At 37.5% G+C, this 72,089-nt stretch overlaps 2 protein-coding genes across 3 annotated transcripts in view; both read left to right on the forward strand.

Moving 5' to 3' along the window:
• The window catches only part of prep (prolyl endopeptidase), a 20,500-nt gene extending 18,453 nt beyond the window's left edge, over nt 1-2,047 (forward strand). For both annotated transcript variants that reach the window (XM_053231832.1, XM_053231831.1), the window contains exon 15: nt 121-2,047. In XM_053231832.1, coding sequence (XP_053087807.1) covers nt 121-415 — 295 coding nt within the window. In that variant the 3' untranslated portion in view covers nt 416-2,047. The remainder of the gene's footprint in view (nt 1-120) is intronic.
• Nucleotides 2,048-14,910: 12,863 nt separating this feature from the next.
• On the forward strand, nt 14,911-46,022 carry lin28b (lin-28 homolog B (C. elegans)). Its single transcript, XM_026917508.3, has 4 exons — nt 14,911-15,791; nt 16,616-16,794; nt 30,493-30,680; nt 36,699-46,022. The coding sequence occupies exons 1-4, from the start codon at nt 15,782-15,784 to the stop codon at nt 36,925-36,927; spliced, it is 606 nt and encodes a 201-aa protein (XP_026773309.1). The 5' UTR covers nt 14,911-15,781; the 3' UTR covers nt 36,928-46,022.
• Nucleotides 46,023-72,089: the final 26,067 nt, after the last annotated feature.

The raw sequence follows: 72,089 nt of genomic DNA on the forward strand, positions 1-72,089 counted from the left end.
CACATCAAATGGAAAAGTTGTGTACATAGCATTTTTCCCCCAACAGGAAGCTTTGACCATATAAGGAAAGCAGCTCTCTGACTATCTCTCTCTCTCTCTCTCTCTCTCTCTCTCTCTAAGGTACTCTCCTCTGCACAACATCCGGATCCCCGGGGGCGACGGCGTGCAGTACCCAGCTGTGCTGTTGTTGACCGGTGACCATGACGACCGCGTGGTGCCTCTGCACTCTCTGAAGTACATCGCCACCCTGCAGCACGTGATTGGTCGCTGGCCCGGCCAATCAAACCCTCTCTTTATCTACGTGGACACGAAGTCGGGTCACGGGGCGGGAAAGCCCACCAGCAAGGTGATCCAGGAAGTGGCAGATACCTACGCCTTCATCGCCCGCTGCCTAGACCTTCACTGGATCAATTAACACTAACACACACACACACACACACACACACACACACACACACACACACACAGTTCATTCAGCTGCTAATTCCCTGGCTTTCTCTCTCTCTCTCTCTCTCTCTCTCTCTCTCCCTCTATCCATCCATCCCTTACTCTCTCCTTTTCTCCTGTATTCCTTCATCAATCCCGTCTTCTTCCGTCTGCTTCTCTTTGTCTTCCTCCTTCTGTCTTTCCTGTTTCTTCTCTTTCTCTCTCTCTCTCTCTCTCTTCCTTCTTCCCTTCTTCTTTCTCCATCTCTTATTCTCGCTCCCCCTCTTTCCCTTCTCCCCTCATTTTCCCTCTCTTCCCCTCTTCCTTTCTGTTTCCAGCTCTATCTCTTCCTCTATCCCCTTCTCTCTCATCCCTTTCTCTTTCAGTCCCTTCTTCTTTTTATCTTCTTATTCTCTGTTTCTCTTTCTCTCTCCCACTTTCCTCCTTATCCTGTTCCTCTTTCTCCATCTCTTATCTCACTATCCTCTCTCCCTCCATCCTTCTCCCTGTCTCCCATCTTTCCATCTTCTTGCTTGCCCGCTCTTCCTCCTGTTCTTTCTCTTCCCTGCTTTGTCTTTTCCTCTCTTTCATCCCTTCCTCCTTATCAATCCCTTCTTTTCTTTATCTTCCTCTCTCTCTCCATTTCCTCTTCCATTTACTTATTTCTTCTCCCTCCCTCCCCTTCTTTCTCTCCTCTTCTTTTTCCTCACGTATTCTCTCACCTCTCGTCTTTCCGTCTTTCTTCGCTTTCCCTTTCTTTTCCTCTCCCTTTCTTCCTGCTGTTCTTTCTCTCCCTCTCTTTATCTATCTCCCATTTCTCCTGTCCTCTCTCGCTTTCCATCAGCTCTCAGTGATTACTCTTCTTCACTCCTCTCTTCACTCTCCTTCTTTCTCCATTCCTCTCCCTGTTTCTCTCTCTCTCTTGCTCTCTCTCTCCCTCCCTCCATCCTTTTCTTTTTATTCCTTCTCTCCACACCTCTTCCTTCTCTCTCTCTCTCTCTGCTCTGCTCTGTAGATATTTAAACCATGTAACATTTCACTCCTTAGTAAGCCTTTATCGTCCCCTCTCTCTCCCTCCATCCTTTCCTTTTATTCCCTCTCTCCACACCTCTTTCCTCTCTCTCTCTCTCTCTCCCTCCTCTGTAGATATTTAAACCATGTAACATTTCACTCCTTAGAAAGCCTTTATCATCCTCTCTCTCTCTCTCCCTCCTTTCCTTTTTAATCCTTTTCTCCACACCTCTTTCCTCTCTCTCTCTCTCTCTCTCTCTCTCTCAGCGCTTTCCTGACTCACTCAGCGTGTTAATGATTTTTCTATTATTCACTAATGTTTTCCGGGACGTTCCCTCATGGCCTCATGGCCTCTGATACACTTTGTACAGACTCTTTATTTATTAGCAGGTTCAATACAATTCAGTAATTCTTTAATTAATGATTAACCGCACAGTATGTGAGTGTGTGTGAGAGTGTGTGAGTGTATTAAGGTGTCATATGTATAAAATTTCATATTGCTTCTACCTCCAGACTTATGCAGATTGTTTGTTTTTACCTTTTAAAGGGAATAAATGTCAGCGTAACATGAAATAAAGAACTGGTGTAATAAACGGGATGTTGTTTGGAACGACTGCGTTTTTATTTTTTTTAGGGAATCTTCGGTAACTTTACTGACCCTCGTTCTTCTGCTGTTCCACCCTGCTGGGTTTAATCCCACTCTTGTTTTTAGTCAAGTTCCATGTCTTTCCTCGATCATATATACACATAAATACTTATTTTCTCAAACTCCACAAACACCTTAGATTATATCATCTATAATATTTTATTACATTACTCTTCTCTTCACTTCTCAGTCATTAGCAATAATCACTTGATAATTGCTTGAATAAAACCTTGAAAGTTATATTATAGCTTTTTTGTTGCACAAGTGGAATCGGTCAATCCAAATATTTACACATTAAACAGTACAAAAGTTAATTTTTAAATAAGTTATTTACTGATAATAATACAAGGCCAAACTCACACTATTTATTTACAATATACATTTATGCAAAACCCGTTTATCTTTAATAAATAGAGGGAGTTGTTTGTTAAAAAGTAAACGAATACCTTCACACAGAGTTCATGTGTAGTTTCCATCTCTGACCACATGGTGGCAGCACATCACCTCCCTGAACTGGAGTGAGCAGCATCACGTTCAAACTGCGAGCAAACCAAAAACAAATCCCAAACCAAACCAAGCCAAAAACAAATCCAGAACCAAACCAAGCCAAACCAAACCAAAAACAAATTCCAAACCAAACCAAACCAAAAACAAATCCAGAACCAAACCAAACCAAACCAAAAACAAATTCCAAACCAAACCAAAAACAAATCCAGAACCAAGCCAAACCAAACCAAAAACAAATCCAAAACCAAACCAAAAACAAATCCAAAACCAAACCAAACCAAAACCAAAAACAAAAACAATTCCAGAACCAAGCCAAGCCAAATGAACCCCAAACAAAACAAAACCAAACCAAAAACAGACCCAAAACAAACCCAAAGCCAAACAAAAACAAGCAAAAAAAACCCCAAAAAAACAAATCCAAAACCAAACAAAATGACTGCACTCTTATAACACACAACTACAAAACATCTAATAACAGAAAACATTTTCTCTATGAAGAATATCAGGTTTTAATTTTAAGAACGTTTTAGTTTCTTCTTTGTAAAATATTTCTGACAGCACATTAGTAAACATAAACACTTAAAATGTTGAACATGAAAACTATTGTGATATTTGTGATAAAACAGGGAAAATCTGTTGCTCCATAACATTAAACTGATTCTAAATTAAGTGTTAAAGCTCATTCAGTGATGTTTAACGATCAGAAGCAAACAACTGATATACAAAAAACCTGATTATTTATTTTATTTACATTCCTTACATGGGATGATTCGTCACATTACTGAATTCATTTATTTTTCTGCTTTAGTTTAATAATCTAATAACATTTTTCCAAATGTAGCTGAAATGTTCAAAGATTGTTCAATAAAGCGACTTTGTTGTGTCGCTTAAATAGACTTACTAATAATTATTATACTTATTACTTATATAAAGATAAATACAAAACACTTATTTGTAAATACCAATATTATATGTACTGTGAAAAAAAAAATCTGTGGATAAATAATAATAATAATAATAATAATAATAATAATAATAATAATAATAATAATAATAATGATAAGAAGAAGAAGAAGAACAACAACAACAACAACAAAATAATTTCTTCTTCTTCTCCTCCTCCTTTTATCATTATAATATGCATTTTTTTTTTACTTATTTATTTTTTATAATGAATGATTTTTTAAGCTTATTTGATGAAAATACTGAAACGCACTCTTTCTGTTTTCCACTGGAGGACGCCCCTAACCCCGAGGCAAACTGTAAATGTGTGTTCTGAGATGCTTTTCTGCTCACCATGGCTGTAAAGAGTGATTATTTGAGTTACCACAGCCTTCCTGTCTGACATTTCCACTTTGATCTCATAGAGCTGCTGCTCAGTTGATGTTTTTTTGGTTTGTTTTTTTTTGCTCTAGTCCGTGTAAAAGTGGCTGTTGTGCATGAAAATCCTGGAAGATCGTCAATTTCTGAAATACTCAAACCGGCACCATCAGCCATGGCACAGTCAGTGTCAGTGAGATTACATTTTTCTCCCCAGTGTGTACCGGTGTTCTTATTAAAGTGGCCACTGAGTGTTGAGAGTGTTATGTGGTGCTGCATTACATTAAAACGTAACACCAGCAGGTGCAGCTCTTCTAAGACACTTTTTTTTTGTCTCCCCTGCCTGCTATTCTGACACACTCCTCTTCTGTTTCACTGCCGTGATTAAATATTAATAGTTGGAAAATTCCTTGATAAAAGAAAAGCGCCGTTGCCTCTGACCTGACTCGCTCGGTTGTGTGAGAAGGCCGCACGCTGCACTCTTTAGTGGGATTGGAAACAGCAGAAGGCTCCCAAAGCCCTTCATCTACACGTCTCTCTGTGGGAGCTCTTCTATTTTTATGTCCTATGAGGATACACACATCATGGCTGTTCACTCTCTTTCAGGTGAGTCTGACTTTTGACATTTGCAGACCTTCATTAAGGGTTTGGCATGAAACGAGCTCAGGAAGAGGAATCAATGCCACCAGAAATAGTCGAACGGTATGCAGGCTCCTCGGATTCATCCATCAAAGCATCTGTAGGATCTCTTTTCCTGCAGTTTTAAACATAAACCAGACAGAATCCCACGGTGTTCTGCCTCATTGACACCAAACATCTCTTTAGACTTTAGATTTCATATTAATAACATTTCTTTTGGAAATCCCAAATCCGTCTTCTCTTCCAGAAGTCCCGAAAGTCCCTTATCGTGCTCGCTAGATCCCCCTGATGGAGGTGTGTGTTCACTTTTTGGTTTATTTTTAATTGTGAAGTTGTGACTGTAAACACTGTCATTTCACATCGTATCTGTAGTAGATACAGTAGATATATTATTTTGATCGGGGCCATTGGTGAACATCTGGGGGCTCTAAAACGTTCTCGGGGGCCCCACTTACACCAATCATATAATTTTACATGCAAGAATGAAAAGAATTAACACTTCATTACCTTGGATGAGTCAACAGACTACTGTTGCCGTAGCTACAAGCTAGCAACTTGATGTGTGTTAGCCCAACACTTCTTACTCCAGATACTAGCTAGCTAAATAGTTAGCTACTGACTTTTCCAAACAAATCGTCTAAATCCAAGTTACCTTCTTTTTGTGTTTTTCTGCCTCGGGTAGATATGAACACTTTATGGTCGCTGCTTCTTCGAGATTTTCTGACCTTCGTTACATTAGTTATGTCATTCATTTACGTAAATTGCAGTTTTTTATTCTTTTCACACCACAAAGCGGCCCCCTGTGACTGCCTGATGCATAAACCTTTTCGCCAAATGATGGCGAAATCTGCTTTTTGGTGCGTAACTATTATAAAAATCACGGCACCCCCTGGTGGTCTGGAGCCCCAAAGCGACCGCTTAAAGCAGGAAACGGCCCTGATTTCGATTTCTCATGTTTGTTGAAGAAAATATAAATCCTCGTGTTGGAAAAGTTATTTTCCATACGGCTACTTAACTAGGATTCCAAGAGGGCCGACACCTGATCAGACCTCAGGTTACTGTGCGGAGTTTCACACGTTCTCGCCATGTTTCCTTGGGGTTCTCCGGTTTCCTCCTAGCTCCCAAAAACATGCCAGTAGCTGGACTGGTGATGCTAAAAGTGTATCCCTAGGTGTGAACGAGTGTGTCCTGTCCAGGGGGTATTGTCATCTGGTGTTTCGGCGTTCCCGGGATAGACTCCGGATCCACCGTGACCCTGATCGGGATAAAGAGCGTACTGAAAATATGAATAAACAAACCTCCTGTAGGCTCTGATGTGAATAATTACATACTGTAAATGGTTTCTTCTCCTCCTGAGGTAGCTCCCTTCATTTCTTTTTCCTTGTCTTTGGCTTGTTTGTTGATAGTTATGGAGTCTTTAATATCAGTAAAGTCACTCTTTATTGTATATTGAATATAGCAACAAAAAAAATAGTATTTAATTTTGTTGTTGTTGCAGATTTAATAAACATTTAAAGTTCACTAAACACACTGCAGGTTCAATCAGCAGCACAGGTGAATTCCTGCACTGTAGTAACCTTCTCCATTTCCGGTCTGGTTTCCATAGTTACCTCTAACCTCCCGCCTGCCATTAAATGTTAACCTGCTAATTAGGACCACGAGGCTTCAGTAGTACAGAGATAAAGAAAATTCCGCTTAATACCAGCGCGCAGGTAACTAACCCCCATTACACACAGTCACCAACCGTCGCCATGGTTACCACTGCGTTCCCGTCCTACTTCCGCCGACGTCACAACTGCGACGTCATGCCCCGTATTCTTATACCGGTCTAAACAATGCATCAGAGCAGGAGGCGACCACGGTAACTATGGCAACTTTTACTATTTTTATTTTTATTTTTAAACCGTATTTAATGCGATGTTTTTGCGATTTAGGACGCGACCCTTGTGATAAACCTTCCAGCGCAAAATGCTTAAAATACAATTCTTTATTAACTAAAACACTGATATCCATTACCCTTAAACTAATGAAAAAATATATATTTCATTTCAAGAAAGTATTTTCAACCATCCATGTCGCATTGTGAATTTAGTGAAGTATTTATATGCATGTAAAGTGTAAATATCAGTCAATAAAAAGCCCAATAAACTGATAAATCATTTATTTTTCAAGAATGAAGAGAGAATGAAGAGAAAAACCGCTTATATGCTAAACAAAACAAAACAAAACAAAACAACACAACTGTCGTTTTTAGAATAAAATAAAAATTATTGCGCCATTCTGAAAAGGAAAGTTTTAAATAATGATCCTGTTTAAATAGTTTATATGAGAAATCTGTGGGTCAGTATACAACAAACTAAAGCTTTTTTTGTTTGTTTGTTTTACTGAAATTCACAAGCAACAGTTTCAGTCTGTGATTCAGAAACTAACCCAAACTTAACACTTTGTCTTTTATTTATGTTTTAAACCAAAATCGGCAGGCGTGGATTTAACTACAACTTCTGTGTGTGTGTGTGTGTTTTATATATATATATATAAAATAAATCCTATAGCCTCTAAGATCCCTACATGATCACAGAAACCAGAATCAGGTGTGTGTGTGTGTGTGTGTGTGTGTGATCAGTCCATCACCTGCTGTTAAACTCTGAGAGCGCTTTTAACTGACTTCTTTATTTGATGTGAAAAACATTGGCGAGTGTTTGGAGAAATTGCGGGAAATTTGGTAGATTTAAGTAGAAACACCAAAGCAAAGCAAAGCTGTAAGGAAAGAGAGAGAGAAAGAGAGGGAGGGAGGAAGGGAAGCAGTGTTGGGTTGGTGGGTGGATGGGTGTTTGTGGGATTCTTCAGGTCCTGGGTGGGGGGTGAAATTTAGCCTCGGGGTGGTTGGAGTTGAGCAGCTCAACCCTCTTCAGTCTGCTCCATCTCTCACACAGGAAGATAAGAGATAAGAGATGAGAGATGAGAGATGAGAGATAAGATGTACCTTTATTGATCCCCCGTAGAAGAAATTCAAGTAACATCAAAGAAAAGATTTTTTTTCATAAATTCATGAGAAATAGTATAAAATTAAAATAATCTAAGATAAATAGAAATAATAATAATAATAATACTAGAAACATTAAAAATGGATATAGAGTTCACATCAAGTGTGATAAAAATAAATAAATAAATAAATAAATCCACTGCACTCTGAGTGATATCCGACTCTGAGAGTGAGATATGAAGGATTGATTTGTAGGAACAGCATCGGGTGGATTTTAATAGCCGACCTGCAGGCGTTTAAACCATGGAGCTGATTCTCTCATGTTTAGGAAACTACTTTAGTCTGGAAACCACAAAAACAACCATCTTCATTCTTCTCCATTTTACACAAACGAGCCTGATTTATTACCAGATATGAGGTGTTAATTCAACACTGGGAGATTTATTTTTAATACAACAACTGAATAAAATCAGACCAAAACAAATGATTTAGTGGAGAATTTACTGTAATTCTTCACAATTAAGAGTGTTATAGATTAATTAATATATTTTTTTAAGACAACTTCTTCTAAAAAGATGAACAAAATCAAAGCAAAATGTACAAAAGTACCTACTAAAGTTCACTGTGTTATTAATGACTGCTAACTTTAACCACAAATTCATCTGAACTATAAAGCTACAAAGTGTTAATGGAAAATACATTGTTGTAGCTTTATTACATATATATATAAAAATAGTAATAATTGTATAGGGACATTTTTTCCCTCAGTGACTCAACAAAACAAACCCTTCTTTAGTTTTGTAACAATAATCTGATAAGAATGGTAGAAATACATTTCTGTGTTCTCGAGTGCGAAACTATTTTAGCCAAGTTTAGATTTCCTTGATCTTAATACATTTTATGACATTTTAGTCATTAATACATCTTATGTTTTTATATCTTTTAATAATCATGACATATGAACACACACACAAAAATCACTTCTAAAACAGGAGTGGAAATAATTAGCTACTTTTAATTCATGGTCAGAAAAAAATGTGCCTAAGAGGAAAAGAGAGAAAGAAAGAAAGAGAGAGAGAGAGAGGGAGAGAGAGATGGGGAAAATGTGGCTTATTATTAATAATTCTACTTATTAAATACTTGTTATTATTATTATTAAACCTTACTGTTATTAAGGTGAAATGTATATTTAATATATTGTGCTTGGTTACAGAATGATGTATTTTATTACCCTATATAGCAGATTAAACAGTTTATATGTTATTATAAACTGATTATTAACATGGATGTAGAATTTCACATGTGCAAATCTTGCCTTTGTAGCCTTTATGTGTCGTTTTTATACAGATATATAAAGCTATAAAATAAACATTTGACTGCTTTACTGTATGTTTTGCTGCTTTATGGTGCTTTAGTGGATGGAAAGAGATCAGAACTCATTGGGAATGTAATTAAGACTTATTCAGGTCTCTGTTTCCAGCGTGTAACTTGTCTATTTGTTAGAATTAATGTTTTTTTCTTCTTTAATGAACAACAATAATTCCTTAACAATTTTGCCCTTTAAAAAAAACCAACATAAATCAACACAATGTGATTTCAAAAAGTGACTTATAGCCTCTTTGTAACGCAGTGTAATGCTAATTGTTTTGTAAATAAATGCTATTTAAAAAAAAAAAGAAAAAAAGGTATCTTATGAAATGTATTTCCATAAAACCAAAACACACACGAGCCTTTACTGTAAAAGTGGCTAAAAATAGAACGCCACGTATGGTAACTATGGTAACAACGTATGCCTGCGTAGGCGTCGTGACGTAACACGGAAGTATGGAGGGAGTGTAAAGGCGCTGGTGCGGGTTTTTTTTTTGTGTGTGTGGTTTTGTTTTTCATGGCTGCGTTAATTTCCCGACAAAACCCCCTCACAGCACAGCGAGGCAGGACTACTGAGGGACTGCCAGCATGACCTGTAATAAATACTACATTATTCCATGTAATCTATAAGGAAGAAAACTATAGAAAGCTAGCATAAACACACACAGGGGCGTGTCACAAGTTTCTGGGCTTTAAATACAAATACAATCTCTGTGGAAAAACTGTCTCCATCTTCCTAAAAAGCAAACAAATAACAAATCAGTAAATAACAAATACACTTAATTACCATTAATTCCTCGGTTTAAGAACTCTCAGTTTCACTACAGTTAAATTTAGTCAATAAGATCATTCCAAACAAATGTTTCAAATAAATGCAAAATAAATAAATAAAAAGCTGGTTTTCAAAAATATAAATATTCTATAGCTAGATATTTTAAAAAGTCAAGAGAATCTGTAACTGATTTTGCAATTATTATTACTACTGTTTCTGTAATTTATATATATATAATTTTTGGATAAATATTATATATTAAATTATAATTATATTATATATCATTATATAAATATCATAAATTATAATATAACTAATAAATTCTTCTTTTCTTCTTCTTCTGATTATCAGTTGTATTATTATTATTATTATTATTATTATTATTATTATTATTATTATTATTATACTTTGTGTCCAAATCCATCTTGGGTTCAAAATTATTCATAATTTACCCATCAGTCATTCAGCCATTAATAAGCTATATTCACAAATGGATTTGCAGATTATAAAATATAATAAAAATGTAGTCAATACTTTAAAAAAAAAATATAGTAGTAATATATAGTCTGTAAGTTTAGTACACATCATTAAAAAAATACAAAGCAGAAAAGTCTTAGGCACAGGCAAAGAAATGCTGTAACACAAAGATGGCTTCAGAAATACTGATAAACATTTCTATATTATAAAATGTCCTATAAAGAGCAGTAAACAGGGCTAAACTAAAGCAAGTCAGTATTTGGTGTGATGACATTTTGCTTTAAAAAACCCACCAGTAGTCTGAGGTACAGTGTGTGCAGATGTGTGAGGAAATGGTGGAGAATCTGCCACAGCGTTTCTGGAGACTCTGAATCACTCGCTTGTTTCTCTGCAGTAAAACCCAGCAGCCTTCATGATGGTTTCTTTTTATCTGAATAGTGGTCTGTTACCTAATATGTTGCTTTCTTGACTGACATACAAACGTTTTTATGTAACGTTTAAATTTTTTGTTGGAAAAGTAATGTTTTATAAAAATTCTAAATTATAATAAATTATAATGCATTAATAAATATAAAATAATTATGAATTTAATGAATTGAAAATACAACGAATCTGCAACTGTTTTTGCAATTCGTACCTCTGCAACATCTTCTTTAAACAATCCAGTACTTCTGAACGATTGCTCTGAAATCACCAGGATGTAAAAATCTAGAGATCATACTTTCAGGACACATCAGAGCAGAGACATTTGAATTCTCGGATTTTCTTTCCTCCATCTGATAATCTGAGACATGCATGTGTTAGGGTGAGAAAATCATAAATGTGCCTCATTAATGCTGGACAATTTCCTTCACAAAGAATAATACAAATCATGTAATGTGTGTGTATATATATAGATATATATTTCTCAGATGATTTTAATTTTCCACACTGTATAGGCTGCATGCATTTTCTCTTTGGATCTAGTCTTTTAAAGATTTCTAGAGATCCACTACATTCAAACACACACACACAACAGAATATAAAACATTGTAATGTATTTATGTAGGCAATAAAGCAATGCAAAACATACTTATAATCACATGATCCTGTTATAGTTGTATATAAATAACTTGTGAGGTGTAACTCTGTGGCTGGATTCAGCTTTAAGATTTCGTACACTGACATTTGTAATTATTTAAGAGAATATTGGATGTTTCATTAAATAAAACATTTTTAAAAATGTTCAATTTGACATTTTCACTACAATGTAATCATTCTTTGAAAAAATAACGCAAATAATAAAGACATGTAGGCGTGGGAGATATGATAAAACCATCACGTCATGATACTTGAAGACTTTGATAAGCGATATGTATCACGATTTTGAAGTTTGCTAGGAAACTGCCAGCAAAACAGATGCCTTTTTTTTTTTTTTTAAAAAGAGAAGAAACCAGTGTTAACTGATTATCAGTGTTAATTGTTTAACAGTGAAGATAAACAACTCTACAAATTGTTAACAATTTTATAGATTCAGCACAAAATTGTAACATCAAATCAGAGTTTGTAAATGTTATAAAATTACTGATGCTACCTGAGTTACATCTTGGAAAAGTGTATTTATTGCAACGTAATTTATCATGATATTGATATTAAATCATTACAGATGGATTTTTGTTAGTTTATTTTCACCTTGTTTTATTCGTTGCTAATTCCTTCCCACTAGCTAACTCAGCTAGCTCTCTCCTACGAGGCTGGACGTTGATTTAGTAAATTTTCACCTCGGCCAAACTTCTCCACTTGTTTCTAAAATGTTCAAGACGATCCTATTCTTTCTTGCTGGCTTCATAAAAGTTTGATATGTAACTCGGCTAAACATTCGATTCGGATCAAATATATCGTCATCGTACATATCTCAGATGTAAACATATAGCGATTGTTCCTGCAAATAACTCAATCCAAACTGACATCACGTGTCTAAACATAACAGCTGAGTGCAAAAGTTTGCAACAATTTTTAGGTGAAAAAGGAAAGTTCTACCTGTATGATACAATTTCTGTAGCGTCAAATAGGCAGATGGAATAAACTCTGTAAAAAAGTTACAAATGAAATGTGTCCTGTAACAAAGCAACAGTCTACCAAAACATATTCTGAGAAGTCAAGAGAAAAGTTTTGCCTCTTGCTCTTCAGATCTGAAGTTAATATGTGACGTGTGGAAATTTCAACAAAGGAACTTTAAGGTCAAATTTTTTATTGATCATATTTAAAAGTGAGGCGCCAAAAGTTTTTGAATAGACACCAAGGTTTTTTTTTTTTTTTTTTTCATTATTAATACATAAACAGACACGATTTGAGGATTCTATTGCTAGTGAAACATATATTTAGAAAGAGGAGTTTCTTAGAGCTTCTTTGGATGGTTAACGTTAAATAGTTTTCGAAAGAGGTTCTACTTGAAACACTGAAAAGGAAACCCTCTGTGTTCCACACAGTACCTTTAAGTACCCTTTCCCCAGACAGACATAAAAAAACACTCAACACTCTCAGAAATAAAGGTACCAGAATGTATTTTTCCTCTTCACTGATGTGGTACCATCCAGGAGACATGTTTTGCACCTTTAGTGTGTATCTTTTACCTGCGAAAGTGCGAAAGTGCATGTAGTGTAACTTTAATTAGCTTTCAGAGTAATTAAAGGCACATTTAAAGCTTGAGTAAAGTCCTTAAGGTCTAATTATTTTAAACGTGGAAAGATATACACTAAAGGTGCAAGACACGTCCCCTTAATGGTCCCACCTCATTGACAAGAAAAACACTATATATATATATATATATATATATATATATATTTCTGAGAGTGTAAGAGTGTGTGGGAATAGATTGCTGTCATCACGTGTGATCTGAATTTCCATAAATACACATTTCTAACATAAAAATTGCATGTGAACGTCCCTCCGAGGAAATAACGTTGATACACAAGTTTTTGATCTTTACTCTTTCATCATGGAGGAAAAGAACAACTAGATTTTTTTTTTTTACATTTTTGTAAATACATTTTATTCACCACAGATTACACCACACACTGTCAGAAATAAAAGGTACCAAAATGCACTTTTCCTTCTCACTGGTTACATCTGTTATATCTTTAGCATATATTTTTACACTTTTAAAAATAACGTAAGGTACATCATTGGACATGAAGGACCACTGATGTACATTTTATACTTTTAGTGTGTATATTTTCACCTGGAAATGTGAATATAGTGTACATTTAAAAATAATTGAAGGTATATATTTGGACCTTAAATTGGACCACATTTAAAGCTTTACTCTTAAAAAAAATATGAAACCTTTCCCAGGTAACATACACACACACACACACACACAACACATGAGCTCGTCATGGTACTGCACCAGTGACAAAGAAAAGTACTTTATTTCTGAGAGGGTATAATTTTTTATTTTTATTTTTTGAATTTCATTGTGATTGAAATAAATGTGTAGGGCATGTGTAAGGGTGTGCCAACTTTTGCGCTCAGTTTTATGCAAGATATACTTTCTAATCACCCCAGAAGTCTTTCCAGTGACTGATGGAGGTGAATGGGAAGCAGAGAGCAGCCGGAAACCTGAAGTGACCCGAGCACCGACACCCCCCACCCCACTGGACACGAGCGCACCCGACATCTACAGAACTTTCGCACGATGGTCGGTTTGGGAAACGCCCACTGGATCTGGGGGCGGGGGTAGTGAAATTCCTGAGTTAGAGAGAGAGAGAGAGAGGGAGAGAGAGAGGGAGAGAGGGGATGGGGAGAGTCTGATGGAAGGTGGGGGTAGCTGTTGAGTTGTTGATTCATTCTTCTAAAGTGGTTTCAAACCCCTATGAGTCAAGCAAGAAGAAGAAGAAGAGGAGGAAGACAAAGAAGACAAACAGCTCGTGACTTGCGAAATATGTGCAGATATTTCATAACGTGATGAAAAACATGTTTTCATGAGCAAGCAAAAATCATTGGAATTGTAGAACAACAACAGGAAATTATTTAAAGATCTAAAAGATCCTTTTCGGACAAAAACAAAACAAAAAAAAAAAGTGTTGTTTTGGTGCAAAAAGGGGTTAGTACCATTCCTTGTGAGTGGGAGATGTACCTTTTGTACCTTTAGTATGTGGCCTGTCTTTTACCCATAGAAAGGTGAATGTAGTACCTTTAAAGCTTTACTCTAAAGATTAAGTACATCATCCCTTTTGTTTAAAGGTACCACATTTACAGATCAAAGATACACATTAAAGGTACACAAGATAGATAGATAGATAGATAGATAGATAGATAGATAGATAGATAGGCCACTTTATTAATCCCAGAGGGATTAATTCAAAGATTACATCAGCAATCCAAAAAGTAAAGTGTGAAAAGTAAAGTAAAGTAAAAACAAAACAAAAAAAAGAAATTCAGAAAAGCAAAAATAAACACATTCAGTAAAAAATGATAAAATATAGTATTGGATGCAGAGTGAGTGTAGTCTTATATACGCAGTCTTGTGAGTAGATGTGAAAAGTGCCAGTGTAAATCCTGGAGTATTAACAGTACCTAGTCACTACCCTTCTTTAAAAGTCTCAGATGATTTTTTTTGTTTGTTTTAGATTAGTATAGATTAAGATAATGAATATGCATTCTGTGCTCTGAATGATTTCCATGTGATTTAGCATTATTCCCATGCTGAGCTCTTTTTTTTTTTTTTTTTTTTTTGCCATAAGTAACCTACTAACAGATTTTAAGGTGTTTATACTCTTTTTTTTTTTTTTTAAACAGCAGTGTTGAACAGCTGGCAGAGCTGCATGCTGTCTCACTATCTGACTTTATTCACATTACAGGCTGTTAACTGGTACAAGCCGACCATTTAGATTAGCATGTGAAGAAAGGAGGCTTAGTGAAAGGAAACGCGTCTATGAACCACAGCCACCATGAAAACGCAGGGAAGTTAGGACTAGCTCATGCTCAGAGTTTAGTGATCAGAGCAGGATACTAGGTAAAGTGATGCAAACACGTGAGAAAATTGATTTTTTTTTTTTATTATTATTATTTGTTGGGTAAAGGGTTGACTATAATGGAAAATGTATCAAGTTTTATAAAAAAAAAAAATTGCACAAAAGTCGGGAGTAGTGAAAATCACATTCTACCGTAATGCACAGCACGTTATAAACACGCACCACAGGTACTAAACTATTTAGTACGGTAGTGTGTGTTTTTTGGTGATTTGGACGGAGCCCAAGTCACGTGTGCCAGGGCTGGAGCCAATCAGAAGGCAGCCAGAGAGAAAGGGAGAGTGAGAGAGTGGGAGAGAGAGAGAGAGAAGGAGGAGGTCACAAGAAAGAGAGAGAGAGAGAGAGAGAGAGAGAGAGACATGAGCAAACATCAAAAGAGGCGAAGCACGCTGTACCATGCGAGCTCGCGCTCGAAAATCGCAATGTCGGATCCACGGTGACGCGCATCATCTTCATCATCATCATCATCTTCATCACCACCACCACCGCCGCCATCATCATCATCACCACCAACAACAACAACATTATCACCATCGATCGCCCCGTTTTGGGAAGGAAACGTGTTTTTTTTTCATCGGAGGAACTTCGCAGGAACACGGAGGGTCCGCGCGCGGGGAAACATGGCCGAAGGTTTACCCTGATTCTGTTTCTTCTGCTTCTTATTCTTCTTCTTATTAGCTATTATTATAATTAATTTAAAAAAACAAACAAAAAAAATATATATATATACAATTGTTGGAAACATTTTACTTTCATTTCGCTCGCGCATGAGGAACGAAGGCGGGTGTCGGTTATATAGTTTTAGTTTAGCGCGTAACTTGCTTGTTTTGTGCACGAGCTCCGGGCGCGGGTTTGTTTACGCCGTGTGATCGCACGCGCGATTGAGAACGGTTTTCGCTCTAGTAATAAGATGCGTGAAGGTGAGAGAGAGAGAGAGAGAGAGAGAGAGACAGAGAGAGAGAGAGAGAGAGACTATAATCGCTCGCGCACCTGCCCCCCCCCCTCCCTTCAACCCCCCCCAATCCCCCCAATCCCCCCTAATGCACGTGAATTACGGTATGCACGTGGAGGTTAAAAAAAAAAAGTTAGTTGTTTTGGTGAAGGAGTGAAATTGAGCAATCGCCATCAGCAGGCGGGGGTTAGAACAGGGAATAGGTAGATCATGCGGGGTTGCAAACGTGTAGCTGACTTCTGAGTGATGGTTCCCGGTTGTGCACGCGCACCTTAACGTGATTAGATGTGATGTATTCATCTCACCTCACACCTGGTTTGGGGTAAAATGGGAATTTCCATTTTTTCGCCCACACACGTCGCGAATCTGCTGGTCTTGTGTGTGTGTGTGTGTGTGTGTGTTGTCTTGAACCAAGCAAACAAGCAAAACTCCAGGTTGCTGAAACTCCGAGCTTGATTACCGACTACCTCACCGGGATTGTGTTTCCGTTTTTACCGTGCAGGAGGGCCGGGCGGAGACACCGCCAGGTGCCCGGGGCAGGAGGAGCGGAGCCCGGGGCAGGTCCTGGCTGGATCCGGCTACTGCAAATGGTTCAATGTGCGCATGGGATTTGGATTTATATCGATGACCCACAGCGAGGGGCGTCCAGTGGACCCTCCATTAGACGTCTTTGTCCACCAGGTGAGTCCACCAGAGCTATTATACTCATTTATACAGCTGATCTCTCTCTCTCTCTTTCTCTCCCTTAGTCTGGCTTTGGTTGGGTTACAGTGTTGACCACTGCTAGCATGCAACATGGTATTCAGTGTGTGTTGGGTTGGTGTTACATCTCGTTTGTATTGCTGATGGTACTGACTACTGAACCTTCAGGGACACCCTCAGGCCTGTATGTAGCTACAAACAAGCCATTTAGTGACACCATCATGGCTTATCCTACCCTCCACCCCATAACTCAGCCATACCCCCTATAATCCCCATAACCCCCCTCCATACCGCCCATACCCCAAACCACCAACTACAGTGGATTCTAGGTTTTCAAGTTGTGAATAATGACCTCTTCTGGGGCATTAAAGGCGTGTATGATAGTGTGATAAAGCTTGCTGGATTTTTCTTCTTTATGGAAACATGAACACAGTTGTATATATATATATGATGTCTTATGACGTCACTGGTCAGTTGGTAAAAATATTAATTAGGCTACACAAGGCCTAATTGTCTTTGCTTTGTGAGGAAATGCTGCTGTTGTGAAACCTAGCTTTCCAAAGATGTTCAGTCGACTCATGGACCAGAAATACACGAATGATGGAGCTGCTAAAATGTCGGGCTTTTACACTTTACCTCACAGAGACACTGTTTTCTCTCTCCAGCTCTTACGAGGTTTTCTTGGCTGATGTTTTTTGCTCAGGTTTATGCTAGCTTTCATGGCTTTTTGGGTTTTTTTTTGGTGTCCAGCGTTGAGCCAGATGTCGTCATGTGCTACAGTGTTTACATCCGATGCTAGTAGCTTAAAGCAGGAGCTTGTTCTCACTCGGTTTCGGTTTAAAAGGTTTGCTAACGGCGTTAGTCCGTATTTAAACCAGGTTTAGACCTCCAGTACGGATTTAAAACGGCGCGAGGCTGCTACGTCATAACGAGTCGGTTATATTTTGAAATTGAGACCGTTAAAATGCGCGTGAGCAGGCCGCTGAGGCGTTTAACTGACTGATTAAAAACCGTGTGTCTTTCTTGTACTATATCTTTGCTTTTAAAACACGAATTTCGATTTTATTAGCCGTATTTAAGGAGTTATAATCTTACAGTGATTAGTTTAGTCGTTATTTGTTTGTTATTAACGTGTTCCTAAAGCTAGTTTGCTCATATAGCTTTCACTGCAGCTATAAGTATCACTATAAAGCATTAGCTAAACATTATATAAAGACTAACTTGCTAAACTGTATGCTAATAAATATATGTTTGCTATACTGATCTTTTTTATTTTGATTAATTCATTTTACAGCTGTCTTATACCACTTTCATTAAGTGTTGGGACACATTTTAATCATATTTATGTGTTTAATCAGAAAATATACTTTTCTGTTATGCTATATTTTAATAATGGTTCATTTTTATCTGGTTATTAACCCTTTAAGATGTTAATCAGTAAGGTGTCTGGGGTTAATTTATGTGAATTTGATAAGTGTTGTTAATATGTTACAGAGTCCTGAAAACAACGTGCTAGGTCTGAACTGTTGGCTAATCAGGATTCATTTGATGTGTAGTGTTGGTTTTGCTCAGTGTTCTTGTGGAAAATAATAGTTTTGTCTTTCATGTATGTTAGAAACAATTAACTGAATTGAAAAAACATATTTAACTACTGAGAATCAGAAAATCATTTAATCTGATTCAAAATGATTTGTTTTATTGTGTTTTTTAAGCACTGAATGTGGTGTTTATCTGCTTGCAATAAAGTGCTACTTATGAGCTGTAGGCTAATAAATATTAGGTTAATATGCTTCATGTTCAGTTCTCTGTCCAGTGTTTGAGAATTTAAAGCATAATGAAGTCATTTCTGTGATGTAACAGTGTCTGTTTAGCAAAACATGCTAACTATGTGATGAGCTGATGTCTAGTTTTGCTTGGTGTTTCTGTGAGAAATGTAGGAGGAAATGAAGCTACCTTTTTACTTTTTGTAAGAAAGTTCATTTGTGTCTTCATCCTTTACAACACTTTTGTAAAAATCTTATAAAATCTTATAAACCTTATAAAGTGTATTGGTGGCCTCAGTAAAGAGGCCGTTTACAATCATACATGCTTATTATATATTACACGTCTTACATACATCTACATATTTAGCTTCTTTGGAATGTAATTAAACTTGTTATAAATATTTTTCATTATTAATTTGGGAAATTTGGAGGTTAGGTACATCTTTAAATTGTTTAATTTCTCCTGAGAAAATTCACATTTAATAACAGAACATAATAGTCTATTTTGTAGATTATAAGAGACCGGACTATTTAGGTTACATTACTGAAACCATGCACATTGTTTTTGTTACAATTACAAACTTTGACTGTGTAATAATGATGTTAGTTAATATATATAAAGCCTGCATCATGCATAAAATTAAATTGATTCAATTCAGTTAGCTGCACACTTTGATCATTCATTCCTTAACCACGTCAGTCACGCAAAAGCAAATAAGTCGCTTTGTTTACCTCAGTACCAGATTTGTACATTACAAACGTCTGCAGGTGAAACGGCTCATTTTAGTTCGATTCGCTGTGACCTTCAGGGCATCGTTACAAGATTAAACACAAATACAGTATCAGATAAAACAAAAATACAATTCATATCCAGCTAAATGTAACAGGCACAAAAAACAAACTGTCGTGTAGTTATAAGGTTAAAAAACATATACATGAACTGGACATGAAGAGTTTCCATGCAGCCGATTGGTATTTTCAGATTTGTTTAACATTAAACAACAGTAGACTCAGTAGTGTTGCAGCTGATTTTGTTTTGCATTAGCACATTAATAAGATCTGTGTGAATAAAATAGTTGTGTATGAATGGTGAGATTGGAAATACTAATTTGGAAGGCATAAATTCGTTTACATATAAGAGGTTGTGTAACTTCAGGATGTGGTTAAAAAAAAACAAGACGAAACTTTAATTGAAATTGCCTTTATACAGCGTTCTGAGCACAGATATAATGGAAATGTGATTAAAGCAAGTTTGTATCCTAAGGGCTTAATTTTACTCGATACACTCGGGTCGCTAGACTTTAAGGTTTCATTTTGCATTATTATATCAACATGATCGTTATTATTATTGTTATTATTATTTTTCCTATTACGCACTGCTTTCTGGGGCGACGCGGCTCCCGCGTTTTTCCCTTCCAGTTTAAGCCCAGGCTGTACAAATCATTTTGAACGCTCTTCCCTTTATCTGATTGATGATCATGATAAATAATACTGGTGGAACCGGAGCTCTAAAGATACCACACACACTCATGGATTGCCCTAATGGAGGTGTGTGTGTGTGCAGGTGGGAGGGAAACTAACAGAGAGGAGATGAAGAAAACACACTGACGTACACATATATATATATATATGTATAGAGAGAGAGAGAGAGTAAATAGTGGAGTTTTAGATATACTGCTGATTTCCTAGTACACAATGTACTAATATTAAAATCTAATAATTCAATAATTCTCAGCCATGTTTATTAAATCATCATTCATGGAACTCTTATGAACACTGAATGAGCCTTAAAATTTGGCTGAAATATGTAGTAGTGTTAAAACAGTTTCTACAAGTTTCTACACGTTCTCATCCTGCTTTCTTAATGGGACTACGTTTTTATATGTATCTTAATAATCCATTAATAATCCAATTTAGAGCTCAGTCAGAATAAAATCATTCCTGTATTGGGGTGGGCTGATATGCTTAAAAATATCATATCATCATTCTCTAAGACATTTCTACAATATGTGATATGTATCGTGATACATAGGTTTACTAAGAAACTTCTAGCAAGACTTCAGTGTTGTGTTTAAAAACCTTTGAAAAACTGTTTTTGATAATATTTTATTTAATGTTCAGAAAAATAAATTGACACTGAAAAGTAGGAAAAATAAATTCTAAAATTGTCTTTAACCTTTTGGAGTTTTAAAGATTTAGTACAAAATAGTATCAATCCAGCTGCTTTCAGTCATTATTTAAAAAAAAAAGAAAAACATATTTAAAAAATCTATAACATCATGCTTTCTGCAAAATCTGAGAAAAGGTTATTCTGGCATGATTTATTACAATATCATTATTATATCATCATATTGCCCTGTCCTATAATGTATACGCATCAATGGAGGCTCAACTGAGGCCAGTCCAAATGCCATTTCTGTCTGATTGAAGCAGGGGGGTTACTATCCTTTTAATAATGAATTAAATAGAAGAATGAATAGTTGTGTCTGATTACGTTCTCTATTGGTGTGTGCATTCTGCAAAAACGGTTGTGTGTGAAAACACAGTTCATGTTACAGATCTGAATCGATTTAAAATCATTTTGAGGTTGGAATGGCAGTGGGATTGACGTCAGATCTAACATTCTGAGGCAGATGCAGGACGTGAGCTGATCTACGCTACGTTCAGTGTTTAATATTTGCCGTGATATTCAGCAAGGATGCAGAACATTTGAGTAAAAGTTCTGATAAAACATTTCCTTCTTTTGTGGTTATTCCCAAATAATGACCTTTAATGTTGGTAACATTAGAAACCGAGTAAAGACATTATAGAGATTGATAATATTGGAATTCTTGCTTCAACAACCAAATATGAAATGCTGAACAACTTTACTGCGTGCACAAACTCTTCTTCTCGCTGTCCGTTTAATAACGATATATGGGCGACGATTGGCTGAGACGGAGATCCTTTAAAACTCCATGAATTACAATATACTGTAAGCAGTGTGATTATAAAGTTGAACACGCTGACAGAACTCACACACTTTTCGTTGTTATGGTAACACTGAGACATAACCTCGTTCCACACGCGCACATAGCTTGGGATCAGATTACATGTGACGTGTGTTTAAACACAGTTCAGGATCTATATAAACAGTTCGTACGAAATCTGCGATCAGGTTCAATTCTTTTGGTTTGGCGAAAATCTTTGCACATAAAAATAGGCAATGTTTCGAGCTTTTCAATTTGTTGTCACTAAAATTGGCACTGTTGTTTGTTTTGTGGGTTTTTCCTTCGCTTTGGTTGGTTCCACACTGCAGTGATGGGTGCTGGTGGATTGGTCAGGAAATGGGCGGGGCTTTACTGAAAATTGAGAATATAAAGTTAAGCTGATTATTTTCCTATCAGAGCATGTCATGAAGTGCTTTATTTCTTTTTTATTTACTAAGCGGTGACACATTGGCTTTTTTTTAACCGTTTCCAGTTACGTTAATATTGTGTAACATCCGTGCCCAGCCCTAGTGAACAGACAACAAAACATGAACTTTCACCTATTAGTACTTCCTGTTTCTTAGCCCGCCCCTTGTTTGATTGACAGCTGAGGACCTCCTACTGTTCTGAGAAACCAGGAGCGGTTCAGGCTTTCAGGAGATCTGATGAAGCGCTCACTGATCACTTCCTGTGTGTGTGTGTGTGTGTGGGCACAGACACGGCACTGAAATGCTGCTGCTGCATCAACAGAGCATCCCGTGGCACCGCTTTTCCGACTGCTGTGAAGATTATGAAGCGTGTGTGTGTGTGTGTGTGTGTGTGTACTTCTGCATGCAAAATACAGGAGAGAGAAGAAAAACAGTTCACACACACAAGCATGTGTGTTGGGGGTATAAAGTGTGTGTGTGTGAGTGTGTGTGTGTGTGTGTTGGGGGTTGGGGGTTCTCACTCTCCGCAGGCATTCTTTAAAAGAGGAATTTCTTTAAAGACAAAAAAGGGAGGGGGGTTCTCCCCTCCCCCGCAAAATCACATATATACACCCACCCACACACACACACACACTCGCTCCACAACATTGGGTGGACTCATTCTCCAATATGTGTGTGTTTGCACACGTGTCTGTGTGTGGGCATGTGCTTGCCGCATGTAGTGACTTTTTCGACTTTTGTTGTTGAAATGTTGCTCTGTGTGTGTGTATGTGTGTGTGTGTGAGAGAGAGAGAGAGAGAGAGAGAAAGAAAGTGAAAAGTTTTGTGTGTGTATGTGTGTTCTAAATATTAAACTGTGTGTGTGTGTATGTGTGTGTTCTAAATTTTAAAATGTGTGTGTGTGTGTGTGTGTGTAAAGGTTAAATCGGGCCCCTGGCCAGATTAACCTCTCGTCCGTTTCACCATTTGGCACGCAGGCACACCCCTAAATCCTGAGGATACTCTCTCTCACTCTCTCTCTCTCTCTCTCTCTCTCTCTCTCTCTCTCTCTGGAACTAAGAACCGATGACATCAGGGGCTTTCGTGCTCCGTCATGTTGTTGCCATAACAACGGATCAAGCGATTCAAATTCTTACCATGTTAAAAAAAACTTGAGAGATAAAACAGTTCAGCGTCTTGCTAACGCTCGTACCTGAGTAGGCGCGTACAACGCGAACGTCACGTGCAACAAAACTTCATTAGAGCCGTCACACTCACAGAATAAAGACCTGAAAACAAATAAAACCACGTTATCTCCCATCGAGTGTGTAACTGTCGTCTAGAGCGTCGTCTCTGCGCTGCGTGTAAATGCTGAAGGATTGGATTTTAACGTGATTCACGTGAGTAGAAGGAAACGTGTAAAATCCTGCACAGTCCAGCGTTTCATTCCTAAACTGGTGGAAATGCAGCCGATGATTAAAAGTATCAGGTGGTGAAAGAGTCGCGGCAGTTTGGGGAAATAATTCAGGAAATGCAAATCTACTCAGAACACATCCAGGAATAAAAATAATGGAAAGATCATTCAGGAAGTAAAAGATGAAAAAAGGGAACGAGGATACTTTATTAACATTTGCTTGGAGAAATCCCCGGTGTCGACTCTGATGTCAGTAAAATGAATGAAGAGAATATCCTCTTCCTGTCTTCCTTCCTTTCATTCTCTTTCCATTTGACTCGCTCTATCGCTCACTATTCACCCAGATAGCTTTATTCACACTATAAAAATATCTAGCACAATTTTCCACTATAGTTTTATTTTGATTTGTGAATTTTTTTTTTAATGTGCAACATGAATCAAGATTTTACTCTCCTCATACATTACACAATCTCAAAGCACTACGATATATTAAAGATCATATACATATAATAATCAGACTCGTACCCTTAAAACCAACATCAGACGTCTGATTAATAAACGTCAGGAACGTCTAGATATCTTTCTGTAACTTAAACCTGAAAAGCTGCTGCTGAAAATCGAATTAAAATCTACTTTCATTAAAGAAAGATGAAAAACAGGAAACGTTTCGTTTTCTATTCTTTTTTTTCCTCTGCCCTCATTTCACGTTCATATTTTAATGATTAATTAATTTTAAGATCCACATACATTTTCATAATACTTGTATATAATCTTCTCCTCTGTCATTCTCTAGTGCTGTTTAGCACGTTCTATTTTATTCCTTCTTTTATTACTTCGTTCCTCTTTTCTCTTGTGTTTTCCTTCATCTTCACTTTCTAAACACTTTGCATTCTTTACCTATACGTTCATTATGATCTTTTCTTCTTCCTAAACATGTTTTACAGTTGTTTCTCTCTATCTTTTCCTCCACGTCATTCCTCCGTCTCTGTGTCTCCGTCTTGTCCAGGTTCCTCTCTTTCCCCCCTGCTTAACTTCAAAACCAGAGGGTGAAAAGGGGGAGAAAAAAAACACTGCCCGGGTCACATGACCAGGTCCCGCCTTCCTTTAAAAAATTCCTAATGCCCATATAAGGAAATAAACGCAGAATGATTAAACAGACGTCGGGATGAATGGACTGAGGATTTCCATAAAAAAAGGGAAAAAAATACAACCTTTTTTTTTTTTTTTCTTTTGTAATCCTGTCACCTGTAGATGTTTTTAATCTGGAAACTGTGTTTAATAAGAATTAAGATGAATTAAGGTACAGTTTATTTTTCAGATATTTATTTTATAAAAGTTGAACATTTTGACAAGTTTATTTTTGCTTTTTATTTACAGTCAGAATTTTAAAGTAATTTGGACGATGTTCATGGAATCAGAGTGATTAAAATCATCTGGATTACAAACCTTGTACATGTTTTTAATGTGACATTTTATATAAAAATGAAATCGATTGTACCAGAACAGGATGATTACAAATAATTAAAGAATGAAATAAAATGTTTAACAAAAGAAAAAAAACATAATTAAGCATAAATGTTGGTTTAATTGAATTTTTTCATTTTCTTAATCGCTAAGAGAATGCAACAAAAGTTTAATAGGTCATATAACGTTATTTCAAATTGTAATCCTTTGTATTCATTAGTTTTAGAGGAGTTAGTTACCAAGAATTAATTACTAATTAGTTAATTAGTATTAACTAAAATAATCTTATATTATTCAGTTGAATGTTGATTCAGATTCTTTCTTCAAATACAAGAATCTTGTATTACATGTGCTGTTATTCAATTTTCATATCACAATAATGAAATAATATTAAATTAATTAAAATGAAATAAATATATCAGCATGATATTTAACAGAATTCTGGTTTATAACACCATAATCGAAGGGAAGCGATGCATCTTTAATAACCTCTTTTCGTTTCTGTTTTATGTTCGTTTTTAATATATTAACAAATTAGACCTAAAATAATTAAATAAAATATACAAAGACATTTGTAAGTTTGTAAATAAAATAACAAATAGAAAATGTAAAGTTGAATTGTAGCTGTGTATTTCCTGATGTTTCTAAAACGAGCTAACAAACTTTTCCGTAAACAGCAAAGTTTAGGAAAGTAAAGTGAAAAATGTGCAAAAGAAACGATATTTAAATCTTAGTTTTTGTTTTAATGAACAAACTCTAGTAAAAATACACAAAGTCACATGACCTACTAATGTCCAGTAATAATAAAATCACAGTATATTGTATAATCAATTATTAACGTTCAATTTCTCCAGTGCAAATAAAGTTTTCTTGAATAAAGTCAGATTGAAAGTAATTATTTCTCACTAGTAACACATAGAAATGGAGAAAGTTTATTAACCAGCAAATTCTAAACTTTATCATCAATCATATGTTTGTGTTTGTAAGTAGAACAGGAGTCATTTTATTACATTTTAATGAGAATATAAGTAAATACGATTTTAATTTCTTTTTTTTTAAATTAACCAAATTTAAACTTTAACTGTAAAGTCGAGGAGGAGAAGAAATCTGTACATCAATTTGAAAGAAAAGTACAAGACTTTTAAACAACAGAAAGAAAAAATCTAATGGATTGTTTTTATGTAAATGAATAATTAAATAATTCCAGTATGAGGGAATTATTATTTTTTTTTGCCTTCTCGTTCAGAATTGTCTCTACGTTATTTCATTCAAAGTTTTTAAAATGTTTTTGGTAACTATTTTCTAAATTACTATATTATTTACTAAAAAAAAACCTAATCATTTCATTGAAATGTTGAAAAAGATAATTCGGTTTGTGGATTTTCTCCAACATTTTACAAAAGAAAGTGTTTCTCAATAAGTAGGTGTTGTTTTAATTGCTGTAAAAAATGATTGCACTCTTTAGAAACAAAAAAATGGTGTCTCAGTGCTAGAAAGTTTTTCGCAGCTGCCTAAATCTGTGAGTCTGCGTGATTAGTAGAAAGCTTAACACTAGCTAGCTACATTACCTAACTAGCTAACTGTAATTCGTGCTTTTCTCTTTTTCTCACAGATGGTTATGTTACTAGATTTAGAAATAATCGTAACATTTCAGAAATTGTCTGATAGATTTTCTGGTTAAAATGAAGTGATTAGCTGCAGGACTAACACAATAAACGATAGCGTTTCCAGCTAATTCTAAATAATGAAATTTAAGTTCATTTAAGTAATTTAAGTTAATTGAATTTAAGTTAAGAAATGTTTTTCATAAGCAGATTTAATGTCTCGGAGAATACGCTCAGACACAAAAATACGCAAACCACTTCAATATAAAGCAAGCGCACTTGCTCGATGCATAACTACGAATAAACAATTTGTTATGCATTGATTTTCGGTAATGTTTGTAATCGTAAATCGTAGAACGATTTTTACTATTCGGATTCATTCACGTGCACGGATGATAAACGATCACACAGGCGGATGGAAACTGTCACCTCACTATTAAATATATCGAGAGGAAATAAAGACGCTAGCTAGCCTTGAATTTCTTTTATGTACGATGTAACGAGAAAAAGCTACAGCTCATACAGCTTTCTCTTAACAACGTAAACACGATATGCGTAAATATGAGAAAAGGTTGATGACTAGCTAACTAGCTTGTGATATGCTATTACATTGTGTTAGCTAGCACTTTTTAGCTGAGTGAGTTAGGTTTCCGGTCCAAAACAGAGGACTGGGAGCACATGCTAATGGGTTAGCTAATAAAATTAAGAATAATTTTTTTGTGTATACAGTGTTTTACATCTGTCCTGTGTGTGTGTGTGTGTGTGTGCGTGTGTGTGCGTGTGTGTGTGTGTGGTATACTGCAGAAAGTATTGTGTACAGAGTTTCTGAAGTTTGAGCTTGACTCTGAGATCATAAAGACGACTGAGGAAATAACACTTCTGCTTTAATGCTTTGGGCCATGAATTGCAAGCTGATAGAGACCCACACACACACACACACACACACACACACACACTTTGTAAACCCAGTGCAGAGTTCATATCCGGCCGCTACTGACGGTGTGTTGTGATTGATATAGAGTGTGCCGGCAGATCAAATGGTGTGTGTGTATGTGTGTGTGTGTGTGTGTGTGTGTGTGTGTGTGTAATAACACACACAGTGAGCTAATTTGGAACCACCGAAACGGTGTGTATGTGTGTTTTGAGAGAGAGAAAGCTCCTGAGAAGAGAGAATGGGGGTGGGGAAAGGGTCAGAGGTCAGCGGGAAGGATGTAATCTCCTGGAGCAGGGTTCGAATGTCAGCGCAAAACTGGATTTGTTAGTCTTTTTTTCCTTCTCACTCTCTCTTCTTCTTCTTCTTCTTCCCCTTTTCCTGTGTTTAAAGTGGAGCCACACACGTAAATTCCCCTCCCCTGTGACCTTTACCCCACGCTGACCCCTGTTAAAGAGAGCAAGAGAGAGAGAGAGAGAGAGAGAGAGAAAGAGAGAGAGAGTGAGGGTTTTTATGCTGCTGGAGTTGTGTAATAATAGTGTAATAACAGTGTGTAATACAGTGTGTTTTAGTTTATGTCAGATGGGTGACAGTGTTTTTTTCATACTACTAACCCTCTCATAATGAAAATACACACACATGCGAACACACACACACACACACACAAAGTGGAGGGAAAGATTGAATAATGGAAGGAAAGTGGTAAAATTGGGTTATCTTGAAATTTGGGCATTTTTATATAACAAATAAAACTGTGTGTGTTGTGCTGTTAGAGGAAAATAATCAACGACGGGGTGGTGTGATGCAACGGAGTTACTGTTACCACACGAAAATTAATCATTTCTCTACAAAAGCACGTCCCGAAGTGTTTCACTTCTCTTACACCACAGCAATTTACCAACAATCACAATTTTTACTAATTAAAGAGTGACGCGTTTTACGTTTTATCCGTTTATAGTTACATTAGATCTTGTGGCTCGCCCATGAAACAAGGCAGTTTCTGTTCTCACTTACATTATAGCAGCTGGAAACAGTTGTTTTCTCAGTGTTGTGTTTTTTCCCTCTGTTGAACTTAATAAGACAAAAAAAACAACAGAGTTTGTCATGTTGGGGAGAAAACACAAAAAAGCGTAAACACCTCGGTCCTGAAGACGTCGGAAAACTTTCGGAAAAGTTACAGCTTTACCATAAACGTTAAATAAACATCTCCTTCATCAGATCAGTGTTTTTCTTCAAAGTCTGCTTATGTGGAGCGTCCACACTACAAGTCCCTGTGAACGAGCTGTTACTATAGAAACGATAACGTATTACAACGTGCGTATTAATCGTTGAAATGGCTGGAGCTGAACTGTAATTTCCGTTGGATTCGTCTCGAACGCTGCTTCAGTCACTGCTTTAGCGCTACTTAAGCCACTTTACCATAACAATCCTGCTGACGTGTGTTAGCATGATGGAGTTGACGTGAGCGTATCGCTTCATTCTCATTCTCACACGTCCCTATTCAGTTCAGTTCAATAAGACGTGAGAGGATAAATAAAGATATCCCTCAGCGGAATACCAGGAGGTAAAGGAATCCATTTTTTACTCCTCTTTATATAAGACGAGTCCAGACACAGTGAGTAATTTATATCTTCACTTCATGTCTTTTACGAGGAGACGACCATAAGTTCATAAGTCGGATATGCAAAACACGGCAACATTTAATCAGCAGAATTCTCGAAATTTTGTCTAGTGTCCATAATTTAGCTTCATCCTTTAATTTAGCATTTTAAGCGTTGTCACGGCAACATGACATCATCAGTCATTATCGGTGATGTGAATTTAAATCCTCTTCGTTCTGCTGCCTGAGAATGTGAGAATGTTTATTATGAGTAGTTGAAAAGGAAGTAGGATACGATGATTCCTTCATGATTCTGTAACAGCAGCGATGGTTTAATTTAATACGTTATTGTTTCTATAGTAACAGCTCATTCAGAGGTGGAGGTTAATTTGAATTGATAAACGTTAATTTCACATTTATGGAAGGAGTCTCCAGTGTCAGAGGTAATGCTGTAACTTTGAGGTTTCCGATATCATCAAGACAGCGGCGTTTATGCATTTTGTGTGGTTTGTCGGTATCACAACAAGCTGCGTATGTTTCTTTCATTAACGTTAAAAGAGAGAATAAATAGAGGCTGGTGAAGGAACGACTGTTTATAGCTGCTGTAACGTAAGTGAGAAAAGGAACTAACTTGTTTCAGGGACGTTTCACAACGGATAAAAAGTACTACGTGCAATTCCTGAGGGAACAGTTGTAATCGTTGGTATATTTCTGTGGTATAAGAGGAATAAAACACTTCAGGATGTGCTGTTATTGGAAAATAATCAATTCAGGGACAGGAACAGTAACTCCTCTTCATCACACCACCTCATTACTGATTATTTTGCTATAACAGAACAACATGGAGTGATTTATTCCTTACATAAGTAACCGTACTGTATAATAGGGGATGTTATAGTCATGTTTGTTCATTAAGACTGAAATACAGTTACAATTATATCAATTATTATTTACTAATTTTATTTCATTTGTTTTCACAAGGATGTTTTTCAATTTCGTGATCTCTTTACACTTTAAAGTTGAGTGAAAGTGGTGAAAAATGTAGTAAATACTTGTAGGAGCTTTAATTAGTAAGTAGTACTGCTAGCACACTATATTACGTAGGGTTTTTTTATTTCTACAAATATGATTTTTAAAGTACTGAAGTGAAAATATAAGGTTTTGTGTGAAGCTGTTACTCTTACTGTAGACATTTTCTTCTGTTTGCATGAAAGTGTCTAATATATGAAAAGTGCAGAGAGGATCGGTTGTGTTTGGTGTGATTCTGATTATTTTTTGATATATAGTTAATAAATGAAGTTGCTGTCACGGCAATCATGTATTTTTTGGATTATGAAATTGCATTCAGTGTGTAAGTAGCATTAATAATAACAACAAATACTGTATAAACTTACAGATATTAAAGATTATAATGTATAATGTAACTCTAGGCTTGGGCTGAGTCTCTGGCGCAAGTTACACACTAACTTTATAGATTAATAATAGTGTGTATGTGTGTGTGTGTGTGTGTGTGTGCGTGTTTACAGAGTAAACTGGTGATGGAGGGATTTCGGAGCCTGAGGGAAGGCGAGCAGGTGGAGTTCACCTTTAAAAGGTCCAGTAAAGGGCTGGAGTCGCTCAGGGTAACGGGGCCCGGGGGCGGACCCTGCTCCGGCAGTGAGCGACGCCCCAAAGGCAAGGCCCCGCCCCCGAAACGCAAACCAAAGGGAGACCGGTGAGTTTGCAAAGCATCATGGGATATGTAGTTACCATGCATCACTGCCTATTCCTAAATATTTTCTAACCACACACTGCACAGATTTATACATTTGCGATATTTATGAATAATATAAAGTAAAAAATATGTTTTATTTTCCTGGTGCTATTCAGTATCACTCAGTCACTATAGTAACTGTTCATCACTGTTCACTTTCAAGGCGTACAGAATGTATAAACTAATTTAACATGTAATATTGTACAGCTGGTAGTTCTGGTCCATTTGTTTAATCGGACGTGTGGCGTTCCAGTTCTAGCAATATTTCCTTACGCTGGAACAGTTACTACATTTACTACGGGCTGTCAGTCAGTCTGAGCGTTACCATGGCGACTCGCGGCGCTCTATCTGGCTGTGGCTCCTTCGTGAAGTAGTTTCATAGACGGAAGAAAAATAAGCAAAAGATTTGGGCATGTTGTGTGTGAATATTAATTTCTTGTTTAGAGAGCTGCTGTATAAAAGCACCATGACCCTCGCAGCCGTGCCGATATTCACTACAGCGGCGCTCTTGCTCGATATATCGCTGTGCTTTCTGTACTCAGTTTATTCAAACCTGAAACACAAGAGCAAAATAAATCCATCAAGAAAATTAAAACAGACATGTTGTGAAGGGGTTCACTCCTTAAACAGAAAGCAACCTTGAGCAAGCGCTGCACATTTGAGCGGCCTTTTTGAAGTATTGTTTTATTATGCGTTATGTTTTTTCACTTTGAGTAATAATAATAACAATAATGATAATAATAATAATAATAATAATAATAATAATGATGATGATCTAAAATGTATTAACTAAAAGTGTATGTACACTTTACTCATAAATATAAATAATAACTACATAATAAATGCAAGAATAAATTAATAAAATTGAATTACCAATACCTTTTATTAGTATTTGGTACATATATTTTAATATATATATATTAATAATAATGGAGGTTTTCTTAAATTACAAAAATAAACGTTTGTCCTTATGGGCGTATTGTTTATTTGTGCTGATGTCATTGATTGAGTCGATGGTCTGAAAGCAGTTGCCATGGTGATACTGTGGAACAATTAACAGTTGAATATGGGTTTGTCAGATTGAAACGGAGAGAGAGAATGTGTGTGTGTGTGTGTGTGTGTGTGTGTACAGTGATCCATTTGGGTCACATTTGAGTGTTTGTTTTCTTTCTAAAAGTGTGTTATTGTAATATTTAAACATTTGTTTAAATATTTTAATTGTATAATATTTATTGATGATGTTAATGAAGATTTCAGGTTAATTCATGAATTGTGTAGAATTGTGTAGAAGTGTGTAGAATTGTGTAGAAGTGTGTAGAATTGTGCAGTGAGTGAGAGTAAAAGCCGTTTCAGTAGCGATGCAGGAGACGTGAGGTGATTCAGTTTGATGTGATGAGGCTGTGAATCAGAAGCCTGGTGCTCTGTGCGGCATCTGTTACTGTGTGTGTGTGTGTGTGTGTGTGTGTGTGTCAGATCTGAGCACTATTGGACTAGACTCGTCCAGAAATAGACACACGGTGGGTGTTGATGCTTTATCGTGTTTTCTCTCACTTTTACATTCCCGTATCTTATTCAGGCACACGCACACACACACACACACACACACAGAGAGAGAGAGAGCAATAATGCAGTATCTTGTGTAAAATAATAAATAATAATAATAAATCATGGAGGTAGTTATAGCAGATGAGTAATATGAGGTGAATAAAGACAGTAGGAACGTTAATAGCACCATGACGTTATCACATTGTCGTAAACGTGATCATTGCGAGTGTTTCCTCAGTGGTGTGTGTTAAATATCGTGAAAAGTGCGAGTGAAATCTGTCCTTCACTGTTCTACAGATTTTATTTTACTTTATTAGACCTCTACATTCGGTTATCATTAAACTGGACAAACAACAAAGAAAAGTATAACCTAGAAACATGACTTGTGTTAAATTTAACCTCAGGTGTGTGTGTGTGTGTGTGTGTGTGTGTGTGTGTCTTTCCGAGAAGATATCATATGCATCTCGATACACAGATTTAGATCTGATGTGGTGCGATTTAGGGTCAGGACAGAATTGTGTACATTTTATTATTATTTTTTGTCTAAATTTTTTTTAAATCTTCCAAAAATAAAGTTAATTTCTCTCAAACATCGCATTAGGATTATATAAATGTGAATGCTTGGGTTAGATTCGTTTACACATGGCTTTAACTTAACATTTTTCTATTTACGAGCCTTTCTCAGTCCCTCTGCATAGCGCTGATTTGGGGGCGGAGCTATCTTTAAGCTCGGTTTGTGATGTCACTAGATAATCTCAGCTGATTAAGCCAATCACGTCCGATATGCAAATGATAAGATACAGAGAAGTTCGTGTGTAGGAGCTTGGAGGTGGTGATTACGCTGTGGCGTGTGGTCGATAAAAATGGAGTGGGAGAAAACTTCTGTTTTTATTTATTTGTTTTTTCTATCATCATCAACAAGAAGTTTAGTTAGCCTTACCGAAAAAAATAAAGAACCGAACAGATAACACGCAAAATGATCACTTAAATCTTACGTCTGCTGTAGGAGTCGCATTCATGCTAGCGACTGCTGTGACTTTGTGTCATCGACACCGACACGCCCCCAGTTCGCGCTCAGTGATACGAGTTCCTACGAATTACGACACTGTGGCGGTGTTCACCTGGTAATTACGATATTTCTGACACATAGCATTACACCGTCGAACTTGGTACCGGGAAACTATCATGCTTAGCTAGTGGGCTAATTTTGTTAATGCTAGCGACAAAAAAAATTTTGGTTGTTATGGTAACATTATGATGCAAATGCTGACTTTGATACTGATAACTCCAACTAATGCGAGCTAGTTTATTAGCTAGGTTAGCTAACGTTAGTGTATTAGCTGGTATTAGCGATGGTGTGAGGATGTGGGTGTGTTTCTGATTTGCATATTTATGCATATTCATTTCTCTTTGCATTTTTAAGCAGGGGTAAATGTGTAGAAAAGCTCCTAGGCACTTTGTTGTAGTTCCTTGGGTGTCAAAACATTAAAGTATCTATTATTCTTGTTATTTTTTTCTCTTTCGGTTATTTTTTTATGGTTAGTTGGTACTGAGTTTGCAGTTACCAAATGTTTTTCCTCACTGGGTTTAATTTGATGCAGCATTAATCAAACATTCTCGTATTTCTTGTGTTTGTGTGTTGATTTAGGGGAGAAACTGACAGTGTTCAGGTTAAGATCGTGTCTCCGGAAGGTTATTAGTTTAAGTCTCAGTTTCAGTTGTACCTTTGTTGTTTATTTTATTTTATTTTTAACATTTTAACATGTATTAATCAGTGCCATGTAAACCCTGATCAATATTCCAATGTTAATCCTGCACTGCCCCCTGCAGGACACACACATGTACTGCATTACACAAACAAAGCTGCTGAGAAATAATACAAATCAAAATCATTTAAAAAAGAATTGTAGTACAGATTTAAAATGTTACAGAGAAAATAAACTAGTGAATAAATACAATGCAGTGTAATATATATATATATATATATATATATATATATATATATATATATATATATATATATATATATATTATCAATGTAGTAAATATATCATTCAAATAAAAGTACAATATTAAAAATATTGTCTCTGTAGTATTTGCCTAAATTCAACCTAAACTGAATGTACTGATTTAATAGAGTAAAAATAATTCGATGTGATATTAAACACGTGTGCTTTCAGGTTTTTAGGGAAAAGAAGAAAATCAGAGTTTGTGGCTGTAATAACTGAAAATTAGTTTATTACTCTGCGACGTTGTTGGTTTTTAGTACTTACATGGTGAGATGTGTTTTCTTCATCAGACACTTTCATACATTTTATTTTGATATTCTGTTTATTTCTAGACCAGACGTCAAAACAGACACCAAGATCCGAGCAAAATAATGCTATTAAAAATCACGTGTTGTTGATTTTTTACATGCAACGTGAACTCAATCGCTGATGAGCTGAATAGAGAAAAAAATAAAGTAAATAAAGAAATAAAGAGTAACGAGTTGAGAAGAAAATATAATAAAAATTTATGTATGTTACATTTAAAATGTAGTTTAAAATTGACTAAAATGGCAAATAAATACATTAAAATAATACATTTATACATTAATCTATTAAAGTTTATCTATACAGGAATGAATATATATATATATATATATATATATATATATATATATATATATATATATATATAAACATAAAAATCCATTATAAAAAGTTAAAAGACGTAACATTACAAAATCGAACAGAAATATATACAAATTACATATACAAAATATATACACACAATTAAATATTCAGTGTTTCCACATGCACATTAATGGTTTTATTTTATACTGTAAATTGCTTTTATTGGTAAAATTGTAGTTAAAAAAAATTTCTTCAAAAAGGAAAAAGTTTTGTGCTTATTTATAATTATTTATTATATTTAATACAGTTATTATTTATTTATTATTTACTTTTATTTTTTTTCTGTATTGTATTCACTATTAATACAAGTTCAGTGAATTCAATTACAGGAAAATTATCAGGAAAGTAAAGAATTTTTGTTTTATTTCTAGCCAAACACACACACACACACACACACACACACACATACACACACACACAGTCTGTTCTGCTGGTCTATATTTAGACGTAGCTGATGATGTCACTGCGCCGTGCGCCGTGGCAACCACGGGCTCCATGGTAACGCATATAGGGACAGAAATGTCATTGCTTTATGTTCATGACGTTAGACTGAGGATCCGATCATCAGATATAGATTTCAAAATTTCAAGTTCGGAAATAAATACGTACATAGGCGTAGTAAACATTCTGTAGTAACAAAATATTATTCTATAATATTTAACGTGATATAATGTTAGTATGCTTTACATTAACATCACTAATACAACAAACGACGCAATAAAACACTCAGTGTCGCGCTGTTACAGGAAAATAATCAACAGTGTGGTGTTGTGGTGAAGTGAAGATACTGCTAACACCCCGTACAACAGCGTGCCGTGAAGTGTTTTATTCCTCTTATACCGCAGCAATTTGTTAACGATTACAGTAGCTTGTTTATTATTTAATGACATGTCGTGCGTTTATACATTTGTAGTTACGTTGAACGTTGTGTGAAACTTTTAGTTATCGCTGTTCTCACAGCTATAAACAGTCGTTCCCTCTTTTTTCTCTCTCTTGAAGTTAATGAGACGGAAAAAAAAACGCAGCTTGTTGTTTTACAGAGAAACTGCAAAGCGTAAAATCCTCTGTCGTGTACATGTCGGGAAAAATGTCGAAAAAGTTACAGCTTTATGTCTGACTGTTACAAAGCGCTGACACTGGAGACTCCTTCCGTAAATGTTATATAATGTGTTACAAATGTGGAGCGTCCACCGTACAAGTCCCTGTGAATGAGCTGTTACTATAGAAACCATAACGTAGTAGAACAAATGCTATAATATAATCCTGTGATCTGTGACCAGCTTGAATTCATTGAGAGCCACGCTTTCATTGTTCTTTTCTCTCTCTCTCTTTCTCTCTCTCTCTGTCTGTCTCTCTCTCTGTCTCTCTCTTTTTATGAGAGTGTATATTTATATAAAACATTTCCTTATGTGGCGGAAAGACGAAAAAAAAAAAAAAACGCAAAACGTAAACGTCTCTGTCCTAACGAAGTTGAAAAAAATGTCGGAGAAGTTACAGCTTTATGTCTGACTGTTACAAAGCACTGACACTGGAGACTCCTTCCGTAAATGTTACATAAACATCTTTTTATGTAGAACGTCTGCTGTACAAGTCCCTGTGAATGAGCTGTTACTATAGAAACCATAACGTAGTAGAACAAATGCTATAATATAATCCTGTGATCTGTGACCAGCTTGAATTCATTGAGAGCCATGCTTTCATTGTTCTTTTCTCTCTCTCTTTCTCTGTGTGTGTGTGTGTGTGTGTGTGTGTGTAGGTGTTATAACTGTGGAGGTCTGGACCACCATGCTAAAGAGTGCAGTCTGCCACCTCAGCCAAAGAAATGCCACTACTGTCAGAGCGTGACCCACATGGTGGCCCAGTGTCCCCACAGGGGGGCGCCGTCCCCCTGCAGCTCTCAGGACCCCCGGCAGCCCCGAGACGACGCCCACTCTTCATCTCCGGAGGACACGCCTCCCACCTCTCAGCGCTGGAGGACGCCTTGAGACTGACCGCAGACTCGCCTCTGAACTCTGACCTTTGACCTCATTCTGAGAGAGCCTGGATCCAGCATTGTCTACCTCACACACTCGAGGAACAAGGGAGGTCCTCGCTTCCTGCGCAGCTATGGCTATGGCAACGGCCATGTTTGTGTGTGTGTGTGTGTGTGTGTGTATGTTAGGACCCTGACTGATTTGCCCTCTATGCAACTATGGCACAGGTTATCAGGGGGTAACTGAGTGTGTGTGTGTGTGTGTGGAAAGGTAGTGGGAGATGTGCTGTGAGACACTGAAGTGAATGTGAATCCAACTTCATACTCATCATCACGTAAACCTCATGACGTCTTCAAGCTGCTAATTTCGATCAAACTGCTATTATGAAGAGTTACGAAGTTACAATCAACGTTTTTTTTTTCTTAACATCGACATTCCTTCAAGTCAAAACAAATCATTCCACTGTAACGAGCCGGGCTGCTCAAGAGCGTTGACCAAAAGCATCGGCTACACGCTAACGCTAATGCTGCAGCTACAGATCACTGAGTCATAACAAACTAGGGCCGAGTTCACACTAACACACGAATCGTTTTGAAAAACACACTCGCGTTTTCAGTATGTTTTCTGAACGTTTCCTGTCTGTAGTGAAACATGGAAAACAAAACAGCACAAAAAGAATGTCGGGCTTTACGTCATTTCGGCCTTTTTGATGGTTTTGACAACATGAACGTAATCACGCTTTCTTGCACGCCACGTCTTTGTTTGTACGTGATACAAAGCGTTCAGATTCCACCATCTTGGAAATGTGGTGATCATGTGACAATCACACGTCAACATTTACGAAAAAGCTGTTTCCCTTCATTTACGCTGCAATGTGAAAACGGTCCAATTTATCCACTTAGCACCAAAAAAAAAAAAAAAAAAAATTTTGGAAAAAAAGATTTGAAAAAACGATTTTAAAAACAACGATTTTGAAAAAAAGAATACGTTTTCAAATTTACCCGTTTTCGTGTGGACTAAACCTCAGGCTACGTTCACACTGCAGATAAACATTGGAACAAATAAGTTTTTTTTAGTTTTTTAGTTTTTTACAGACGTGCAAGGTTTTTCCTCTCATGGCAGTGTGAAGACCAAATATCACACACCACACTGTACGACAAATTCTAAACGAACACGAGATGCGCTAAAGAAACCTGCACACAGAGCGGTAAAATATTTTAATAGTGTTTTTTTTCAGATGTGTCAAAAACTGACCAATTACAAACCAGCACCTAATCGCATTATTTTTGGATAATGATGCAGTTTAAGGTTTGTTTTGTTCGTGTTGATGGTGTTGAATTCACAACAATATCTTTTTCTGTACTCCAAAACCTGGTGGGTCCAATAATGACGTTTTCTTTTCCTCCGACTTTCTAACATTAAAACAGCTGACAAATCGTCGTCTCATTTCAGGAAATGTTTTCAGGGATCTGTGATAATAAAATGCGATTTTTTATTTTGTATAAATTGCGTTCACGTCTATGGACGTGAAGGCTCCGGTCTCATATGCAGATATTTCTATCTATCCGTTAACAAAAACAATTTCTGGTTAGCGACTCGTAGCCTTTTCCTTGTTTACTTGATGTGTGGGCCGATTTACAAAGGAAATACTACATATTTACGTCTATTTCCCAAACTGTTTGCTGACATAATCGGGAATGCTTTCACATGTAACTTATTTAGCAAATATAATCAGAATCTTTAGAGTCCAGACATCGTAAAATAAAGGCTGTTGCACATATATTGAAGATTGACGTGAAGAAATATCGGAATATTGGACCTTTTTGAATAAATATCGGAAAAATCGGCTTTGCGCTTTAAGGCTTGCAGTGTGAACATAGCCAAAGTGTGTTTGTGTGTATGTGAGTGCTAATCATGTGTGGAGCAGGTTGTTGTGGGTGTTTCTCCTTAAGATTAGCTCAGAATTAGTGTTATATTCCAAACTCATGGCTTCTGAGATTAAGACGAGCAAGACGAAGACATTTACGTCTATGTAAAGGCATTATATCTATAGTGTAGAGTTGTTTCTCGCATAGTGACCGACAGTACCGCCGCTTAAACGTTAATATATATGTGCTTAAAAGATTATATGAAAGTATCAAGATTTATGTATATAAAAGCTAGATTGATAAAGTTGTTTTTTTGTCTAGCCGTGGCATTGTGTCAGATCCACATATCATGCACCGCATTTAATCTCAGCCTGGACACAATCACAGACACAACTGAATTTAATTCATGGGCAGAGACTGGCATTGTTATTAGTTAACAGCCAAGAGGACAAACATACCAAACATTACTTCACGCTAGCATAGCTAATTGATAGCTAGCTAATGTCTTCTAATTATCCACAGCTCTTTGAACCTCTGTCCACACGTATACGGATATTGGTGAAAATGTCGGTTTTACCCCTTTGTTTTTGAAAAAAAAAATTTTCACCAACGCAAAAAAAGTTGTGAAGACATTGATATGAGCACGCCGGCCCAACAGGTGGCGAAAGCACGTCATAAACTGTTCCGTCAAACACCTCAAGAATAACATTAACAGTATGCGTATTGAGCAGCAAAGAAAGCGAACTGCGGAAATGCAATCTTCAAGCACAACAGTCGCTGATACTTCACACGAATCTTCGCAAATCTGCGCTCGCAGTGTGGTTTATAGCGCTGGACAGAGCGGTACAACGGCGATCATGCTAAGGTCTGATAATAAAACAAAGAGAAATTAAATAGTACGTTATCAGATAAGAAATTACGGAGCACAATGTAACAACCTAGCACATTCGTAACACACTTTTCACACAAAAACATACGTTTTTCTCATCCACGTGAAAACGGAAAATGTTGAAACCTCCACCTTTTTCAAAAATGTCCTTTTCAGTGACCCAAAGTGTCATTTTCTTGTGGATGGGAAGCCAAAAACACGTAGATAAACTACATTTTCAAATATATCCGTATACTTGTGGAAACTGGGACTGGTTTGTTTAGCCAAGGACGTGAAAATGATCATTTATGTGGTATGTTTGTTGAAATAATGACTCCTAAAGATCACGCATAATGCTAGTGCAGATCGATCTCTGATAACAGTGTCACTTCTGAGCGCTTGATCAAACCTCAGATTATCGCTGATTGCACCTTTAAGTGTGTTTTGAATAATTCACTCAGTGAACTCTCTGCCTTTGGGATCTCAAACATGAAGTAGCTTTTTAGAACTGGACTGTTATGAAGCGTGTGAAGGGGCATCATTGCACACCGCTTACCGTGTCTTTAATATTCATTTAGTATTAATTCTTATTAATAGAGAGGGACTCTGACTCATCGCTAACTCCATCCTGTCACTCTTAACACAGAGCTCATAGTCAGGAGAGGAGTATTTGCTGGTGTGTGTGTGTGTGTGTGTGTGTGTTTTCACCTAGAGAGAGAAAGACAGTGCTGCTTTTCATATTCACTTGAACTGGCGCAAAAAACGTCTGCGACTGCGACGACTCTCCTCTGACCACGCTGAATGTGAAAACTTGTCAAACTCGCAGCTGGTTACATAAACCTTTTTTTTAATCGTGTGTCGACAAATCAAACAGTTACACACTGTATACCGTATTTTCCGGAATATAAGATGCATTTTTGTTCCTCTAGCAGGTGACTCGTTACGCTAATTTGCTTATTTTTCTTTTTTTTGCATTTTGGGAAAGTACGTTGATGTTAGCTTTGTGCTAACATAACAATATTAATTTAATGATGTTTACAAAGCTCACTAATGAAATTCCTTTCTGAAATTTAAGGAATCCAGTGAATAGCAGCGTGAACACACTAGAAGGAATATAACGGAAGCATTGTTTCATCGTTTCTTCTTTGTGTTTCAGTGCTGTAAAACTAAAAATGATATCCCGTTTCAATTTTACCTCAGTTACCATGGATGAGGAAAACTCGCAAGACTACTAGCCAGCTGGAACCTGGAAGTAAATTTATTTAGCTAGCTAGCTTAAGTGCCTAGCTTAAACTAATTCAAATAATTTTTTTTTTTATATGGCATATTTTCCACAACCTCCCATGACATGCCATGACATTTAAGCTAGCTACCTTAGCTAGGCCTTTTGATTAACATTTCAGACTTGCAAGACTAGTAGCTAGCTAGATCCTTAGTAGCAAGGGAGTTTGCTATCTAGCTTAAATGTCTCACTCACCTGTTTGTTGAGCATATGCCACACTATACCACCAGGTTATCTCGCGAAAGCTCGCAAGACTAGTAGTTAGTTGGAGCCTAGAAGTAAGCTTAGTTAGCTAGCTACCTTAGACGTTTCAGCTGTTTGTGTCCAATTGATGTGGCATATTTCCCAAAAGTCACCACGATATGCCATGACAGTTAATCTAACTAGTTAACTAACTTTAGTTCTATGCTCTAGCTAGAGTTGCTACTAGTGTTGCAAGATTTCGCTAGATAGTCTGGTCACAACTTTTAGAGGGAGAAGCCATTTGATTGACATATCAGACTCGCAAGACTAGAAGCTAGCTAGAGCCTAGCAGTAACGTTAGTTAACTGTAGTTAACATATTTTCAACAAGTCACCACGATATGCCATGACTTTTAAGCTAGCTAGCTAACAAACTTTAGTTCTAAGCTCTAGCTAGCTACTAGTGTTGCAAGATTTCTCTAGATAGTCTGGTCACAACTTTTAAAGGAAGAGGCCATTTGATTGACTTTTCAGACTGGCAAGACTAGAAACTAACTAGAGCCTAGCAGTAACATTAGTTAGCTAACTATTTTAAATGTCCCAACTGTTTGTACACAAATAATATGGCATATTTTCAACAAGTCACCACGATGTGCCATGACATTTAAGCTAGCTAGCTAACTAATCTAGCTATCTCTAGGCACTAGCTAGCTACTAATCTTGTAAGCTTTCACTCGATACACGGGAATAGTTCAGACTTGCAAAACTAATAGCTAGCTAGAACCTTAGCAGCAAATTAGTTGGCTAGCTAGCTTGCAATTCTCCAAAATACGGCAAAAATAATTTTTCTCCAGATTTTTGTTGGTCGTAAACACGAGTGCGACTTCTGGAAAATACGGTATATGTACTGGGTTTTTAAACTCTAAATCAACTCTATTTTGGTATAGATGTGTATACCAAAGATAACGACTGCGACTGTGCTGAAGTCATTCAAAGTGTGGAAGTTCTACGTTAATCTTACGAAACTGAAATGAACTGAAGGTCCGACACTGATGTGGCACGCAGTGTATCGACTGCACGATTATTGTTATGTTTTCTCTGTGTGCATGCGTGCGTTCTATTTAATCGATCAAAAAAAAAAAAAAAAACACAAACAACTGCAATCTGAGAGAGAGCACAGTTTTATTATACTGCGTATTTTTTTACCCACAATTCCTCTCAGGATGAACTTCTCTCAGGGAATGAATGGAGTAACTGAACTGATCGTATTCTCTTGGGAAGACTTCGCCGTTTTCTTCAACGCAAAACCTCATCACTGTTGATTTTCCACACATGCAGTACAACACGTGTACTGATCTATTAACAACTACCTCTTTGAGTTAAACATAGTCATGCGTTTGTAATCTGTTTTTTTTTTTTTTTTTTTTTTTTTTTAAGTTGTGTGTTGTTTCATGGGGTTTTTGCTTTTTGTTTTCTGTGTCATATATGAATGTTTTATTTCTACGGTAATAAGTTTGTTTACAGCAAAAGCCTACCTCATTTTCTCTGTTCATCTCGGCCCGTATGAGGTCAGCGTGTGAGGTTCTGTCCTGATGTTTTGAGCCGGTGGATGTGGGGAGAAAATCAGACAGAGCGCCATACTAATTTCTGATAATATCAGGCTTTAGCCATTTTGCAGTATAATGTGTCTTTATACAGAGAATAGTGATCTGTGTGTGTGTGTAAAGCTGGACATACGTTACACGGATGCTAAAAATAATTTTTAAAAATTGTAAAAGAGATTTTTGAGAAAAGAATATTCCAAATCTGTATGAAATCAGATCAAAAATGGAGCTTGGTGTATTGCTGATGTGATATTTTAACGTCGCCAGTTTAACACCAGTCGCACTACAGGACTACACACTCGTATGTTTCCAATCATTCAACAACATCGTTACCAACAGTAACGCTTCTCATGCAATAAAAATAGTTCATGCTGTCAGAAATTAAAGAATTAAAAGCTTTAAAAATGCAATAATACTTGTGCCATGAGGATTTGTGTTTGAAATTGCATAAATGTGATTAAAAAAAGATTAATTGTGAAAATTGCTACCATTTAAAAAACAAAAAAAAAAGTAACATTTTTGGCATCATGGCACAGTTCAAATTTAGCAAAAGTCAGAAAAATAAACAACCCAAGCTTTATTCATTGTGATTTCAGCTAATTGATGCCCCATTAAACTGAAACTCAATGATATACAATTTCAAAATAAAGCACAAATTTTATAGCATGTAATATACTATGCTATAACTAATCTTTCATAAATCTTTCATAAACAGACGTTCTGTTGATAAAATATAATGTTTAGCTTGGCTGGAAAAGAAGAACTGGTGACTCTATGGGAAGAATTTAGCGAATTGTAGCAGAAGGAACCAAAATAAGAAATTCGGTTTGTAAACGTTTAGTTTAACGCGGTTAGCTAAAGCTAGGAAATTGCTACAAACTCCACAAAAGTAGATTAACTACATCCATGTCTGATATCGCCTCTTCTGCTAATGACAAATAATAGCTAACCAAAAAAACTGCCTAGTGATATATTTTGAGGAAAATATAGATTGTGTATGTTGGGAGAATGAGATACAGTGTTAATCAGTGCTATTTGTTTTGATTAAATAGTTAGTCTAATTACAAGCCGTTTGAAAAGCCATGAAACTAGCAAGCTAATATCTTGGCTAGCGACACAACTGCTTCACTGTTTACACAGATATCTAGACTAAATGCTCAGACACTATGAACATTTGACAGTTTTACAAGTGAAAACTTTGCTTTAACTTCTGACAGCATCAAATAATTTTTATATCAAGGATTTAGCTAATTTGCTCAAAAGCTATAAAATCAGGCTAACAGCCCTGTAGTGTTTGTCCAGCTTCACTGTTTAGCTGAAGTGTATTAACACTGATGGGCCGTCATGTGATTTACTCCACATGAGTTAGAATTATAATAAAAATTTCTCTGATTTAAACTATTTTCTTCAAGTATGAAAGTATTAATTGACACTGAAGGTAGAGAAACTAACTCAGTCTTATAGGAAGTGCCAGTAAGTACAGAATTGTTTTTATGTTTGTCACTGGAGTGCCTGTTCTCATTGCCATGAATGGAGTTGTATCGTTTTAAAGCTGCCTTTAAAAAAAAAGTTTCAAAATCCTGGGAATTCTGGGAAACGGCCTTTAGTTGGTGTCCCTCGTTTGTTGTAAACTGTTTTGTCGCATTAATACCTAAAAATAACTGGGTAGGCATGTGCTGACACAAAATGTTTAAGATAAATCATGCTAATTGCGTAATATTTTATCATGATTTACAATATTATTATTATATTATTTATACATTTATCTGATTTTTTTTTTTTTAGGTTTTGTCAGGTTTTGGCTATTTAGATAGACAAACCAAGCGACTGACTCCCTAATGAAATGTAGGGAAATGTAGGGGACGATATTTTAAAGGATCCATGATATTAACAGTATTTTAATATAACGGTGTATTGTTTAAGCGATTATCGGCACATGTCTATAAACATGTAGTATTGTACTAGAAGTCCATCTACATTCGTGTAAAATTCTTTTCCGTGTTTTTTTTGAGAGGAAGAGCTGAAATACGCCGGTGTTACAGTCAGAAAAATGACTACTGATGTGTTTAAAGCTGGTTTCATCAGTTTATTGTTGGATAGAAGAGCATTAATGCAATAAATTATTTGGATTTTCAGACCTCCTTGTCAACCTCCCAAAAAATTGTTAACAACTAAGGTTTGCAATACAACTTAAAAATGTTAATTTTTTAAATTTTTTTTGACAATAAATTCTAGGCATGTTTTAGAGTAATTGTCAAGCCAAGTAGTTTTGTTTCTGGGTTTTCTTTAAAAATAAATTCATGGAATCTAAACATATTCTCCATGTAACGCTGAAAATCGAAAATTTCCGCAAACCCAGCATCAACGATCACGATGTTGTGAGTGAAAGTTATTTAATTGCAGTTTTATTACAGGAACAATTTGATAAAAAAATATCATCATATACAGTGTTCCCCTTAACACCAAATATAGTCAATCAGCCAAGACATGTTTGTTGTCTGAATTTTGTTTAACGAGTAAGTGTAGCTTGTAACTACCAATTTATCATTGTACAAACTGCATGTCTAAATCAACACACAGGCATCAAAATGTATTAAATGTGCACTTTGTGCACAAAGCTAAACTGGTAGCTGGTAAGCTATAAGCTTCCTTTACCTGTTATTGTCATCAGTGGTGTGTTAGCTGATCAACATTTGGGGTAAGAGAACATTTCCTGTTTGGCAAAAACCCTTCCTTTAAACCTATTCTAACACTTGAACATTAACCACAGTGTTTTTTTTTTAAGAAATATAAAGTTATATTTCTGCATTAAAAACCCCAATAACCATGTCAGCTGCTGTGATAAAAGCCTTGAGGGATTTTAGAAGTAAAAGCTGATTCTTGTCTGCCTTCTGCTTTACAAAAATCAATATGAAACTTGGGCTAATGAGGGAGTGGGTTTTTTTTTTTTTTGGTATTGATGGATCTGAAAAAGCTAGCAATGATGAAATAATTTGGACCTAGATGAAAATGTATTTTAGGCAGTACACCATATTAACCCTAATTAACTCAGTGTTAGCTGAACTCTTATGCCTTCTCAGTGCTCAGATTGTAACATTCACTGTAGGCTTTAACTTTTGTTCCTGTTCAATTGAAGCACTGATTTGTCTTTTTTTCCTTTTTTTTTTTTGCTATTATTTTAAATGCATAAACTCATTGTATCCTCAATATTTGGCCTGTGAATCTTTGGATTTTTGACTATGTTTAATTGTATTACTTTTGAAATTAATTGATTGAAATTAAACCTGCTATTATCAACATGTATATATTGTGTCTTGAGTTATCAATGATTAACAGGGCTGCGAAGGAATTTTTTTTTAACCAACAGTTAAATTCTTCTGGCTTAGTGGTTAGCACTGTTGCCTCCAACCACCTTTGGGGTTGAGGGTTCGATTCCTGCCTCTGTCCTGTAGCGCAGAGTTTGCACGTTCTTCCTGTGCTTCTGAGGAAATCTCCTCCAATCCAAAGATGTGCGTTGTAGGCTGATTGGCATTTCCAAATTGTCCGTGATATGTGAATGTGTGTGATTGTGTCCTGTGATGGGCTTTCACCCTGTCTAGGGTGTCCTCTGCCTTGTGCCTCGAGCTCCCTGGATTGGCTCCAGGTTCCTCGCAACCCTGTGTAGGATAAAAGGTATGGAAAATGGATGGATAGTGTGTGGTAGCTTCATTTTCCTAGGGGATGTTTTTCTAAATGACCCCCTTACTCCATTCATTGTTTTTATTTCATATATTTAGTTGTCATTTGTTTAGTAATTTGGGAATTTAATATTCAGTACATGATATTAAACATTAGTTTAGGATAAATTTGTTTGTAGCTTCTAACTGTTTCTAAAGTTTGGGTCATTTTTGAAATTCACTCAGCTCACACTTTCACACGTTGTTTTGCCCTTTTTTTTTCTTCTGTAGTCATGCCATACATTGACAACGTCGATGTATACTGGTCACAGTGAATAAGAGGGAATTGTGGCACTATAAAATGGATGCTGTTCTTGAATCGAAATGTATTAAGAAATGAATCGAGATCGTGATTCTAATACAATTTTTTTTCCATCCCTTCATATCAAACTTTCAGTACGACGATGAAATAGCTATCACATCAGACAAAAGTTGCATCAGCCTGTCGATCCAGAATCTATTATTTAGTGACCCAGCAGGGTAACATTTGTGTACAAAATTATCTCAAGTTAACAAGCGCTAACATAATGCAATAATGAGAAACCTGGTGGTCTACATAAGTCTCTAAATAGCTCATTTTCGTTATAAATACATGCTGTACACACTTCTGTAGTCACTGTAACCGGCCAATAACCCACAATTGAAGGATGTGATTTAAAAATAAAACTATAAAAGATTTCTTTTTTTAAACACAAAGTAAAAGGTGGACTTTATTTAGATATCATCATAGTACCATAACATAGCTGTTTACATGACATGCTGAAATAAGATCATTGTTGTATTATTATTTTGCATGTAAACACACTAGTCATGATGTTTTTTTTCTTTCAGAACATGGTTAAGCAAAAATACAATAATACCGGCGATAGAAAATATAATTTTATCATGTAACCTTTATATAATGTAACCTGAGACAGTACTTTTAATTTAACGCGGGTTAAAGTGAACATACAACACTGTGAGACGACTGTTGCTAGGCAACTGTGGACAAGCTAGCTGGGCTAACAAGGATTTAGCTAGCACGGTCTTTTATACGGGTAAAGTGTTGAATACGGGCGATGTAAAGGCAGAATGAAGGCGCAGAAATGTCGAGGATATTAACATTTCTCTCAGATATGTCAATTTTGGCAAGAAAAGACACCGTACGACTAAAATTACACTGTAAATACAGTTAGCATAGAATGCTAAGCGAACGCCCATCGCTTCCGTTATGCTAAGAATCAACAACACAGCTCGTGAGCTCGGATTAGTCGGGGAAAAAGTAAAACAATATGACGTAAAATAAAATAAAATAAAGTGTCTCTTTAACCATTTGCCACAGAGGACTAAAGAAAATCACAACATTATGTCTACATATCTACAAATTAATTATTAGATTGTGACTTTTTATTGTATTGGGAGAAAAACATCCACGTTTAAGTAGATCACTCAAGTTCACTTCCCTGCTGAAAAAACCTACAAAAGAAACCATCACAGAAATTCTAATGGTTTCCACTACAAATACCATTACAAACCATCAGCCGTTAACCATTAAAACCATTACCAGATGGTTTACATTATGTAGTAGCATGTATTAAGGATGTAGGGCCTTAATGGTATCCACTAGATATAACATTCCACCAATGGAAGGCAACAAATTACCAGTAGATTTACTCACAGGGACCATTACAGTTTCCATTAAAACCAATACAATTCCCATTATAACCATTAAACAATATAACATTACAAATACTATGAGGGTTTCTATTGTTTTTTTTTTTTGTTTGTTTGTTTTTCAGCAGGGTTGCCTTTAGCACTCATTTAGTCAATAGTCCTTAACTAGAAAGATCTATGGATTTGATGGAAAATTTGTTTAAATATCTATTTTGACAAACAACATGTTCAAAAACCTTGTCCTGGCAGTGTGTATAGTGTCTTGAAGCACTGTAATGATACAGATTTTCCACCAGGTGGCAGTATCTATTTTCTAATCCCTCTATTTTAGTGTGTTCCTTACTTCAAACACACCTGATTCAACTAATCTGCTAATTAACAGCTCTACCTGAGGTGAAGTGTGTGTAGTAGAGGAGGAAAAACACTAAAATGTGCAGGACAAGGGGGTTGTCCAGGACCAGGGCTGTGGACGAGAAAACACCAGCATGACTGGTGGGTTTTAGAGAGAGAGAGAGAGAGAGAAACTTTATTCGTTTTGGTAAGTGTATTTACAAATGAGGCTGGACTAGAAGAAGAAGAAGTAAGAACTCAATTCATAGACAAAGTCTTTGAAGGGTCAAGTTGTTTAGATTGGATATTTCCTTATATATAAGCCAAAAAAGATTATATATATATATATATATATATATATATATATATATATATATATAAAATATAAAATATTATGGGAAATGATTTCACTAATTAAGGGAAAACAGGACTGTCCAACCAAAAGTAGACCAATAATGTCTCGTGTATTCACGTCTCAGGGGTTGTAGGTTGATTTTCCACCAACTGAACTGCAACATGTGTAAACAACAAGGCATGAAAATGAATTTCATTTAGTCATCCAGGATCCTTATGAATATTCAGAAGCGTATTAATCAGATAACATGAGGGCGAAGCCAACAACACGGAAAATAAATGAAGAGTTAATTGATTGGCTTTTAACATGATAGCATTTGAATCAGTTACGGTGTCTATCAATCGCACAACTCACGGCCATGCTCACAGTGTTACTAAAGGCACACACACACATCTAGAAGTGGCACAGCAAATGAAGAGACAGGGGCATGATGGGACAGGAGCAACAGAAAAACGACCCTGGGTAAAACAAACAACTGTAGCAAAAACTGAATCAGAGAGAAAGAGAGAGAGATGGAGAGAGTGACGGATGAGGAGGTGCACTGGCCGGCAGCAAACGCACAGAGATGATTAATACGGCCAGAAATAATTGCATTTCATTAAGATTGATGAGACACCATTTAACCTCATCTCTCTCTTCTCTTCTCTCTCTCTCTCTCTCTCTCTCTCTCTGTCTGTCCTTCTCTTTCTCTTTTTTTCTTTTCCCTACAGCATTCATCCTTCGCCACTCCGAGAGCATCTCTATAGCAACGTCGGCTCATGATGGAGTGTCTGTTATCTCACCAGCCAATCAAAACGAGCGAAACACATGTGCAGAAACAAACACACCCCAGTGGTTATTATTCCTTCCGGTCAATGAGGTGTCAGAATATGGAAATGACACAGAAAGGTGATTATAATTCTTAGTGTATAACTGTTACACTAATTTTTTATTACTGAGATAGATCTGTTATTAAAAGAGCCTCTTGGAGGGGGGGAAAAATCACACTTACGCAAATGTAATCGATCAGACGAAACATGTTTAGTGTCTGACTTCTGTTTCTTTAATTTCGCACTGGAGCTATGAGGCAATAATGAACTGTGGAGTCTTTCTACACTTAGGGGTAAGCCATAAGCTACAGCATATTCAATGATGGCCAACCTTAAGCTCTACATTTTAAAAACAATTTTAAAGTAAAGAAACTTCTCACTAGTTCGTTAACCATACAAACAAAACGACAAAATGTACTCCATTTCACATTCTGAGATTTTCACACTCGAAGTCTTAAACTGGCCTTTAAACCTCCCATTTTCTTTCTCTTTTGTCACCTGCCAATTCCCACCCACCAGCCAGCTCTCTGCTATCATACAACAGCTGCCATGTGCGTCCTTTGAGGCACGCAAAACTAGCCAACCGCGTCTTTTCACACTTCTGCTCATGCTGCATCACAGGGCAGAGTAACACCCTTGGAAGAAAACGCTATCTGCCCTCTTCCACATACATGAGCTCACGGATGCCCATGATTGGCCAGTGTCACTGTGATTGACAGGCAAGAGCGCGTATGCCATCCCTTCCACCCTGAGAACACGGCCTATTTTGGCCACTGATGGCTGTGGCACTCCTGGCCACTGATGGCTGTGGCATCGTCAGGTTTCGAACTCCATTTTGTACTGGTTTATTTAATACCAGGTAAAAATATGATTTTTTTTTTTTTTTGTAGGAACAAGTGATGTACTTTTTAAATTGATCCATAAGCATATCATCTATCAACAGCATATCGCTGAATACTGGAATGTTATGCAGGCAGCCATTTTGGATAACAAGACTTGAATTTTTTTTCCTGTGTGCAAATTATTTCCATTATATGTTAGCTACATTAGCCTCGTAGCTCCAGTACAAAATTGAAGAAACAAATACTTCCATACTGATCATCTACATTTGAAGTAAAAGGTCCATTGTGTACATGATGTATTATTTACTAGAAGACAGACAATGCATAGCTTATAGTGGAATGTACTAACGGAGTGAGTGTCAGTGGTTTTTAAGCAATGACAGCAACTAACACAGATGGCACATGAGTGATGACTAAGTGCAGCCATGCTAAACACACCCTTTAGTAGTAATGAAGTTGACTTGAACATCCTCAAAAATCCTGTAAGCTCATTTTCAGCTAGAATCATCCTGCTTGCATAGTTCCATTTATGGTCATTCTCCATGTACGGTTTTAAAGCCACGCCCCCCAGAGCCACTTTCATTTTCCATATATTGACTTAAAGAGTTAATTTTTCTCTTGTTGTTTTTTTAGATGTGTGCGGAGCTCATTTCAGGACCAGAAAAATGTAAACAGAGGCCTGGAATGAAGAAAATAACTAGAAATCCTGCATGTTTCTCTAAGGTATATTTTTGTTTCTCTAAGTATCGTTGTGATTTTGTAATTATTAGAGACATAGACATAACTTACACTGTAGTCTGTTATAATAATTAATATAATTAATATAATACTCATTTATCTTTAATATCCCCAGCACTTTAATATCCCCACAAACTAAGTTACGCCCATGATAACATGCCTAGAAACTCTTAGAAGTATTGACAGTGAATAATTGGAATAAGGAAAGGAAGCATGGTGGCAGCAGGATTAGTCACATGACCTAAGTCCCGCCCACAACTCTGTCTCAATCCAGACAGGTGGCTAAAGAGACTCTATACTGGGAAATGAACAAACGCACACTAACAAAAAGATCTGATGCACAAGCATATGCAAGAAAAGATCTTTCATGTTAAAACATACATTCTTCTACAGAAAATATTTTCTACACTTTCAATTTGTTGCTGTAAGAATGAACATATATCCCAGAATTTTATCTGTATACGCAGGAGTGTGTGTTTGGGCATGTTTGTGTACGTGTGTTTTTTCCCAAAGAGCCAGAGACACAAAGGCCAAAGTGATCTCACTAAATCAGTTCACCTTTGTTACTTCTGTTCAGATCTCACACACACACGCACACACACACACACACACGGCTTTATAGCAGATTAGAGAGGAAAGCGCACTGAGAAAAAAGTAACATGGCCAAGGTTATTAAAAAAAAAAGGGATGTAGCCAAGCAAGATGGCGTGCGCGTGGCCCCAGGGCATCATGGGAGATAAATGGTTGACCCGAGCTGTGTCAGGCCTGGATTGATGCTACTATCAGCACTGCGCTCGCCCAATGATTTCCCTCTCGCTGATAAAGTGTGTTATCTAGTTAGTGGCGCGAGGGCCCGAGGCCGCAGGCGAAACCAAGGTCAATCTCTGAGGACGATCTTTGTTGGGCTAAATGAGGAGCGCGCGAGCTAGGGGAAGGGAGGAGGGCGAATCAAAAGGCAGCTGGGAGGTCTAAGGGATAAGATAAGCTAAATTACTTCTCTTTAGCAGGACGGGCCTGAGGGCTGCAGGATCTGAGGAGGGCAACAGTGGGAAAGTGTGTGTTTGTGTGTGTGCTCTCTCTGAGGCTACACCTGAAAATCACACACTTTTTCTTTCTCTTTGTCACATACACACACACACACACACCTAAGAAACACAGTGTCATGCTGTTTCTGAAATTCAGCTGCTCTTTTCTGTCTCACATACAGACACACACACACACAACTCAGAATGATTCTCACACACATTTAACAATGTGCACACTTCCAGTAATCAATTATACAATCACAATCTTCAACACAACTGGACAAGATATCGCCACTCCTCCTGCGTTCCATTCAGAAGTAGGCTGCCTAGGTAGGGAGGATTTTTGGGGCAAAGACTGAGATTTAAGGACTGAGATTCTCTTCTAAGGTTTCTTGATCTATAGGTGGATGGATGGATGGATGGATAGATGGATGGGTAAATAGATTATTCAAATATATAAATAGATGGATGTCTGATGTAGATGGATATAGATATAAAAATATATAGATGGGTAGACACAGAGCATGATGGATGGATAGATGGATGGATGGATGGATGGATGGCCTGGTGGATGGCAAAAGGGAAGAAGTTACTTTAAGTCAACTACTTATCTTACTGTTTGCAGTTCTATACATTTATTTAGATAAATGCATGAATGGTTGGATATATTGATGGATGGAGGATGGATGAGTGGATGTAAAGACACAATAACTTAAATCACTTCCTGTTTGCACTTTTATTTATAATAATTATTAAATATTATTAAATATACTGTGCATATATAGACTGATGTATGCATGGATGGATGAGTGCATGTCAAGATGGATGCAAGCACTTCAATCACTTCTTGATTTCAGTTGTACATATTTAATCAAATGGTTGGATGAATTCAATACAATATACTCCTTCCTATAAACAGTATATAGATGGATGGATGAATAGACAGAGCTTGATGGATGCAATCGCTTTAGTATACTACTTTCTTTTTAAAGATTTATATATTTATTTTAATATATGCCTGGGTGTATTGGTGGATAGATGGATTATATAAAACTGTTTTGCATAGATGGATGGACAGAAAGAGCTTGATAAATGGACAGATGTATGCATGGATGGGTGGATGTGAAGATGGATGCAGTCACTTAAGTCACTTCCTGTTTGCAGTTTTATATATTTAATCAATTAGATGGATGAATTGATGGATGAATTCAATACAATGTACTACTTCCTGTTTTTGTATGGATAGGTAGATAGACAGATCTGGATGGATGCATAGATGGATGCAGTCACCTTCAGTTGACAACTTAAATTTCAGGTTGCAGTTTTATATATTTATTAAAATATATGGATGAATGGATGGATTTATTGGTGGACTGATGGGTGAGTTCAATACAATCTGGATGGATAGACAGAGCTTGATGGACAGATAGATGATGGATGCACGCATAGATGGGTGGATGTCAGGATGGATACAATCACGTCAGCTAACTACCTAAGTTCCTGTTTTCAGGAATAGATATATGGATGGATATATTGGTGGGTGGGTGGGTGGATGTATGGATGGATGTGTGGATGGATGGATGGATGAATGGATGGACATATTGGTGGATGGATGGATGGATGGATGAATGGATGGACATATTGGTGGATGGATTGATGGATGGATGGATGGATGACTGGATGGATATGTTGGTGGATGGTTGGATGGATAGATATGTTGGTGGATGGAAAGATGGATGGATGGAGGGATGGATATATTAATGGGTGGATGAGTAGATTAATTTCAATCCACTCCTTCCTGAAAGCAGTGGGCATTGTGGCCTCTCACTGTCTCACCACTAGATGTCAGTGTTGTCCTACATCTCACCACACAATTATCCAGGCTCAGTGTCTCCCTGTCCCCACACACACACACACACACACACACACACACACACTCCATTTTCACCTCATCAAGACCTCATTAATGAGATGATGAGCTCGGTTATACTGAGTGTGAACAGGAAACGCTAAAACGTGCAGCTTTGCTAACAGTAAGCTCGTGCTCGAACACACAACACGACTCAACAACACTACACCGTGTAAAGTCGTACACTTCTCACATCACAGTGTTGTTCCAGCTGCAGAGTTTACTCACTCTTACAGAGTGTGATGTTTCATTTCATATGATTATTCTTTAAAGATTTAATATACTGAAAGAGAAATTCTTTCACTCTCTCAATCCATCATTCTTTCCTCGGTATCTTTCTTTCTTTCTTTCACTTCCTGTAATTCACAGCCTTACACATTTTCACTTTGCAACAATCTCAGAGCATGCCATCACAGGTTTTTTTCATATTTTTCCACATATTTCTCACAAAAATCTCATCACACCTGAAACTGATATGATTTTTTTTCTCTAAGGATCTCTTACATGTTCAGGGCCTTTCCTTGGCGATACCTACCCAAACCATACGTTTGACGTACAGACGTGATTATCAACACCAAATATCTATCTAACGCTAGTTTGCTGACTCACTAACAAAAATAAACCTCACGTTATCAAATCAGCGACATTGTTTTGTAGCTCGGTACTATTTTGTGAAGCAAAAACAAACCTGGCGTAGCGTAAAAATGATCGTAATGCTGGAATAGTTTGTGAGCTAGCATTAACTAGCTAATTAATACAAACAAACCTGACATTAGTGAACTAGCTAGTTCTAGCTAGATAGGTTTTTCAGTTTTGCTGTGTATTGCGATTGTTAATTTTATTAGTTATTAGGGCAGATATACTTTTAATAAGAGGTAGAGAGTCATGAAATTGGTGCAGTAGGAAAACTCTTGCACACCGTGTAGCATACGAAGCCGGCTGATGGAAAAAGCCACACGAGTCTATAGTGAAGGAGTGCGCAACTAGTATAAAATGGACGATGAATTTCCACACTTTCATCTAAAGGAGTTTGAAAATTCCACTGCAAGTGCTGCTGCAAAATGTTCTGTAGAGGGAAAACCTTGTTTTATCCCCCTCATGCTCCATTCTGTTTCACTCTCTCCTCTTTCTTGTTCTCTCTTCAAACAAAATCAACCTCAACATCTAACTAACTAAAGAAAGAACGAAAGATAGCGAACTTTCGTCCTTCGTGAACTCAGTGTTCTGCCTTAAGGCCCGTACACTAATATCCTAAATATTAACCTCGTGCAGATGTGTATGCAGTTACATTTATGGATTTTGTGCATAATGTAACTGGCACACACACACACACACACACACACAAATCTTCTACTATCAAGAAGTAATCATGTTAAAGCGCGATTAAAACTTGCTCTAATTACCTCTGGCCTCATTAAGGGAATGGAAGATGAGCGCAGAGTCATTTAGGCAACGGAGCGAGTCTGTGTTCTGCTCGGTTATTTAAAGATTCCGCTAAACCAAACTGATATACATTATTTAAATAAAAATGAATCACCGGGGAGTTTATGGGCCTGACAAGTAACACAGGCTATGTGTGTGTGTGTGTGTGTGTGTGTGTATGTATTACACCAGATAAACTCACACACAGGTTTGCAAACAAATCACACATTTCTCATAAGGTTCTATTTTTCATACTGTTTTTATGAATGTCATTTTTTTATGCAACTCTGTGTGTGTGTGCAGTCTTTACAGATTTCTCCCCATATTGAATTTCCATGCACGAATCTAAATGTGTGTGTGTGTGTGTGTTCCTTCTGAGATTTGTCCTGTGGGTGGTCTCGAGTCCCATAGGCATTACCGAGTTTTCACTGAGGTCGAATAATTTTTAGTGTGAACGTTGTTTATTTTCCTGTCTCAGCCTGATGACATCATACACTCATGAGCAGAGTTAAGTCTATGCATCATAAAATAATCAACCATGTAGCAGGAGTTCCTGTTACCCCACCAAAGTTGATTTATTTTCCTATAAAAACACATCCCAAAGTGTTTTATTCCTCTTCTACCACAGCTATTCGACAACAATTACAATCCTTATTTATTAAAGAATGATACAGCATACATTTTTTCCTCTTATAGTTACATTTAATTGTTATGGAACATCTATGAGAGAAGTTAGTTCCTGTTCTCGCTTACGTTATAGCAGCTATAAACAGCCGTTCTCTCATCAGCCTCTCTTTTTTCTCTCTCTTGAAGTAAAAAAAACACAAAAAACAAAGCTTGTTGTGTTACCGAGAAACCGCAAAAGTGTAAACTCCTCTGTCCTCTGTGTGGAGCGTCCGCTGTACCTGTGAATGTGCTGTTACTATCCAGAATCCAAAATTGCAAAAGTTGGCTAGTTAGCTAGCTGCCGAGATTTTTGTTCTGAATGTCTTCAGTGCAGAATACAGTCACAAAAACACAATTCTTTTTTTTTTTTTTTTTTAGACAAACAAAAAAGAAATAACATCGTTCCTTCAGGCCCGGATATTATCCATCACTCACCTGCCTTCATACTCACATTTATCTGTGGTGTTTTTCTCGTTTATCAGTGTCATGAAGTATAAGAAATATGAAACAGATGACATCATGTCATGACAAAAAAATGGCAAAAAACTCCTACCAAGTTCATTTCAACTGGATTTGAAACAGTACAGAAATATGAAAAGTTGAGTCTTGTGTGGGTTTTTTTTTTTTTTTTTTTTTTTTTTTTTGCTGTTTGGGCCCCAGGAGAAAAAAAATCCAGACCCCTGCTCAGAAATTGGAAAAGACTTTGAGTCGGTCTGAGATGACGGTAGATTGACAGCTGATTAGTGTGTGGCATTAGTGTGGTGGACAGACATGGGAAAGGCCTTTCTGAGGTTTCATGGAAACTTAGAAACACACACACACACACACACACACAAACACAACTGTCAGTTCAGTCAGAACTTCAAAAAAGTCATGCTTTCTAATAAAGTCTTATTCCAGCCCCCATCCATCTCCTGTTAGAAGGGTCAGACAATGTTAACTCTGTGTGTGTGTGTGTGTGTGTATGTATGTGTGTGTGTGTGTGTGTGTGTGTGTGTGTGTGAGAGAGAGAAAGAGAGAGATGGAGTCTGGACATTGATAAATTCCCTCCGCCAAACGATCGATAAATGTCCGTTATGGGCCTGCGATGGCCTGCAGCTAGCATCATAATTATTCTGTCACACGGTGCTGACACACACACACACGCACACACTAAGTTAAGCGCTGACATGTGATTGGCAGGTGGACAGCTGTAACCGAGGGCAACAAGCATAGACCCACCCCTTCAGCCACCCACACACAGCCTTGCGGGATACACTGTCACATGACTATCAGAATAACAGATAGACAGGAAAGCACACACACACGTTCACACACACACGGTCACTCTCACTGCTAGACAAACAAGGGGCAATCAACACAATTATTATGGGAACAAATCTCAAAAGGTCTACTTACTTCCATGAAACAGTTTTCCACTCACACACACACACACACACACACATACACGTACACACACAGTTTAAGAAGTGAACATTTCCGCTGCTAATATTAAGCGCTGATAAGCATCAGTAAAAGCAGAAGCCGTGGCCTCTGCAAATGTGTGTGTGTGTGTGTGTGTGTGTGTGTGTGTGTGTGTGTGTGTGTGTGTGTTATAATAACAGTGTTCTGGGCGTGAGAACGTGAGCTGATTATTAAATATGAATTGGAACAAATCCATGGTTCTGCCCTCTCTGATTGGAAGGTCATAGACATGAAGATCGACACACACACACACACACACACACACACTCAGACCTGACAAAACAAATCATTTTCTTTCACTCCTGATAGTTTTCCTCCACTAGTTGCACTGAAATCTGTCTGTACATGTTTTTAGGCCATTGTGAGGACGAAAAGGTTCACTTAATGAGAGATTTGTGTCAAATGTCCTCACAATCACGAGGTTTTTACAAAAAAAAAATATATATATATATATATATATATATATATATATATATATTATATACAGCTTTTACTTGAAAAAATTATAGTTACCAAGGTTATGGTTAGGCTTAGGTTTAAAGTGAAGACATAGCATAAATTAGCTACATTAATAATTATATTAGTTGAAGGTCCTCACAAAACCACTTTGTGTGTGTGTGTGTGTGTGTGTATGTAGTACCACTTACTATAACTACTTACTAATTCTTCTTAGTACTACTACTTACAAATTACTTATTGCTATTACTACTACTGCTATTACTTAATACTACTTACAACCTACTACTACTTATTATTGATACTACTTATTACTACTACATATGACTTACTAATTCTACTTAGTTCTTCTTCTTACTACTACTTACAACTTGTTACTATTTAATACTACTGTTATTTACTAGTACTTACAACTTGCTACTACTTAGTCAGACTACAACTACTACTTACTACTATTACTGACTTGTAACTACTTACTACTTATTGCTACTACTATTTACTACTACAATTTACTATTGCTACTTAGTATTACTTACTAATTCTACTTACTATTTACAACTTGGTACAACTTAATACTACCAGTATTTCCTACTTCTTACTACCACTACTTAGTAGCATATATATATATATATATATATATATATATATATATATATATATATATATATATATATATAATATAATATTTTTAGTACAAACTTTGTTATAGATGTTTATTTTCTGACTTCTACATTATTGATTCAGTACAAAAACCTTTTAGATTCCAAACATTAGTTTTCCAGCACAAAATGAAATGTTCCAGAAAAATGTTTGTATGTCAGTAAAGAAAGCAGCAGATTCCATAAGAGACACTTTTCAGATAAAAACATAATGAAGGCTGCTGGGTTTCGCTGCAGAAATAAGAAGCGAGTCGACAGTCAAAGTCTCCAGAAGAACTGTGGCTGCTTCTGCAAGATGCTCAGTAACACTTCCAGCTCATTTCCTTATAAAACTGCACACACTGCACCTCAGATACTGCTTTATTTTTTAAAGCGAAGGATCGTCACATTAAATATTGACTTTGTTTCATTTATTTCTGTTCACTGCTCTTTATGGTATTTTTTTTAAAATGTAGAAACATTTAGTTTCATTATTTTTGAAGGCGTCTTTGCTCTACTGCATTTCTTTGCATGTCCCTATGACTTTTGCACAGAACTGTGTGTATATATATATATATATATATATAGTATATAAAAATCCAAGCTGATAGATGTGTGACACCATGTGACCTTCGAGTGAGCAGCGTAGGTAACCGTGTGTGTGTGTGTGTGTGTGTGTGTGTGTGTGTGTGTGTGTGTGTGTAGCCATGTGATTTAGCATGTTTAACCGCGTGGGTAAGACCAACAAAACTGGTCAGAATTCACACAATCGTTCACACTAAAATAATGCTTTATTAAGGTCCAAATGTGAAAGGGCAACCTCAGCGCCTACAGCAAGCTAACATGCTAACACAGACACTACCGTTAGATGACCTTTGCCCTTTGACTTTAGCTGTCCTCTGACTTTTTAAATTGTGATGTCTATTAAGAACAACGTCAACTCAACTCAACTCAACTACATAAACGACAGGAGTTAAAATTAGCACACGTAGCGAAGTTAGTGGAGGCACGGTGGATACAAGGATTCTGGTAATATTATTGACGTCAGCCTTACGTCTTTGGTATACGAGACTGAAACGGAAAAACACACACACACCTGCCACAGGACAAAGCTAACGTGAGCTGATAATTGCTGATTATTGATTATAGATTAGCTCTCTCTTTATTTGAGTTTAGGGCCCTCTGGCACAGCAAACACACACACACGCACACACACACACACACACACACAGTTTAGCAGCAGCTGCTTAGACACCCTGTGGTGTAGTGTGTACGTGTGTGTGCGCGTGTGTGTGTGTCTAAAAGTCAGCCTCAACCACGTGCAGCTGCTGCCACTCAGGGCCTATTGTCATGGAGACCACCTCCCAGCATGCACCACACAACTGCCCCATTGTATTGTGGGAGTAAAAGATTTCACGCTTAGCCCAGTTATAGCCCAGCTGCCACTAAGCATACACGTGTGTGTGTGTGTGTGTGTGTGTGTGTGTGGGTGTGTGCGCGTGTGTGTGTGTGTTGTCTCTGTCTGTGCCTCCATATGTCTGTATATTTTTGTGTCTGCTCCATATTTAGCTCAGCTTTTTCACAGATCTTTAAAATGTTACATGTTTATTCACAGAATCTTTGATTTGCAGGGATTAATATCAGGGGTGAGTGTGTGACGTAGCTACAGAGCTATCTAGCTTGTCAGAAAAGCAGAAATTAAACAAATGTGCACTTCCCTTTGGAAATTTCCGGCTGCTAGTTTGGATTTTTCCACTTCGCCTTCCTGTATTTTGAATTACATGCAGTTAGGTTCGTGAAACGAGCTGCTAGCAATGCGCTTAGCAATAGTGTTTTGTATTATGATCTGTCGCTAGCTAGCATAACGATCGTGTATTGCATTGCTTACAGTATAGTCAGCTAAATAGTTTAGCACTTTCTACTGTGATAGCTGACGTATATGATATGAAACAGCATTCAGAGGTTGCTATAAAGATAGCTATAAAGAGTTATAAACTAGCTAGCCTACGAATTACACCGCGTTCACCCTGGAGGCTATTTTTCACCTTGTGTTGCACAAATTGCTATCTATCTTAAGGTTGCAGCCAGTTGCCATGGTTTCCCCCCATAGCTCCATACGGGAATGGTAAATATTCTTAGAAAATATACATTTTGACCTTGGGCCAAATTTGAAATATTTGTATATATACAGTATATATTAAATATATTTTAGTATTTATATACTGTACATACAGAGCATTAGCTAGTGAGATATTGTTACACAAGCTACATAGCTAGCAACAGAACATATCCAAAACTACTAGAATGACAACGAATCCGATGTTTTCCCACTAAAAATGACCTTTCTGAGGGAAAAAATTGTTTGCGCTTACGTTGCATTCGTACAGTGCATCACTGTTTGCGTAAAAAGTAAACGCTTTAGGTCCTGTATCGTTGTCCATCACTCCCGTTGGGATTCGCCACATCACGTCGCATAAATTTCATTTGCATAAAGGTACTTTTTTTGCATCACTTGCTCCGCCCACTCTGTGTCATAAACAGTCTCTTGGCCTCCTATCGCAGTTAAGTTATAAGTTTTAATATAAATTTTTCTTTCTTCCTGAAAAACTGGAATTTCTGACTGCGACAGGAATGTCGTCGTGACGTCGAGTGAACTCGTTGTATCGGGCCTGGTGTAAATCGGCCCATAAGAAGACGTTGTTATGAGTTCATTTTAATTCGGGCCTGGTCCATCTTAATCTGGCCTCTGATTATACCAAACTTTCCAGTAGCGTAATGAAAATCTTTTTACATTTTTACCTAAAAATGCTGCAACAACATTCAGAAGACCTGACAACCTAACGGAGCAAAATACATTTCTATTTCCTCATTTATTTTAAACAAATTTGAAATTTGAATCTCGTGGCTGAGATGCTTTAAACGGCAGGAAATGACAGAATAATTACTCTGGGGTTTAAACTCAAATTCAAGACGTCACGTATGCGAGGTGAGGGTGGATGCAAGTGCAGATAATTTATTAAGTAAAGTGCAAACAAAACAACAAACATCAACTGTGGCTACGAAGCAAAGAACATACAGGCTGTAAGCGATAGTGTGGCACACGCGACAACAAACGACAACTACAACAATAACAGAAGCTTGACAATAGCTACGTTTACATGCACGTCAATATTCTGATATTAATCGGAATTGGCGATATTCGAATTAGTATTGAGTCGCGCATGTAAACGCTGCAATCCGATTGTCCGATTCAGATTAAGATGATATTCTGATTCCCTAAATTCTGATTCCCATTCCTGGAATGTACCTGTTTTAATCAGAAATTTGTTCCACGTAAACACCTTATTCAGAAAGTCCACTGAAAGGAAACATATGCGCGTGCTCAGTCCGCAAGGAATTGTGGGTGCTAACAGGTGCTTAGCTGTAGGCTAGGTATTTCGGAATGGCAACTCGGGCACACTTACAACAACCACGTATACAGGAATTTTCCGATGTCTGTACGCATATAAACATCGGGAATATGGCTGCAAACCGAATACAGACCTTAAACGGAATTTGATGTGCATGTAAACGTAGTCAATGAGGCACTGAAAAACTAGAACTTATATAGTGGTGATGAGGCATAAGGAGACACAGGTGAGAGTGATTAGTGAGACCTGACGTGCAGGGGCTGATGGGTAACGTAGTTGTGTGCCCCTTTGGTGCTACCATGACACAAGAAAAAAAAATCTTGATATTGATTAAGCTCAGGAATAACATTGTTGCTGTTTACTTGTTTAAACTGATGAATATCATATTAATGGATATAATATTAAAACATCCTGTAGTATTAATGCATGGTGGACAATGAGAATTAATCCGATATCAAGCTTTCAAGCTGTAAATATTGTAATTGCTGAAAATGTCAAATTAATTGGTGCAACGCAACTCAAATTAAAATCGAACTTAGATCAACACATCCTGTTTAAACTCTGTTTAAATGTTTGATGTGTTTTCGTCATTAAATATCTGCGTAACTCAGTTTTTATTGTTTTATTGGCAGTAAGTTGCTCGCACTGGTGTCGTATCTGAAGCTCAGGCCTGGAAGGCAGATATTCATGCATGGCCAAACATTAGTGCACTGTCTCATCACAATATCATACACTCATCATAATTCCACTTATTCATAATTGAATAATCTCTCTGAGCTGCAGCCCTGCTGGGATTCGGTGCTTAACCAAATGATTTGCGTCATCTGTCATTGACTGCCAAAAAGACCCCATCCTCTCTCCTGCTGTGTGTGTGTGTGTGTGTGTGTGTGCGTGTGTGTGTGTGTGTGTAAGAGAGAAAGTGAAAGACTCTTGTTTTTTGTTTATAGAAGATTTGCTAAATGGTGAAAATGTGTGTACCTTTTTATTTATTTATTTATTTTTTTAAAGATAACTGCTAATACTATATTTGCAGTGAGGAAAAAGGTGGTACGAGCTGTGTGTATTACTGTTAAAGCTCATATAACACACACACACACACACACTTTTTTTTGAGTCCAGTAGGTCATTGTTCATTAGTTGAAGAATAGAAAAACAGCTTGGCTGCTGTTAAACATTTGAATTACTCATGCAAATGTATAAATAAACAAACAAACAAACAAAAAAAACAGTAAAAGTGAATTCTGAACTCTGTGTGTGTGTGTGTGTGTGTGTGTGAGAGAGAGTCAGAGTTTTAAATTATTAAATAAAAACAAAAAGCAACTTAATTACATCAACCAGAAAACATTTTCAACTCACCTGCTCTCTGAGTGCGTGCGTGTGTGTGCGTGTGTGTGCGTGCGTGTGTGTGCGTGTGTGCGCGCGTGCGTGTGTGTGCGTGTGCGTGCGGTGTGTTTAGGTCTTTTTAGGAAATGATGATCAGTTTGACGGGTCCGAATTAGGAAAAGCCTGAGTTAATATTACTGAGGTTAAAGTTATGAGATTAACCTCAGTTTATGGGGTGTGTGTGTGTGTGTGTGAGTGAGAGAGAGTGTGTGTGTGTGTGTGTGTCCACAGTGAAAATTGACTGGGATATGATTTGACTGTCATGTTTAAACGATGACAGAATAACTTAAGACACACACACACACACACACACACACACGGCCCTGAGCCATAGCCTGGAGGCAGTCTGTGTGTTGGCTAGCCAGGGGCGATGACTGTGATACTCTAACTGCACACTGTCAGAGAACATTACACCGCAAAAGCAGCAATAAGAGTCTGATTACACACACACACACACACACACACACACACAGTCTCTCAGTCTGTCTCTGTTTCTTTTTCTTTCTCATAACTCTCACACACACACACATGCACACACAGCAAGTCTTCAGGAAAGCAACAGCAGTGTTAAGACTTCTAGTGATATTGCTTGGGCATGGTGCACTGTGTGTATGTGTGTATGTGTGTATGTGTGTATGTGTGTGTGTGTGTGTGTCCATTTTCTCATTACTGTCTCATTACTGCCTAAATGAGCTGCAAAACATTTTCTCTTTTTTGTGTTGTGTCACTCATCATTACCTAAACCAGATTTAGTGTCCTGCTGTCCTGCACAGTTCAGAGTTACAGATAGAGTTAAAAAACAACAACAACAACAACAACAAAAACTAAAACTACAAAACAAACCCCAAAGTAAATTAAACTAATATTTAAAAATATGAAAAAAAAAAAAAATACAAATGAAATGAAATATAAACAACAACTAAACCGGAAACTAGAAAACAGTTGTTATAGTTGATTATGTATATACAGCTGAGTGCAAAAAGAAGTCAAAGAAGTTAGATAAGTGTGTGTGTGTGTGTGTGTGTGTGTGTGTGTGTGTGTGTGTGTAATGTTCTGAGTCTGTATGTCTATTTTAAAGGGATGACGTGGGACACGGTTGAAATGTGTGGTTATGTTTTTGTCTTCTGTGTGTGTGTATGTGTGTGTGTGTTTGTGTGCGTGTTGAAGCCGCATGGAGTCAGCAGCGTCCTGTGAGAGAACAACAGGAAATGGACACACATGGCTTAGATTTATTGTGTCGACCACTTCCCATTCAGAATTCGTTATACACACATACGCAAATGCACACACACATGCATACACACACACGGATACATACACGCAAACGCAGATACACACACGTACACAGATACATACACGCAAACACAGATACACACACACCCATTCAGATTTCATTACACACACACACACGCACAAAGATACATACACGCATACATAGATACATATACACACACACACACAAAGATACATACACGCAAACACAGATACACACACACACCCATTCAGATTTCATTACACACACACACACAAAGATACATACACGCAAACACAGATACACACCCATTCAGATTTCATTACACACACACACAAAGATACATACATGCATACATAGATCCATATACGCACACACACACAAACGCAAACACAGATATATACACGCAAACAAAGATACACACCCATTCAAACAGATACCCATGCACGCACACACACACACACACACGCACATAGATACATACATGCAAACACAGATACACACCGATTCAGATTTCATTACACACACACAAACACAAACACAGATACATACACGCAAACACGGACACACACCCATTCAAACAGATACCTATGTGCGCACACACACACACAAATATACACACACGCACATGCTCACTCATACTAGATACTGTGTGTATGTATGTATGTATATTTGTGTGTGTACATGTAAACACACACACACACACACACACACACACACAGAGTTATATTCGCACATAAACATGCACTGTCCTAAAGTTACAGCTTGACCTCTGCCTGTTACAAAGCGCTGACACTGGAGACTCCTTCCATAAGTATTAAACATAAATGTAAAACATCACCATATCAACGATTACACACGTTTTTAAATCTCTTAATTTATTAATATTAGCGGAGCGTCTGCTGTACACGTCCCTGCTAATGAGCTGTTACTATAGAAACCATAACGTATCAGAACGAGCGCATTAATACAAACCTGCGCTACTGTCCGAGCTGCTGATACAGAAAACTAATCAACACCTTCTGACCAATCAGGATCCAGAACCCAGCATTCCGCAGCGATGACTGAATACAAGTGATTTGAAGATACTTACGCTGATGGAGAGAGAAAAATGCATAACAAATGGTTGCTATGGCGACGTGAACAGCTTCTTTAATGTAGTTTTTAACTTACACGAGTGTGTGTGTGTGTGTGTGTGTGTGTGTGTTTCTTTAAACACTGAATATGATTGCAAACTCAGTTCACACAAACATTTTTGTTCTTACTTTTTTATGTGATAGCATTGGTGTTTTTTTTTTTTTTTTTTTTTTTGCACGAGTTTGTGTGTATGTGCATAGTTTAGAGAAAAGACAGTGTGTGTATCAATAGTGTGTGTGTGAGTGTGTGTGAGTGTGTAATTGGGTAGGAGGCCTATGGCCGTGTTTAGCGATAATGACCTTCATCGTGAGTGGAGTTTCATTAAGTCATTAAAGGCCCATTTCCAGCCTCTCATCAGCGCTAACCGCTAAGCGCTAACCTGTGGGGTGTGACAGAGAGCGAGAGAACTTTCCTGAAGGACAGTGGAGGAGGGGAGATGCCGTCGTCTTCGTCGTCTCCATCGTCGTCTTCTTCTTCTTCTTCATTGCTCGTTACCACGACTCTAACTGTTCCAGTCGCTCTAACTGTTCTTTACTGCTGGGGAGTCAGGAGCGTTAGCGAAAGTTAGCGTAGCATTAGCGCAGCGCCTCATTGCCAGGCTAATATTCCCACCGAAACCCTAAGAGGCTGACGCTAGGAGGGACGGCAAAACGCTACTTAATGTTCCTGCACATCCATTATGGTTATTTTCAGAGAAACGAAGTGTAAAATGATTACTCCTCTTAAAAATAATCACTCATAATCGACTCATTTGTGGTTGCTATGTTTTCCAGCAACAGTTAGTGTTAACTTGGATACTTTCCAAAGTAGGCTTGTTTTTTTTTTTTGTTTTTTTTCAAGTTCCTAACAAAGATGTAACCCGTTTCAACACTCCATAGTATTTTAATTATAATTATTATTGTGTATTTAAGATCTCTGTTCCTAAATAATACATCACCGTATAAACATCTGCATCATTTCATTAGCCTAATTTTAATTATTATGTTTTTTTCTCATTAGTAAAATGTAGGTTTGCGACAAATACGCCGTATAACCAGCCTCGCCGTCCCCGGCGCCTCCTCGGAAGCTCGTGCTTACGATTTCGTAGGTCGTGATTACGGCGTGGTGTGTGTTCAAGTGGTTTGTTCAGGGGGAAAATATGGACATCATGAGAAAACTTGACAGGAAGTTTATTTTAACATGCAAAATTGCTGTTACTTTTTGGTATTGACACGCCCCCTTTATTACCCATAATGCACTATGAGAATTAGTTTACAAAAGTAGATCTGTAGAAATATTAGAAATCAGGTATCTGTTCTCTTCCAGCTGATACTGATTTGGATTTTTTTGGGATTCTCCCGAACACCTTGTTGATGTGTGTAGAGAGAATTGGAGTGAATGAGGGTGACGCGCCCATCACTGAAGTTTACAGAATACTAAATTCTGCAGTGTGTGCAAGATTACCACAAGAATTTCAACAGGAAAGGAACAGAAAAACTATTTCCTTCAAACTTATAATGAAAGTTGATGAATTTTGCCAGTTTACTTTTATGCGAAACACATATTTCTGTAGAACCCATGTATGTGTTATGGGTGATTTTTGTATGAAGATGTTTGTGTGTTTGTGAGAAAGCTGACGTGGATACGTGTGTGTGTGTGTGTGTGTGTGTGTGTGTGTGTGAGAGAGAGAGAGAGAGAAGGAGGCCTAAGGCCAGCACTTGCATTAGGCTCTGTCGTTAATGGGATAACAAGACACAATGACAAATCCCAGCAGTGGGCAATAAGGTGCTGATGGGCGTGTTTAATATCGCAAAGCCTGTAAGCAGGTGTGTACACGCCACTGGTGCAGAGTGTATGTGTTTGTGTGTGTGTGTGTGAGAGTTAATGGGTGTGTTTAATATCTCTTGTAACCAGGTTTGGACATTTTGGACATCACCACTGGGGCCCTATAAGCCTGTGTGTGTGTGTGTGTGTGTGTGTGTGTGTGTGGGTGGGTGTGTGTGTGTGTGTGTGTTATTGGCCATGTTTAATATCCTCTATAACCAGATTTGGACATCACCAGTGGGGCTGCCCATATCGGCAAGGCGACGGCCCCATTTGAAGAATCTAATATGGCAGCCACATCCTCTCTCTCTCTCTCTCTCTCTCTCTCACTCTCTCTTGCACCCTCAGAGAATAACTATTCTTGCCAACCCACTGCCAATCAATTACCCACCAGTTCCGCTGCCCTGTGATCAGTCACCTCGACAACCGACCCGGGCAGCTGCTCAACATCCCATAATTCACCCTGAATGAGCTCCTGCCCCGGTGGTGCTGTTTAATTGGCCAACCTGAGGAATGAAGACATGAAAGAAACAGAAAGGGAGAGAAAATGCGAGTGTGTGTGTGTGTGGTTGGGGGAGGTGTTAGGTGGGGGGGTGAGACAGGGCAGAGATGGAGGGATGATGGGACGAGTGATGTCGTTGACCTATCAGGATTGAGCTGTTGCCCTTTTCCCAGGCGCGCGACGTTCCCTGTGCTTTCCCTCACGCCCATCAGAGCTGCCGGATTCAGGAAAATTCATGGCTCGACCCCTCAACCTGGAAGCAGATTAAGCGCCGGGCCTTTTCCCCATGCGAGAGATGGCAGGCAGTCGCCGTGGGAGACGGCGCCGTAACCGTGGAAGACGGGGCGTTTATGATGATGTGATTGAAAGGGCATGAAGGCGGCAGGAGATTTATCACCCTGTTCAAACACGAGCAGAAAAGAGCACTAACATTTTACACCTGAGGGCACAGATAGAACACATACACCAACATGAGTGTGTAAATGTAGTGTATAATGTAGGCTCAAGGAAGGGAGGCGTGGCCTCTCTGCCTGTCAATCACAGTAAAGTCAGCCCTACTGAAGGGGGAAGGAGGCATGGCTTCTGTAGCTATCAGTCCTACTGAAGGGGGAAGGAGGCGTGGCTTATGTAGCTGTCAGTCATAGTGAAGGAGGAAGGAGGCGTGGCTTATGTAGCTGTCAGTCATAGTGAAGGGGGAAGGAGGCGTGGCTTATGTAGCTGTCAGTCATAGTGAAGGAGGTATGGCCTCTGTAGCTGTAAATCCTAGGGAAGTAGGATGGAGGTGTGGCCTCTGTCAATCACAGGGAAGTAGGAGTGGCCTCTATAGCAGTCAGTCCTAGTAAAGGAGGAAGAAGGCGTGGCCTCTGTAGCTGTGAGTCCTAGTGAAGCAGGAAGGAGGCGTGGCCTCTGTAGCTGTAAATCCTAGTGAAGGAGGATGGAGGTGTGGCCTCTGTCAATCACAGGGAAGTAGGAGTGGCCTCTATAGCAGTCAGTCTTAGTAAAGGAGGAAGGAGGTGTGGCCTCTGTAGCTGTCAGTCACAGTGAAGGAGGCGTGGCCATGTAAGTAAAATTCAGTGTTATTGTTAATGGTAATTATGATTTTTTTTCTGATTCTCATAAGAAAAGTAAAAATAATGGATAACTGTGAAGTTTGGAAGAAGGGAGAAGAAAGGATGATGGTCGTAATGGTTAGAGTGTGATGAAGAGCTGATTGGAGATGATGATGATGATGTTGAACAGGAAGTTGGCTGAGGAAGATGAAGAAGTGAAAGCAGGAGAAAAAGGAGATTGGGTTTGGGGGGATGAGTGTATCTGTACTGTATGTGGGTGTAATTTGGTGCAAGAATGCCTTAAGGATTGCGTATGACTGTGTGTGTGTGTGTGTGTGTGTGTGTGTGTGTGTGTGTGTGTGTGTGTGTGTGTGTGAGAGAGAGAGAGAGAGAGAAATACAGTAAATTAATTTACATTCCAAGGTTTTCTTCACAGCAACCGTTTCTTCCTGCTATTTCACAATGATCAAAGACACGTATTCTGTCTGATGTCCCACGCTGCCGCAGTGTGTGTGTGTGTGTGTGTGTGTGTGACTCTTGTTATTGAGATCTGATTACAGCATGTTGTTTAGAGTGGAACATGTGTGTGTATTTATAGCTATAACTCCAAATTTAAGCATTAAAATGTTTTAGGCAGCTGCTACTGCTGTGTGTGTGTGTGTGTGTGTGTGTGTGTGTGTAAAACGAGAGAGATTTGATTTGACTGAATAAGAATAAAGTGCTGTTTTCCCAGTTGTCCCAGTGTTATGGAGCTATAGAGGTGAATGACTGAGTGACTGACTGTGTGTGTGTGTGTGCGCGTGTGTGTGTGAGTGTGTGTGGTAAGTATATTAGGTTTTTATTAAACCTTCGCCTCAGTTCCTTCATTCACTGTCACTGTCACTCAGATTCCTGCGGCTAAAAAGAGTATTATAACCCATCCATCTCTCTCTCTCTCCCTCCCTCTCTCTCCCTCTCTCTCTCTCTCTCTCTCCATCTCTCGCTCTCCAGATCTCTCTCTCTCCCTCTCTCTCTCGCTCTCCAGATCTCTCTCTCTCTCGCCATCTCTCGCTCTCCAGATCTCTCTCTCTCTCTCTCAAGGTGTCGCATGAAGGGAGATGAATTAAACAAAATGATCGTTACCACCTAAATCTAATTGCTCATTTACAAACATAAGTATGTGTATTTGTGTGTGTGTGTGTGTGTGTGTGTGTGTGTACCTGCTTGCTTTCATTGGATTGGATGCTAAAGTCACACAGCCCCAAAGGCATCACACAATCAGCACAACGATCTTAATAACTTATTCAGTCATGCGTCACAAAGACACACAAACAAATCTGCGTGTACACGACAGCAACACACACACACACACACGCACGCATCAAAACAAAACACGATTCACCCTATAGCTAATAAATAATATTTGAGGTGGGCGGGGCAAATATTGAGAGTCTGTGAGCCCATGTTCAGTTGGTTGAATTCTGCATTCTGATTGGTCAGAAGGTGTTGATTAGTTTTCTATAACAGCAGCTCTATCAGTAGAGCAGCTGCAAATCTCAGGTTTATATTAATGCGCTCGTTCAAATACGTTATCGTTTCTATAGCAACAGCTCATTCACAGGGACGGGTACGTCAGACGCTCAACATCATAAACAGACTGGTGAATTTTTCTTAAGTTAAGGAGACATGTGGTTAACATTTCTGGAAGGAGTCTCCAGTGTCAAAGCTGTAATGTTAAGTTTTCGGACATCTTCAGGATCGAGGAGTTTACGCTTTGCAGTGTCTTGATAACATGACAAGCTGCTTTTTTTGTCTTATTAACTCCAAGAGAGAGAAGAAAGAGAGTCTGGTGAGGGAACGTCTGTTTATAGCTGCTATAACATAAGTGACTTGTTTCACGAACGTTCCACAACATTAAATTGATAAAAAGTACTATGTGACGTTCTTTAACAAACATGCTGTTATTGGAAAATCATTGACCTTGTGGTTGTAACAGTAACTTCACTTCATCACACCATCACAGTGTTGATCATTTTCCTATACCTGCACACTCTCCAGTGTTTTCAGTGTTTTTTAAATACCTGCATCACATAGCTGCTTTTAGCTAGCTAACTAGAACTAGCTAACAATTGAAATTAAAGATGGAGCATGCATGATGGCTGGACTTTTATAATTTTTATCATTTGTATAAGTGTAATTGTTTTACACAATGTTTATTGCATAGTCATGGACAACATACAAAAAACATTTCTACAGTTGAGAAATATATTACGTGTAATAAGTTGAAGCAATTTGTTCAGTTAATCCCAGGTTAATTTTTTTTTTTTCAGTGGCCTCACAATTTTCATTCTTAAACAACAGATGAGATCACATTCCACATTCATTTGATCACATTCCACAACATAGGTAGTTGTAGCAGATAATTGGCATACACTCTTAGAAAAAAAGGCCTCTTTATGATTATTTAATGTTGCTTTGGATAATTAAGGGTTATTAACTTCCAAAACAGGGGTCTACTTGAAATCTGTTGTATGGTTCTACATAAAGAAACAAAACTCTAAGGGTTAAAGAGGAACAACCAAAGAATCCTGAAGGGTTCTAGCTTTTTCGAAGTGTGTTTCCACGCCACAGTACTGTCATTAAATCTGTAAAAGTGCTACAGTGACGTCTGGAAACAGCAAAAGCAACCGTGCAAAGATTGTGTGTGTCACTTTCAGTTGAGTAAAATTGTTCCCCAGGGCTCAGTAATCTATATATATAGCATCTATACACCACCATCCGTTTATAGCCTCGACCCAAAAAGCACGTCCCGACACCGAGCGATGGGAACGC

Source organism: Pangasianodon hypophthalmus, chromosome 30 (genome assembly GCF_027358585.1).
Source record: "Pangasianodon hypophthalmus isolate fPanHyp1 chromosome 30, fPanHyp1.pri, whole genome shotgun sequence".
Classification (NCBI taxonomy): Eukaryota; Metazoa; Chordata; class Actinopteri; order Siluriformes; family Pangasiidae; genus Pangasianodon; species Pangasianodon hypophthalmus.

Coding starts and splice junctions, on each gene's coding strand:
- lin28b (XM_026917508.3), top strand. Junction 16,795..30,492: donor TAGACGTCTTTGTCCACCAG/GTGAGTCCACCA, acceptor GCGTGTTTACAG/AGTAAACTGGTGATGGAGGG. Junction 30,681..36,698: donor CGCAAACCAAAGGGAGACCG/GTGAGTTTGCAA, acceptor GTGTGTGTGTAG/GTGTTATAACTGTGGAGGTC.